Source organism: Lampetra planeri, chromosome 4, assembly GCF_965212315.1.
Source record: "Lampetra planeri chromosome 4, kcLamPlan1.2.h2, whole genome shotgun sequence".
Lineage (NCBI taxonomy): Eukaryota > Metazoa > Chordata > Hyperoartia > Petromyzontiformes > Petromyzontidae > Lampetra > Lampetra planeri.
The window spans coordinates 19,990,846-20,062,934 of record NC_136110.1 but is presented as its reverse complement, the minus strand read 5'-3'; the positions used below and the strand labels follow the sequence as shown (position 1 = coordinate 20,062,934).

At 48.2% G+C, this 72,089-nt stretch overlaps 2 protein-coding genes across 2 annotated transcripts in view; one reads left to right on the top strand and one right to left on the bottom strand.

Annotated features, from left to right (window-relative positions):
- The window catches only part of LOC144717788 (chymotrypsin-like elastase family member 2A), a 5,313-nt gene extending 3,162 nt beyond the window's left edge, over positions 1–2,151 (top strand). The window contains exons 7-8 of the mRNA XM_078593440.1: positions 586–738; positions 1,485–2,151. Of these exons, the coding sequence (XP_078449566.1) occupies positions 586–738; positions 1,485–1,589 (258 nt within the window). The 3' untranslated portion in view covers positions 1,590–2,151. The remainder of the gene's footprint in view (positions 1–585; positions 739–1,484) is intronic.
- Positions 2,152–49,750: 47,599 nt separating this feature from the next.
- LOC144717787 (chymotrypsin-like elastase family member 2A) lies at positions 49,751–58,117 on the bottom strand. Its single transcript, XM_078593438.1, has 8 exons — positions 58,010–58,117; positions 57,032–57,126; positions 56,472–56,569; positions 56,025–56,153; positions 54,903–55,039; positions 52,002–52,144; positions 51,198–51,350; positions 49,751–50,647 (listed from the first exon to the last, which is right to left on the bottom strand). Exons 1-8 carry the CDS (start codon positions 58,047–58,049, stop codon positions 50,543–50,545), a joined length of 900 nt encoding a protein of 299 aa, XP_078449564.1. The 5' UTR covers positions 58,050–58,117; the 3' UTR covers positions 49,751–50,542.
- Positions 58,118–72,089: the final 13,972 nt, after the last annotated feature.

Below are 72,089 nucleotides of genomic sequence, written 5' to 3'. Positions count from 1 at the left end.
CTCCACACATTCGTCAATAACTCTACTTATATATCTCATTATTGACAATTTAGTTGCAGTTTTTTTTGTATAACTAACAGTAAATTCAGATTTTACGGGTTTATTCACGTACATTAAGAGAGTTTCTCAAAATAAAATCCAGATATTTAGACGATGACATGAATAAAAGATGGTAGATAAACGAATACTGTAGCCAACATGGCGTTAGTTGACTGTAGCTCGTCACGTTGGCCCTCCCAGATCGTGCCACGTGTATGGAAAAACCAAAGGCAGCATAGTAGAGTTGGGGACAGAAGGAATCAGGCCTTGGCATTCTGCGATACCTCTCTGTTACTTAGCACCATGGCTCTGAAGCACACTTGACGAGTGTTGGCTCACACAGACACCTGTTACTACAGGAACTCAAAACTTTCGGACAGGAGCTCGATGCCCACACTCTTACAAAGCCTAACGCATGCTAGCAAAGACACACAAGTTTGGAGAGGCATGGTGGCATTTGCTATCACAGCCACCCACTCCCATAATCCAATTCTTCTTGATCCAATGTTAATGTGAGGCATTGCTGTACTCTGCTATGCACCACAGGGTGATGGAGGTGGCCCACTGAACTGCCAGCGGTCGGACAATGCCTGGGTGGTGCAGGGAATCACCAGCTACGTCTCATCTCTGGGCTGCAACACGATTCGCAAGCCCACCGTGTTCACCCGTGTGTCAGCCTACAACACCTGGATCAGCAACGTGAGTGTTTAGGCTGCCACTGTCCAAGTTATTAACATCATAAGGCTGTCACTTTTAACATGTAATACTGTTGAAATATCATTGCTATTAACAATATGCAGTAGAGTTCCAATTATTTTGCGGTGATGTGGAGAGTACATACTGCTAATGTATAAACAATTAGAACATTTTAGGGGACATGCATATGTGATCAACAACTGCATCCACGTGGAGCAAATCTGCTATGTGGGTCTTTTTAAAAATATTATTCAATAGCTGAGACTTATTAGACAAGTCTATAAATGCAACATACCTTACAACTCAAAAGATTGTGTCATCACAGAGAGCAGATAATCGAAGTTCTACTCTAAATATTAGGGTCAAAAACAATGGCCAAAATAATGTAACTGTCAATGCAATAATTGCTATAACTTTTGTAAATGTCAATATAATTGTCAATGCTGTCAATATCAATGTTACCAAGACAGGCATTGAAAGTGGGCTCCAGTTGTTTGCAATCAAAAGGAAAATTGTACACCAGAAGTTGGTGCAAGATCATCGTAAAACTTGGGGATCTAGGTGTTAACTGCAATAGGAGAAGCGATGGCAAGGTGTGATGATGACAACTTTATCTTGATCGATCACAATGCACAGGTGGGATTGGCATGAGGAATCAGGCTGGTATTGGCCAGGTATGATTGTTATCATATTTGTTTATCTGTAGGTACTGACGTTTAAACACCACACATTCTCTGTTTCTCCCGCAGGTCATGAGCGTGTACCGTGAAGCTCCAAAGCTCGCCAATGGAGAGCAGCGTGTCAACAGCGGAGCCAATGCCACAATTGCTGCATTCAGTCAACCACAGGAGTAAAGCTATATGCTCTTTACATCAATGCTACCACTAACCCTAGAATTACAGTTTCTTGCTACGGGTATTTAGTTTTAATATGGGACTGGTCATGTGAGGATAGGATGGGTGGTTCAATGCAGTGAGTTTGTGTGGTCACATTGCTATACATGTCATCATCTATGATAGTAAATGCTGCTCATGTGACCACTGTCAAGAAGACTGACTCCATTTTGCATGATTATCGGATGTTAAGTAGTTATCTTTATATTTGGTGACAAAATAAAGTGGCAATAAAACCAGCATGCATACTGGATCATAAAGTGCCATTTATATCACTTGAGAAGTTATTGATTAAATCTGAAATATTAGGATGAGGCCGAGGTAGCATGAGTAAAATTTCTTCCATTGTCATAGTTTAGTAGGGAATGGAACATCATGTGTTATTGTGGGACGACAGCTGATTCAATTTTGGCTTGGTGTAAATGCAAATTGGAGTACAAATAAAATATCTGGTTTGTTGAATTGACTGGTGGAAGTTATACCACATTAACCATACACGTAAATAAAGGATTCTCAGATTATTCTTTTGGCGTTCATCTGCATTGCTATGATACGTAAGGATGTCACTAAAATACAGAATCACACTTGAGTAATCTAGAAATAATACGCTTTTTCACGTGTGTGCCTGTCTTTAATGCATCGGGATGACATCACGCGAGTTTTGGATGAGGTGAAGGGGTTGATGGCATCAGAGATGCAGGGGTGTTGAGAGGCATATTAATGACACACCAGTATGGGGTGATGTTGTAAGGAGGAAGGGTGATGATGTCACGAGATGTCGAGGGACCAAATGGAGATCATGACATCACGAGACCTTGGGTTGGTTAGATTTTGTAGAGGGATCATAACGTCATGTGATACTAGTGAAGTTTAGGATAAGTGTAATAACTCGGCCAATTTGAACTGTAGAGGTTTCTTAGTTATTATTTAGGGCGCTTCACGCAGGTAACTTGGACAGGGATAACGCACAGATCACTTGGGCCAGGGATAAAGCACAGCTAACTTGGACCAGGGATGGCACGCAAGTCGCGATGACGTGAAGACAGCGACGACGCAAAGATAGCGACGCGAAGACAGCAATGGCGTGAAGACAGCAACAGCGTGAAGACAGCAATGGCGTGAAGGCAGTCGACCCACTCCCACGGCAGCCACGAACCTTGCGTCTCGACTCCTTTTATTCCCGGCATGGCGCTCACTCCGCCCCCGGCCACGACCCCTTTCTCGAACCCTCTAGCCCATTCCCAAACTTCCCAGATGGTTCCCCTTCCGTGATTACCCCTCGTGACCACAGGGCCACATACAGTTCCTGAAACCGCACTGTCTCTACCCCCACACTGTCTCTACCTCACCCCACCCCCCCCTTTTTGAAACAAATCAGCCATCTCGGCTCATAATGACAGTGTACCGCGTGAGGGCCAAAGAACCGCATCGGTAATAAAAACTTTTATCCGACCTCTGACGAACGTTAAGGCAGACGAACTGCATAAATAAACAACCCGACAACCGACGAACAGCGCAGCCGAACTGCATAAAATAACATGACACCCAACGCTTTTTAGGGCAGAAAAACCCCGCATGTAAAAAAAAACAACCCGCCATGACCATGGGAGATCCGCTTAGCGGAATCGTAAACACTTTGACTGGGTCCTTGACGCCAGTCCATCGCTTTGGGCGTATTTCTGTGCCTCTCCAGGCAATGGGGGCTTGCACAAAAGTCTTAAAGAGGTAGGCTCATCCCTAGACTCTTCTGAGGAATTTGACTGGGCTCCAGCTAGCGGTTCATCACACGTGGCGGCTTCCCTGGGCTTCAGGGACTTGGAAACTGTGGTCGGAACAACGCATTTTCCTGAGGCACAATGTCCTTGGCCGATTTCCCCGGCTCGTTGAACACACCAGACATTGGCCGCACAGGGCTTGGAGGTGAGCTGTCAACAGATGACTGAACATATGGTTTCAGGCGCGACGGGTGAACGACCCAATGGCGTCATCCCGCCTGAATTCTCACACACTGAAGCCTCCTGACTTCCTCCACCTCGACGGGACCTTGCCATGGCTGATGTAACTTGGGGGGCGTACCCAGCAGCACCTGAGGGCAGTATAACCAGGCCCTGTCCCCGATTGCCCACGGAAGCACGTGCTCACGCCATTAAAAGCTTGCATCTTGGCAGTGTTTTCTCTGGCCACTTCGCAAGCTTCAGAGACACGACGCAGAATGACCTGTAGGGGAACGGGCATGGCTGCTCTCTACCTAATCCGGCCCGATACCCAATTGTGCATCAATGGGAGGTTCATTATCCCACCTGTACATGATAAAACACGAGGAGAATCCCGTAGAAGCATGTGAGTCCATCCTGTATGGGGCCAAGACTCCTGAAACGTGTGTAGTAGGTTCAAAGAGACTTGGACGACGTAGTCGGAAGCACATTTATTTCTTAAACGTTACATTCTATGCAGGCCAAGGTATACAACACTCGAAGGGGTATCGGCCCCTTCACCTGCCTAACAGGGAGATCCCACGATCTCCATCCTGGCTAGCCTACTCCCAGGTCCTCCACTACAGAGCTAGGGGAGGCTAGCTGATCCAGCTCTGGCAAAGCTGGGATCACGGCACCCTGAGTCCCCAGACCGGCTCGTACAAGAGCATCAGCTCTGGGCTCTCGGGGCCACGCCACTGGCTTGCCCTGGTCGGTCCTTAGAAGGACAGCGATCCAGGGGAGTCCCAGGGCCTATTTAGCTGGTCTTCCTTCTTCACTGGTTTAAGCTAAACACTCAACCCCGAGCCCACCGGCTCACCCCCTTATATAGCAACTCCCCCCTCGAGGGGTGGGGCCGTGGGGGATCACAGCGCCGTTTCAGCCCCCCAGGCTAAACGATGCGGACATGGATGTAAGCATCCTTCCGCGTGCGGGCATAACCACCCCTGGTGTGTTTGTTCGCCCTCCCGTAACACCTCTACATCACCCCCCCCCCCCCCCCCCGTACACCCCGCAGCCGTCCCGGCTACAACAAAATTCACAATAAAGATGCATCCCCCCTAAACCCGTGTGTGCCTCGCGTAAACAACAAGAACAACAACAGTAACAACAACACTACCGAGAGAGAAAAAAATAACCCGACATACCGCCCCCAATAAATACCCCATCCCGTAAGAAACCAACATATATACAATTTCAAGGACCCCCCACCCCGCGACCCCAGCAAGGGCTGCACGAGCGGCCGACCTCACATAAGTCTGCGCGTTTTGGCGCGCGTTCTTGCAGCGGGACCGTCACAAGGGTCAGCCCCGGCCGGCCCAGCGGTGGGTGTCAATAGTTCGGGTGCGAGAGTGTCTGGCTTCGCTGACGAGTGACCCCTGACCCGCCCGGGAGGGGTTGGCGGTCGCGAGCACGTCAATCCTGGTGCACCTGGAGGTTGAACAGTCGGTGGCAAGTCAGGCGAATGCAGCGAAGTCGGACTCCGGGAGTCGGTGGACCCCTCACATGTTTGGCCATGTGTATGTGTGGTAGGAACATGGGGCGCAACGAACGGTTTCAACCGCGAGGGGTGCACGAACCACTGACGCTTCTCCCACCGGATACGTACACATTGTGGCCGCAAGACCTGCACCACTTCCACGGGCCCCCGCCACGGCCGCAATAGTTTAGACAAGGTCGCCAGCGGAACTTGGGGACAGTGCAACCACGCCTTGTCACCCGGTTTCCACTGGAGTACATGTACCCAGCCCAGCTTGAGCCTTTCATTCGCCCTCTGGCGGAGGTCTGAATTTTGGATGGCCGCCTCCCGTGCCTCTGTAAATTTAGAGATGTTGAATTTGACATGGTCGGCCAATTTGGATTTCGCATGCGGCGCGGAGATCCGCAGCTGAGTCGTGATAGGCGGGTTAGCCTCGCGACCGTACATTAGGAAGAAAGGCGAAAATCTGGTCGCTGCATGAGGAGCCATTCTGTAGGCTGCCAAAACCCGCGGAATATGAAGGTCCCTGTCGGTCTGGGATTCAGACACCTGTTGAGACAGCATGGATGTGATAGTCCGATGCAGACGCTCCACCATCCCATCAGTTTGCGGATGATATGGGGAGGTACGGATTTTTTTTGTACCCAGGAGCTCGCACACCTCGTGGAGAAGTTTACCCGATAAATTTTTCCCTTGGTCGGTCAGCAGCCGCTCCGGAGTACCTTTGTCGAGGACATAGCCCTGGACAAAGGCCTCCGCGATGGCTGCTGCCAACTGGTTGGCGAGGGGCCAGGCCATAGGCCATCGCGTAAAATATTCCACCCCGGTCAATAGGTATTTATTTTCCCTAGGTGTAGCGGGAATGGGCCCAAAATATCAAGCGCGACGAGTTCGTTAACCCGGGAAACCTTGATAGACTGCAATGGTGGGTTGGACCCCCTTGCTGGTGGCTTCTGTTGCGCGCACTGAGTACAAGACCCTACAAGATCATCCATGTCCCTTGCCATGCCCGGCCAAGAAAAATCCAGCTGGAGCATGGCAAGGGTTTTGTGAGTCCCCAGGTGCAGGAGTCGCTCGTGAGCAGCCCACACCACTCTACCCCTCAGTGTGGAAGGCACCACCAGCCGGTGGCGGCGGGATCTCCCGTCCCAATACATCAAGAGACCCTGGAACAACCCCCACGAGTCGACATTTTCCACCCCCCGACCAGATCCCCCGATGCGATGGCGCAACGCGAGGAGGGAGGTGTCCTCCATTTGGAGGCGCCCCCACTCCACAACAGACAATCCCAGCAAAGAATCCCTCTCTTCTTGCTCAATAGGACCCTCAATTGAAGGCGCATTAGCTGCGGCCGCAAGGACCGAATCAGAGATTATATTTGGAGGTCTGCAATGCCCCAAACCCAGGAGGCAAGCACACTCGGAGGTGGGCGGCAAACGCGACAGAGCGTCTGCGTTCGTGTGGCAAACGCTCTTACGATATGTAGTCTCGAAATCGAAATCTTGGAGAATCTCCAATCTTGGAGAATCTCAGGACAATTGTCCCGATGGCTGTTGAACCCGCAAGGCGTACTGCAGCGCCGCATGATCTGTGCAGACGGCGAAATGGCGACCGTACAGATATGGGCGATATTGCTGAATGAAGTAAACAATTGCCAATAGTTCCCGACGGGTAACACGGTACCTCTGTTCCGCCGGAGACAAAACCCGACTGCCGTATGCTACCACATGCTCTACGCCCCCAACAACCTGGGAAAGCACGCCCCCAATGCCCGTGTTGCTTGCGTCCGTATCGAGCAAGAAGGGTTTCGAAAAGTCGGGATAACTTAATGGCGGAGTCCCAACTAGGGCGTCCCGAAGGGAGCGAAAAGCAGCCTCCTCCTCCAGTCCCCAGTGAAACTTGACCCCCATTGATGTCAAGGCATGTAAGGGTTTAGCAATCGTCGTGAAATCGGCGACAAACCGTCGGTAATAAGATGCAAAACCAATGAAACTCCGGACCTCCCCCACCGCGGTGGGAGTCGGCTAGGAGCTGACACATTGCGTTTTGGCGGGATCTGTGGCAATACCTGATCGTCCGACAATGTGGCCCAAATACCGCACCGATTCGCGGAGCAAATGACATTTCTGCGGCTTGAATTTCAAATTAGCAGCCCGCATTTTGAGGAAAACAGCCCGCAAACTCTGGAGGTGTTCGTCGAATGTTTTACTAAAGACGATGATATCGTCCTAGTAAATCAAACAAAAATCTCATTGCAACCCAGCCAGGACCAATTCCATTAATCGCTGGAAAGTTGCCGGCACTGAGTGGAGCCCCATCGGCAAGCGGTTAAATTTGAATAGGCCGTGCGGCATACGGAAAGCTGTTTTAGGTTTAGATTCATCATCCAGAGGGAGCTGCCAGAACCCTGACAGTAAATCCAATGTGGAGAAGAACCGCGCCCCGCCAGGGCGTCAAGCGATTAATCCATCCGAGGTAGCGGATATGCGTCGGCTACGGAAATCTTATTTAGCCGACGAAAATCAACACAAAACCGCAAGGAGCCGTCGTGTTTTTTAACTAACACGATGGGTGCACCCCAAGGGCTGGTAGAAGGGGATATAATATCCGCAGCTAGCATGTCATCTACGGACGATTTGACATGATCCTTTTCAGCGGGACTCAACCGAAAAGGATTTTGGCGGATTGGCACGCTGTCACCCGTGTCAATATGGTGTCGCAGCAGTTTAGTACAGCCAATATCAAATTTGTGTCGACTAAAGACGTCAAAAAATTGCGCAGAAGGGTTCATAGCTTATCACGCTGTGAGTCGGACAGGTCCGATGATCCCGCACAAAGCGCATCCAGCCACCCCTCATCATGGTCCGAATTCGGTTTCGACGGAGGAGCGGTGCTCATATGTCCAACGACCGGTTCCTCACAGGGTACTGGCGTTGCGTGTGCAAGCACGGTCCCTTGAGGAACCACAGCTGTTCGGAACCCAACATTGAGGACCGCGATGAAGGGGTCCCGGTCCCCTTTCACAATGGTCTGGGCCGCTATAAAATCAGGTCCGTTGACCCCGGCCCTAGACGGTCCCAACAGAACACCCCGATCCCCAATCCCCTTAGCGAATGGTCGACGCAGCCTAAGAGGCACGAGCATCTGAGCACCCGGCGGTACGCGTACCGTCCTCGTAACAAGAGCTTGTACCGTCGCAAATGCCATACGGACAGTAGCGGGGGAGGACAATAACATCATACGTCGGCCCGACGGGAGTTCGATGCAACCTTGGTCGATCAAGATTCGAATCGGCATTTTGGCCAAGAAGTCCGTCCCCAACAGGCACGGAACTGCCAAGGAGGAGGAGACCAATACCGGCCCGGATAATTTGATGTCCCCAATACAAATTTGCGTGCGGATCTGTCCGATAATGCCCAGCGAGCCACCGTTGGCAGCATAGCACGGAACATCAACAGGAAGCAAAGGACGGCTTTGAACAGGGAGAATGTTAGGAATTAAATCGGACACAATAGTCGCCGATGCTCCCGTATCAACTAAGACCCGCACCTCAACCCCATCAATATGCCCCACAACGACCGACGACCCCGCCGACGCGGCAACAACGCGGTGGGCCAACTCAGACCACTGGCCCGGTTAGAGAGCCCTTCCCATCGCGGCACATTTCGACGCAACGACAGCCGATTTCTGAACCCCGTCCGTTGCAGTGCATGAGCGTGTCACAGGTGTGTGCGTAGGCCAAACATGTGGGGTGCCACGACTTGCCGGAGTTCGCTGCAGAGCCTTGGGTAGAGGCGTGTCGTCTGGCCAAGGCATCGCACCGCGCTGTCGAGGAGCCCAGCATCTCGAAGCCACATGGCCCCGGAGGCCACAGTTGTAGCACCGTGTGAGCACCCCAGTCGGCTTGGGTTGATCCTGGTGGCTTGGCCCATCCCGAGCTGGCCGGCCCCCGGATCTCCACTCCGTTGGGCGACCCACAGCGCAGACCTCTTCCGATGGGAGGGTGGCTGCAGCCTAGGTATGCCTGGCTGCCGCCTTGCAACGTTGGGACAGCAAGTTTGCGTGGATGTGCTGTGCGGCCCACAGGGAACACATCTCCTTGTCGTCTTGCGCCAAGACCATGATGTCCAGATCGTCCGCCAACAGCAATATCTTCTCAGCCACCATAGCGTCCACCCGTTCCTCGTCCATTCGCGGGAAAGCCGTCTTCGCCAGGGCCAGGAGAGCCGTGCGGTATGCCAGGGACAATTCCTTGGCGCCCCGCTGACGATCATAAAACAGTTGTCTGCAGTCAGAAGGTGGTCCGTAGACTGCAGACGGGAGTCGAAGTGCCACCTGCAGCGTGGCGCACGCTGATCTCAGCGCCGTAGTGAGGGTGGCGAGGGCGTCACTGTCCAACGTCGCCGGCAGTGCACGTAGCGCCTCGTCGTCCGTCCATCGCGACATTTGTTGGTGGGCGAGGAAACGTCTTTGGAAGGCTCCCCAGTAGCCGTCTTCTGCCACAAACTCTTTGAGGACCGGCAATCGCTGCTGGAACGAGGCCTCCGCAGCCGTAGATCGCCAACCGTCGTTCCCGCCAATCTGTACAGTATCAGCGGGAACGGCGGGCGCCATCAGCGGTCGCACTGCTGGTGACGCGCTGGCCGCTGATTGGCGTTCACCGTCGCTGGCCGCTGTTGATGACGTGGCCGCTTCTGGTCGGCGACTGTCGGTCACATGATGTAGCCCGGCCCCGCCCTCAGCACCCACTGTACTGATGGCGGCAAATCCAACCTCCAGGCCCGTTGAAATGGCGGGAACTGGCGTTGCGTGTCTTCCAACGTCGCCCCGTGCTGCTCCTCCAACCCCAAGGTGAGTGATTTCCTCAAACGTGGCGGCTGCCGAGTAGAGTAGCTTCTCCTGGCGGGAATTAGCCACCCGCAGTCCGTCAGCCGACGGTTCCCACCCGTCCGGCCGCTGCGGTGTCGGTGGACTTGGCCCCGGTTGCTCGGATTCGCCTTCAGCAATTTCAGGCTCCGAGTCGGCCGAGGTGTCCTCCTCCCCAGGTTCCTTGGTACGAGCCGTCCGTCTTGTATCCATCTTTAGAAGACCACTTCTGACTCCAGTTGTAGTAGGTTCAAAGAGACTTGGACGACGTAGTCGGAGGCACACTTATTTATTAAACATTCCACTCTATACAGGCCAAGTTATACAACACTCAAAGGGGTATCGGCCCCTTCACCCACCTAATAGGGAGATCCCACGATCTCTATCCCGCCTAGCCTACTCCCAGGTCCTCCACTACAGAGCTAAGGGAGGCTAGCTGATCCAGCTCTGGCCAAGCTGGGATCACGGCACCCTGAGTCCCCAGACCGGCTCTTACAAGAGCATCGGCTCTGGGCTCTCGGGGCCACGCCACTGGCTTGCCCTGGTCGGTCCTTAGAAGGACAGCGATCCAGGGGAGTCCCAGGGCCTATCTAGCCGGTCTTCCTTCTTCACTGGTTTAAGCTAAACACTCAACCCCGAGCCCACCGGCTCACCACCATATATAGCAACTCCCCCCTCGAGGGGTGGGGCTGTGGGGGATCACAACGCCGTTTCAGCCCCCCAGGCTAACGATGCGGACGTGGATGTAAGCATCCTTCCGCGTGCGGGCATAACCACCCCTGGTGTAAATTTCGATTTAAAGCTTTCAAGACTGCAGGGATGTCTGAAATCCTGCGGCCTTTCACTGGAAAAACCACCTCTGCCGTACAAAACTCTACTGACCTGCTATCGACAATCAAGGGGATTCCCCTGTCCCCAGACGACCTGCTTGTCAGTTTTGATGTGGTTTCCTTATTCACCAAAGTTCCTGTACCTGACACCATCGCAATCATTGAAGACTTGGTTCATCAAGGAATGAATACTGGGGTACCCCCCCTGGTGAGACACTGCTTAACCAATACATACTTCACCTGGAATGGAACTTTCTACAAACAAACTAAGGGCACCCCAATTGGCTCCCCCCTATCTCCAGTTGTAGCCAACGTTTTCATGGATAAATTTGAGACTGATGCCATCCAGACTGCCACTCTACGCCCGACCTCATGGAAGAGGTACGTAGATTACACTTTTGTCATCTGGCCACATGGCCGGCCTGCTCTAGACCAATTCCTCGACCACATCAATCCCATACACCCAGCCATCAGATTCACCATGGAAGTCGGAAAAGATGGCAAGCTACCCTTTTTGGATGTCCTAATTAAAAGGAGAGCTGATGGTTCAATGAGCCACTCTGTCTACAGAAAAGCCACCCATACGGATGCTTACCTATAACCGGATTCCCACCACCATCCATCCCAGATGAATTTCCTCATCAAGACTCTATAGCATAGAGCCCAATGCATCTCCGACCAGGAACACATTGCCAGTGAACTCAAACACGTACGCCAAGCTCTTAAGGCTAATGGTTACTCCGACTACACAATCCGCAAAGCGATCACTCCAACCATCAAGAAGGATCCTGTTGAGGAGCCTTTCAATACCATCACCTTACCCTACATTGCTGGGGTCACAAAAAATATCTCCAAAATCCTGATAAAACACAAGATCCAGGTCCGATTCAACACAGTACATAAAATCCGTGATCTGGTCCCGTCTGTAAAAGATGTGGTTCCAGACATACAGTACCCTGGCGTCTACAAACTAATTTGACTCTGTGGTAGCAGTTACATTGGAGAAACCAAACGACATGTCTCGCACCGCATCCGTGAACATAAAGCAGACTTGAAACACGGTAGGACAAACACCTCAGCCGTGGCAGATCACTGTTACAATTCGGTGGGCTCACATGATATTGACTTCTCCAAGACAGAGGTTCTCTGCAAGCCATCTGGCTACCATGAGAGATTCGTTCATGAGGCGATCCACATATACAAACACAGAGACAATTTCAACCGAGAAGATGGATTCTGGCTCAGCAATCATTGGAAGGACGTAATAAACCATTTCGGATCTTAACTGATTGTGTTCACGTTTACGGTGACTTTCAGACCACGTTCCACTCACTGACATTGACTATATATCTTGTATTCTCCGCAGGGAATGGATTCTTTGCTTCGCTGCAAGTCTCCTATCACTAATCTCCCATTGACATATATCGTTGCTTCCTCTTAGTATCTTCCACGCGACGGTCAATGGTACAGTGTATAGCGGATTGTATAATAATAAATAGTATAAAATGTTAATTTTTAATACAATTGTAGGGGTTATTACGGAAGAAACGGCGGACGAGAAACACAGGGGTGTCTGCACTCACACACACGGGTGGTCACACCGACGTCCGCATCCGTTATCCCCCACGACCCCGCCCCTCTGAGGGGATCTCTATAAAAGGCGGGGAGCCAGAGAGCTCGAGGCCAGTTCGACACGAAGCTGACCAGTGAAGATCGAAGACTCGGAGATTAGGCCCTGGGACTCCCCTGTCTCGCTGCCCTTGTCAGGGCCGAGCTGGGTAAGCCAGCGGCGCGGCCCAAGAGCTCCCGGACCTCTGCCCTTGTCAGGGCAAGGCCGGCTTAGCTGGTGCCGAGATCTGTGCTTACCAGGGCCATATCAGTCAGCCTCCCGTAGCCCATTAGAGGAGGACTGGGGAACAGGACAGAGGGCTTAGTACTAGGGTGGGTTCCCCATAGCACGGGTGAAGGGGCCGTTACCCCTTCAACTATTGTGCCTGTCACTGAGTTAATAAAGAGAGTGTGCCTCAACTCCGACCTCGTCTCCTCGAACTTACTACACAATGTACAAAGTAATATATGGTATCGTAATTGTATAGTGAATATACAGCAGTGTAATATACATTAGGGTGAGTAGCATAATACATAGTGTAATATTACAATGTATAAGATATAGGGTGGTGTATATTAATGCAGTATATAATTTAATGTTGGGTTTGTCTATGGCAGTATATAGTACGGTGTAGACTCGTGTGATGTAAGAGAACAAAGTTTAGCTGGAAGCATATTATATTTTTTGCGACATAGAATTGTAATGTATTACTTAATGTTAGTAGCTGAGCTTATTGGAGAGTATATTTAGTATACTGATGATACTATGTAGTTTATACTTTATACTTCATATAAACTACATAGTAGAAAGCTTTAAATAAAAAAATATGTAGTTTATACTAATTGGACATTGAACTCACTCATTATATGTGTAGTGGATTCAACGGAGTCGCAGACGTACTTCTTGGAGGCAACACATATTTATTAACACCAACACATAGCACAAAGGAGTTATTGCCCCTTCACCAGATAACCTAGGCTAACTACGCTTGTTACTGGGAGTAGCTACAACGGACAGGACCCTAGCTGGAGTCCTCGTCCACGTGTTGATGACTTCTTCTTGGACGTAGAATGTAGATCGTGGATCTTCAGATGACGGCAGCAACGCTGAACCCCGGTCCCTGTGCTGACCCCGGTTTATATGCTGCTGGGTCGTTGCTGGCCCCGCCCTTGGCCACGACCACCTTCAAGAAACCTCATGCTGTTTCTCGACCCTTCCCGTAGGATCTACCTTGACATGTGACCACCCTCAAGCCCCCTACCTGGGGCCCTTGTGTAGATCTTACTGGTCACGTGCCTTCCAGTGTCATCCTGAGTGCCATGGCTGACACTCCCACACTCCATCTTGTAGGAGTCAGCACTACACGCCACGCGTGGTGCTACTGCACTGTCCCAGTGATCACCGAGCCCATCCCTAGGGCTGGTACGACACCCACCAACTGTCTCGCTGGCTTGAGACCTTACAGGAGTTCTCCTTCGACGTCATTTACCATAAGGGCTCTCGGCACAGCAATGCGAACGCACTCTCTAGATTGTCACACAGTTCCCCGTGCGCATGTTCGTCGGGCACCAATCAGTGCACACGGGTCCCTCCACCTTCTCGACCTGTCATGTCCGTGGTGGCTTAGCCCGTGGTGCATGCCAGTCCGGGGCTGGCTGATGGCGTCTTCAATCTTCCACGCTGTGTATGGGTGTGCGAGCAACTGCTGGACGACTCCTTGGTTTCCTTGCGGCGTCGTGCTGATCACTTGCTTGACTCCTCTGCGGCGGACGACGCAGGACGACTGGTGTTGCAGGACGGCCTTTTGATGTGGAGGGAGGATCTGGTTGGCCGATGGTGTGTGGTGGTTCCCGTTGCGCTCCGGCACGAATTGGTTCGAGTGTTGCATGCCAAGAATTTGTTGCACCTGGGCGTGCAGAAAACCTTGCTCACGCTGCAAAGGGATTACTTTTGGCCTAGTGTAATAAAAGACTTGACCACGATCTCTGGCTCAGTGTCCTTTATTCGGTCCGTACTGCGTTCCCACACGGCTGTCTCTCTTATTCTCTCTGTGCTGGTTCCGATGTCACTCCAGTCCACATCAGCAGCCCCGCTGCTGTTCTTGTCGCTCTTGCAGCCCCACAGCAGCTCAGCTGCTGTACTCTCACACAGCTCCCTTGGCTGTTCCTGCTGCAGCTCTGACAGCCTCGTGCTGTCTCGCCTTCTCGTCGCTCCTGCGACTCTTGGCAGCCACCCCGCTGCTCCTCACACACAGCCTTACTGCCTATCTCTATCTGCAGCTTTACACCTCCCAGTAGCTCCCTACTGTTCCCAGGGTTGGCTCCCGCTTCTGACGGTGCCCCCTCGGCTCGTACGCCCGCGTGGCCCCACACCTTTCCATTCACACCCCGACTGCCTTCTCCTTCCGGTTTACCCGCTTAAGGACCCCCTACCTTTCACCCACGTCACCTGGCTCCGCCTCCTCGTGACGTCACATCCGGAAGGTCGCTTTCGCCCGCATTACACTAGCATGACGGCCGAGATCTCTAACGTTATCTGCGGCTGCCCTGACTGTGCTCGACGGAAACCACCGTGGCAAAAATATATTCTGCCCTTAAGATCTATTTCTGTTACACGAATTAACGAGTTGGTGGCTCTTGACATTCTGGGGCATTCCAACCCACCCACCGGGGCAATAAATTATTTTTGGTGGGAGTCGAATACTTTTCCCGATGGCCAATGGCGTGGCCGTTGCCAGATCAATAGGCGTCCTCTATTACCGACGCGGTTTTGAATGGTTACGTTATGGACAAGGGTGCCCCGGAACAATTGCTCACGGATCAAGGTCGTGATTTTTCGTTCAAACTACTGCGCGATGTTTGTGACGCATTGGGCACTAAAAAGATCAGGACTTCGCCCTACCATCCACAGACAGATGGGATGGTCGAGCTACTAAATCGTACCTTTGACGCCATGCTCTGCCACACTGTCAGTGAAAACAGGCCGATTCGGATTTGCATATGCCCGGCGTGCTCTCCACCTACCGGATGGCCCCACACGCTTCTACCAGATACTTGCCTTTTTTTCTTATGTATGGGCGGGAGAACGTGCCACCCATTGGGGCACAATTGGGGACGGCCGTAAAAGGGCCCAAACATGTTCGCGACTCCATACGCCGCATTACTGAGGCGTGGGAGGCAGCGCGAATTAGCACGGCCAAGACTCTAGCTCGGAACGAGCGTTGTGTGCGACGGTCTGTGGGTGATCGGGCCTGGCTTCATTGCCCTCAGGAGCCTGTGAGCACCTCTCCAAAATTGCACAGGTCGTGGCAGGGGCCTGTGGAGTTGGTGTATATTCGGCATCCTCAGTGTGTGCGCATCCGGGCGTCGTTGGTTCGTCCACACGTCCCGGTTGAAACTATTATTTTCTCCCCGTGTCGGTTCGTCATCTCCAACGATTGGCATGCCGGCGTCTGATGTGTCCGATGCGTCAACCCAGTTGCCGGTTGATCTCCTGAAGGACTTTGCTTTGCCGACCACAGCCGCCCAGGGCCTGAGGACTTCTGCTGCTGATGACTCCGCTCGAGCCGGCCCTACGTCGGCCGCATCCGCCGCTGCACCGGCGGCACTTCCACCTCCCGCTGCGTCAGGGCCTGCGAGGCCGCACATTGATGTTGGGGACGGTCCGGCGTTGCGGATCCATTCCAAGTCCGGCCGGTTTCGTTAATTCCTCTTATTCACGCTCGTTCTTGTGTTGCGTTCGTCGCGTTAAATTTTATTCATTCTGTTAATTGTTGTTTTTATGCTCGTCAGAATCTTCGGTATTGCTCTCCCATTATCTGGTTTTACCTTCTTCCTAGCCAGGTCGGCTAGTTTTTTTCTCCCGGGGAGGGGGGGCGATGTAATGAGAAAGCACACCGGCATACGGAGGGCCGCATAGGCATTGCCGCATCGGTCATAGCCAATCAGGGCCCCGGGTTCGATCTGGGCCAAAGTTCATGGGCAGAGCTCAGGGGTACGGGAACCATCGAGAAGGTTTTGAAGGGGGGATATAAGGAGAGACAGGAGGAGGACTCGGGGTTCGGTGTGGAAGCCTTGGTCCAGACTGCATCTCCGCCATCTCGTCAGCCACCGACCACGTGGCAGCCGTGGGCGAAGCTCTCCAGATTCCCGGCATGCCGTCGACCAGTGGTGCACGGGGAAGTGAGAGCGAGGGAAGCCGCGCGGGAACGGAGGAGCAGAGAGCGTGTGCATGCGGCAAGAGAGAGAGAGAGGGTGACCATCTAAAGAGAGAGCGGAGCCGAGCAGTCATAACTAATAAAGGACGCAAGTATCAACGTGTCGTGGAAGTCGTTTATTACACCTTTATATAAATGAGTATCACACTTTGAGGGATGCTAGCCCCTGTAATAGTAATGGTGAATTTCAACCACTGGCTTAGAGCCAACATTGAACATGATTACGACTGTCCCGTGCTTGGTTGAACACAGTCACTTTGACACAACCGTCATTATTTAAGTTTTAAGTTAAGCAGTTTAAAAGCAATGTATATTTATCAGAGCACGTGTGTTTACATGTTCACCACACGTACGTGTAGTTGATGCAGACTTGATTCCTTGCAAAAGGTTTCTGTTTGGTGATTGAACATCTTAACACAACTTTTATTTCCAGAAATGGTAAAACCGATTCTTATTTTTTCATTTAGCGCTAACAATGTGAAATTAAGTTGTCAAATAAGGTTCAGACGCTTCATTTGAACACGCGTGTAATCCCTGAAAATAATAATCACAAACTAATTTCATAAGTAGGCTTTCACGAGGAACATGATTAATAATTCGTTTATTGTGGGTTAGATCATCGTCTAGATACGTACATGTTTAAGTATGATCCTCCATCACCCGACAGAGCCAGTTAAAAGTACGTTGCCACGTGGTGCAAATATGTTAATGGATTTAGTGTTTCATAAAAACGGAATTTTGAAAAGCAAGCAAAGCAAAGGTAAAAAAAATACAATACGTTTCGCTGGAGATGACAGCATCAACAAGTGCTAACAAAAGCAAACTTTCAGAGCTTTTGTAGTGGGCATTTCCTTTCCACTGTCCTGGCCCGCTCTATCCACCTAATGACTCTCCCATCACACTCTTGGCCTCATCCCATAGTTGTCTCTATAATGGGCTAAGCTTTCCTGGGCCGATAAATGCCTTCCCCCTGTCCCCAGTTTGTTCCCTAATTCCCACCCTTCCATCGCCTACTCTTGCATTGGTCGCTACACGGCCCTATCGCTTTTCCAGGGACTGGAAACAACTGGACCATGATGCTTTCCATCAGAAGATCCGGTCATCATCAGCGTGTCTAAGTCCTGCTTCGATGGTCGATTCCTTTGCAGCTCAATTAGAAGTTGACATTAATGCTGTTCTTGATGAACTCGTGCCCATCCTAATAAGCACAAAAAGAACAGGGAAAGCACGCAATAATTGGCTGCCACCGGAGATGGCTGGAGCGTCTTTGGAAGATAGCTAGTTTCGAGACTGTCCTACTTGCTTACAGAGCCACCTGTAGATCTTCCAACTGCCTCATTATTGAGTCTCGCAGATCGTTCTATGCTCTGCATGTTAATGAGTCGGCTCATAACTCCCATGCGAGGTGGTGCTATGTGAAGGATCTGCTGCACTCCAAACAGTCAACCCGGTCTTTGAAAAGTACTTGCGACGTTCTTTGCCAATAAAATAGTGACGAACAAAATGACAGTTTCTAACTTGAAGGCAATTCATTCTCCCAGTCTGCCATCTGAGTTTGTTCAACCTGGAACCATTGCAACACTCAAAACCCTGGCACCAATGTCGGTGGCAGAGGTGTCAATGTTCATCGCACGGTTGCCAAATAAGACGTAGCCGGTCGATTACATCCACACGTCGATTCACAAATTATGCTCAGACGTGCTTGTGCCATTGATTATCCACCTGGCAAATCTTTCCTTCAGCGAGGGCTGTTTCACAGACCGGTTCAAAATGGCGGAGGTAACACCGCTCCTGAAAAAAGTTGGCTTGAGCCATAGATACCCCAGAAACGATCGCCCGATTTCAAACCTGAGCAAGATTTAAAAGGACATAGATCACCTTTGTCTGAAGCGGTTACTTCCCCAAATCGCTGTGACAAACAAAGTCAACCCGTTTCAGTTGAGGCACCGGAAGTCCCACAGCACTGAGACGGCTCAATTAAAGATCGCTGATGACCTCTACAGGATCATGTGTGACCGGTGCACCACAGTGTTGGCTGACCTCGATGTCTGAGCCATCTTCGAAACCATAGAGCAGCTACGATCAAGTTTTGTTGTATTGATTTCGGCATTATAGTGGATTCATTCATTCCCATATTGTCGATCACAGTTCGTCAAGCAGGGTGACAAACAGTCATCACCTTTGCCGTACCTAGTTGACATACCACAGGGGTCCATCTTCGGGCCCTTCCTATTTTCAACATATGTCTTTCCGATCGCAGATGTCATATTATCGCATCTTATCAAGTTCCATAAATATGCTGATGCTACATAATTGTGCACCACAGTGAAGTCAAAGTTAGACATGAAGAGCCTCGGTAACCTCGAAGATTGCACGTGAGTGGTGCATGTGGTTTTCACGAAACCAGTTGCTGCTTAATCCAGGAAAATCGGAGGTTCTGCTGATTGGCACTCAGGCTCAGGCGAAAACGTTTGTGGGAGGATCGTGGCAGTCGCAGATGCCATTATTGAGTTTTCTATTTATCTAAAGAGGCTCGGTACCATACTCAATCAGAATATGTCGTTTGACCACAAGGTGCAAAATATAGTCAGGTCCTGCAATTTTCATATGAGGACTCACCGACACATTAGACTATTGAGTCATAACATAGACAATATCGTGGTGTGTAGCACAGTATCGACAAGGCTCGATTATTGCAACTCACTACTCTACAAGATGTCTGGCAAAAAATTACTAAGCTGCAGAGTGTACAACATGTTTTGGCACGTGTCGTGATGGGTACTGCAAGATCCGACCATGTATGTCCAGTGTTCACTGAGTTGCAGTGGCTTCCGGTTGCCCAACGAATGCATTATAACGTCGCACTCATTCCACACAAAGTGCTTTCCATAAATTAACCACAATGCCTTGCTGATGTCAAGGAGCATAAACCAGCACGCAAACTTCAGTCATCCTCGCAGAGGCTTTTGGCTAACCATCAAACAAAGACGGTCACTGTATTGCGTGCTTTCAGATGCCCATCTGCAAACATTTGGAATGCTCATTTTTCGATATTTGGAAATCACTGGAGCTAGGTACTTTTAAGTCTAGTTTGAACACTCATATCTTTAGAACTGCGTTGTGTGTTTAGTTTGTTGTGCTTCTCCCACACCCCCAATTAGCACGGTCTTCTACGTACTGTGCTAAAGAAGTTCAACATACATACATCTCTGTGGCTCATTTCCTGCCCTCCCATGGCCATTCTGAAAAACTCTGTCGCGACCAATGGTAAAACCTTCCTTTTACATGACTATCGGCTCTTCTATTCCCACTGTCCCTCCTGTAAGGTACTCAAACAGCCACTGCTGTGGCCACACCCTTCGACCACATTGCAATATCGCTCCCTTACTGGCAGACTAATGCCCAATTGTCACAGGGATAGCTGCCACTGGGGATCCCCGTGGCTGGACGATCAAAGGGTACCACGAAATGTGTTGCATGGGAGGTATACATATTAAGTAATGCTGATTGTTGGAAATTACACAGTCCTATGATGGAGACCCACAGTATGATCACTGTTGACTGTATGCAAAGTTATGTTCAGAAACATATTAAATATTAATTTTGACTGGAGAAATCTGATGAGCTATGAAGCTCGTTTTGATATACATCAGTGAGTGAAATCAACAATACAAACAACTATATGAGAGCAAGATAGAAGGTTGAAAAAGTTACTCATAAATATAAATAAATTAACACAGATACATACATTACATTCCTGCAGGTTTCCCAAGACCAAATGCAAGCTTGGGCAAGGCAGAAAAACAACAACGGTCCCAGACCATACCAAGACAATTAAGTCCTTCGATTACCCCATGAATATAAAAGGTTGCGTCAACTTCTGACAGGCAGTTGAATTCGTGATTTTATTGGGAGTCGAGGACTTGATTCGGCAAACTTCCACTCATAAAACTGGAGGGAGAATTGACAAAACGTGGACACTGTGGGCTCTAATACAGGTTTTTTGGGATAGATCGCGTAAGTATATAAATGTGTCGTTAAACTCGCCACCACCCGACAGCCAGTTAGTAAGGATTGTCCTGTAAACAGAACATGGCAATTCATCACTAGTACAGCACACCGGTGTGTTGGAGAGCCAAGCTACAGCATTAACAATCTGACTATGACGTTTCGCCAGTAATTACAACTAGCTTCATCAGGCGACATCCAGAATTGTTAAGTCCACCTTTTTACACGCTTTTATTTAACTCACTCTGTCTGTTGTTGTTGTCGTTGTATCCTCAAATCTTCTAACTCAATTTTAACCCACTTCCCAATGTGGTATCGACTGCAAACTTGGCATACGTATGTCATACTGATATTATATCATAAAATATATTTTTTAAAACATTATTTTTTATATGTTATGTTTCGGCTTGGGTGTAATTATCCACGGTCAACTAACGTTGGCTGTAATTGCCCACGGTCCCTTGCATTATGGCAAGCTTCGGGTCCACTTCCTGGAGTCGTGGAGTTCTTCCATTACTAAAGTACATTCATGTTTACGATGTGACGATCGATCTACTGCTGGATAAAATAAAATTTGGTTTTTAACTTTTTAGTACATTTAATAAAAGCGTGTTTAAATTTTTTTAAAATATATATTATTAACGACACATTTACGCGATCTAACCCAAAAACCTGTATTATGGATGCTTTTGGTGGCGAAAGCCTACGTGTTAAACTGACTGTGGGCTCTATCGCCGTCTCCTGGCCAGTCCGGGTATGGCACATTGGAAGGAAGTTTCGCAACATTTGTGTGGGCCACCAATAGGCCTCGGCAAGGTAAGGTAATTTACCCTTTTTACCGGGTAAAAGGGTAAAGGTAAAGGGTAAAGGTGTCGACATGCCAAGGGGTAAGGTAAAGGGGGTAAGGTAAAGGGTAGGGTAAAGGTAGCTCGAAAGAATTACGGGTAAGGTAAAGATAGCGCAAAGTATTACCCGGTAAATACGGTACCTTGTTTTCCGCTAAAAGCTCCGTGGCGCAGTCCGTGGCCTCCATTTAATAAGTAATATTAGAAAAAACTTTATTAAAAACCGCTTTTATTAAATGTACTAGTTATGGCAGAACTCCACGACTCCAGGAAGTGGCCCCGAGGCTTGCCATAACGTAAGGGACCGTGGTGATTTACAGCCAACGTTAGTTGAGCGAGGACAATTAGACCCAAGCCGAAACATAACATATACAAAAGAATGTTAAAATAAATATATATAATGATATACAGTAATATAGTATTGTCATCAGTATGACATAAGTATACCAAGTTTGCAGTCGATACCACATTAGGAAGTGGTTTAACATTGAGCTACAAGATTTGAGGATACAACAACAATAACGACAACAGAGTGAGTTAAACGAAAGCGTGTAAAATTGGAATCATCGAGAGTATTCTATGTGAATAAAGCGCTCTACCTAGCATTTACCGTTATAAACCTTTTCCATGTGTAGTACCCCAGTAATTACCCTGTAATCGGGTAATTTGTATGGGGTAAAGGAAAAAAGTAGGGTAAAGGTAGGCACGTTGCTTTTTTACCTTTTACCGTTTACCTTACCTGCTAACGGGTAACAGGTAGGGTAGAGTGATTGTATTGTGGTAAGGTAAAAGGTAGGGTAAAGGTAGGCTCGTTGTTTTTACCTTTTAACTTTTACCTTACCTTGCCGAGGCCTAGCCACCAATCTATCTATATAAAAGTAAAAAAATGTGTGTGGGTTTGTGGCAGGGTTTGTGTGTTGGTTTGTGTGTGGTCGCGTGCTTAGCTCTCCAACCGTAAAGTCTTGTAGGTACCCCCCCCCCACCCCAATGCGTGCAGTTACTGCTATAGAGTCCCTACATTCATATTATATAACGCTTCAATATGAATTATTGTATTGCGGGCGGGGGAAGTGGTCCAGCCTACAGCCTGCCAGGGAGCCACCTCGGCCGGTTTCACAATCTAGGCGAGGCCACGGGTTCTGCACGGGACTAGGCCTCACCACGGTAAGGTTAAGTACAATTGTAATGCTTCTTTCGCTAAACTCACGGACATAGACAAATTATGTTAAAACAATTGGTTTAGAAATATAATAATCATTTTGTTTGTGTGCAGATAACTTTTTTGTTGTTGCTTTTTTCGCGAACCTCACGTAGATAGAAACCTATTATTTAATTAATCACCTTGTAAATAATAAATTACTTTTTTTTGCGTGCAGACAAATATTATTTCATTTTCTTGCTTCTTTTGCTCAATGCACGTACATAAAATAAACTTTTTGCATAACCTTGGAAATATTCTAGATCTGAAGTTTTCGTGACTGCAGGGATCCATACTCTTTGGTTCTTTCGGTAAAGTCACATTGGTATAAAATAAAATAAATTAAATCACGACGTTTCGATCGCAACACAAGCGACCGTCATCAGGTGGAACAGATACAGCGGGATAACTGCTGACATAGGAGAAAGAGCTGCTGCAACAAGAGTTTATATCGGATTTTGGTGGGCTCAACCCAATGAAAAGTGGGAGGAGATAAAAAAGGAATTTGTATGTAAATGTGAGAGATTAGCATGTGAATGTGAGAAGGTCCCCAGCCACCAGAGGTGGTGGGAATCCTGTGCCTAGGCTGCCTCACCCAAGGGTAAGTGTGCGGAGCTAGAGAAGGAATTTGTATGTAAATGTGAGAGATTAGCATGTCAATGTGAGAAGGTCCCCAGCCACCGGGGGTGGTGGGAATCCTGTGCCTTGGCTGCCACACATATATTTAGCTTATTGATGTACTCAGAGAGTCGGAAATAACAGATGAAAGTATCGTTTGTCAATTAATCGATTTCCAACGAATCGCAATGAATCGACTGATCAACGTTGACTCGAATGCCGGATCGAATTTAGTTGAATCGATGCAATTTACCTCGATTCACGATCCACGATACCACATGTGGGCAAAGATGATACCCATTCAACCAAACACACGACTACTTTCTTCCATGTTATGGGGTACATGTCTGATGGGTGAGTTCGTCGGGTGTCCAATTTCATCGTAGTACAGGGCCGCCTGAATGGGCCGCCGAATTGCCAAGCAAGCAGTGGCTGCTGCAAGCACAGGTCTTTTTGTGGGGCGGTGAGGGTGCCGAGCAACAGGCACAAACATGTTGAGGCTCAGATCCTTGGACAGGAGCCATGCTATGAATGAGAAGAGGACAAGCACTGTTGATTTAATCGTTTTATTGACCCAGACGATTGGATAAGTTGAATCCTGAGAGTGATTCACACCCTCTGTAAGCTCGGAGTGGCCCGACTGGATCACATGGTGCTTGGGTCGTACAGAATTTGTCGAAAAAAAGAGCGGCGTTTACATTCAAATGAGCAAGAAAGAATGAGACAGAGACACACGTCCTTTTTAATTTTCTTAAGATGTGCGTGATTTGAGAGTTTGTTACATGTCATGAAATTCGTGAAGGGGTGGTTACATAATCGCTATTCAACAGCACGTATCGAGGTTTAAAAATCTAATTTAATTTATCTTGCCATTATGGACTTACAACGAAGGTCCACACATTTAAGGTAAATATGTTGAAAATATTAAAAGTGGAAGTAAACGTTGTGGCGACAGTTCCTCCCTACTCAAATACCCACACTGGTTTTCCCCTTAAGTTAACATCGGTTTATCAGATTCGGAGCAACTGGAAAAAAACCCCGTCACGACTTCATCGGGTAACACAGACCGAGTGAAGTAAATTGCAACCGCGCGCAACAAATAGCATAAGGGTAAGAAGTATATAAATAAAAGTCACTGCCACGGATGTTGCGCTGCAGATTCCAAAGAACTAGAAATCGACTCTCTCCAGCGCACTCGGCCGTAACCCCGTGACCTCGTGCCATATCGGTATTGGGTTTCCCCGAGCGGAGCGGCGCACAAAAAAGCCACGCATCTTTCCACCTCTTTATTCCCGACACGGCACGAGTCTGACAGAAGTTGTCTTACCTTTATGCGCCAATTCCCAACCGATGTACTGCACTCGGGTGTGGAAATAGTTAAAGCATTTTAAGTGTACTTTGATGGGTGCATGTATAGGAATGTATTTGCCTAGGACTAGAAATGTGCTATTATATTCAAAAGCAGAAAAATATGGCACGGTTTCATGATAAAAAAAATCCAACTAGATATATTCATTGTGCGTAGTGTATTGTCACCAAAGTGGAATTGAATTAAAGTGAAACCAGGACGGTAAAATGTTGTATTTTGGAATTTTGTTTATTTTAATATTGTGGAATAAATTTGGACAAATAAAGGAATTATAAAGGATGTCCACACAACTCTCTCATTGACATGATAATGTACCCCCCCCTCTCTCTGCCCCACCCCCCTCTCTCTATTTAAGGCCTCGACACAGAGGCGTTGTTTCTCTGTGTGCCCATGTGTGTGTCTCTCTCTGTGTCTGTGTTGTCTCTGCTTGTGTGTCTGTCTATGTGTCTCCGTGTCTGTGTTTTGTCTCTCTCAAATTTAACAATCTTTGGAAGAACGTAATCAACCAGGTAGGGTGTTGACTGTTGTGTTAGCCGACTCTCTGTGTTGTATTGCATTACATTTCTAAGTTTTCTATGTTTGTTTTCTCATTCATTCTTACCTGATGACGATTGCTTGTGTTGCAATCAAAACGTCGTATTCTATTATTTAATTGCTTTTCGTTCATCGTGACTTTACTGAAAGAACCAAAGAGTGAAGGAATTATAATCAAGACAGTCATTAAATTGTGCGTTTTCTGTCGTACGGCATTTTAAAAGTTCATGTCAAAACAGTTACAGATTTGAATTATTCGCAAATCGAGGTCCTCATAATGTAACGGAATTATCTCTCTTTATATGTAGGGCTCCTCGGGGCATACGCCAGCAGCGAACAGTGATCATTATTGATGAGTAACATCGAGGATGACATCAGTCTACAGTTGTCTTGCCTGTTGGGATGGCCACGTTTGCTTCATTCTTTGAGTTGGTGGACTGTATCAGGCCCGGACTGGCCATGGGACTGGCCATAGGGCAGTCTGGGCAAATGCCCGGTCGGTGGACCGGTTAAGTTCTGAGGGCCGATCGGCTGATCTGTGGCGATATTCTAAATGTAATCAGAGTAACAAAAATATATTTTTTATAAAAAATATGTTTACTACCTCGCCATAGACGTCATTGCTGAAGTCCCATATTCGGTAGCCACAAAGCTTCTTATGGTCTCATTGTTGTTTTTGGACCAGCCCAAATAGGTCAATGAGATCGCATGGCAAAATCACGCGAATGGGTCACATCGCAATTATAGCTTCTCCATAGCTCGGATTTGGGCCGGTGTGTTTACAAATGCCTGGGCCGATTTTTAGTCCCATTCCATTACTGGTCTGGATACAGCTGAGAGCTTTTGTACATGCGATGCGAAACACCTCTTTCTGTTGTCAAATCTATTGGATTCCAGCCTACATTAACTTATTCTGTTGTGATAGGTTTTCTTGTAAATTTGAAATGAGCATGGGCCGCCCACTCATTGGCACTTGACATACAATATTTTAGGTTTATTTAAATATATATTAAACATAATACAACAAATTATGTTGTAAATTAAGATTTTTTATATATATAAGGTTGTAAAATCAAAAGGAAAGGAATGAACACATTCGCTAAATAATGCACAATGATAATTACGTGCAAAATAAAGATGTTGGCACCTGGATTAACAGAAGATTAACCCGTTCAAGGTAGTACAACATCCTTCGGGTTCTTAATGCACGAGACTCATTTACAGAGACAAACTAATGCAGCTTTAATATTCTCGGGGTTCACTATCAATGCCTGATTCTCACAGAGGCAGCCTCAGGAGAGGGAGAACCTTGGGAAACGGCTGTTAAAACGCGGCATAAGCTGCAATCTTGTTGCCTCTTAGCATTTCACCCACCCGAGGGCATCGCAGACAAACGAATATGTCAAAACAACCACATGGTTGTGATTTAAAAGCAAACAAATGTTTTAATACATGTTTTTTGTTTGGCTAAAATGGCGTGAGCACATTGCTAATGTGTGCCGTACACGCAGATGTTTATTGCTTCAGTACACTGGTATTCTGAAGTGTAATGCACAACATTTGACAATTATATTAGACGTTTTCGTTGGTAATCACATCCAGCATCACTGGGCGATTTCCGGAGTTGATCTCCTGCAGGAGATGATGATTGTCAGATTGAAATCTTAGTTTCCAGCCTCCTTTAATGTTTCTGTGGTGTTGCGCTTTCTCGCCATTTTCAGATTTGAAATGTTGAGGTTTGTTTGGGGATGTTGCCCTGTAAGGAGTTGGCAACGTTGAGGGGTAGAGTGACAACTGTGAGGGCATGGTTCACTGCCTTGGTTCTTGAGCTGTAAAAAGCAAGGCTTCCAACTTCTGCGCATTCCTGACACTTTGGTTCCCAAACTAATTTGAATACATTCATATTACAAACATACAGACGCATACCTGGAATATAAAAATACTATCTGATCGAGACAAAGCAACCACATTATCCTTTTCTTTGTCGAATACGTGGTGTCAAACTTTATATGCGCATTAAAGCTAAATCCATTTAATAATGTTGATACGTTGATTCCTGAGAGTGTGATTCACACGGTCTGTAAGCAGAGTTGCATGGCTGGATCACACGGGCCTTGGGTGTAACAGAATTTGTCAATAGAGCGGTATTTGCATTCAAAGGTGCAGGAAATGAAATGACTGCGCAAATAACGAAGGAAGAATTAGACAGAGGCAAATGTCCTTTTCATTTGCTTAAGATGTGCGTGAGTTTGTCCAATGTCATGACATTCGCAAGAGAGCATTTAATTCATTTATTCATCACACATAGTCGACGAAGGACCATAGCGCCAAACGCGTGACCTCTTGGGACAGCATTTGCATAAACTGCTATTGCTGCTATACACCAGTGTCTTGAATGATGTGTTTGATCCACGTATCACAGGGGCGACCACGAAGGTGGCGCCATGTGTTTGAGGGTCGCAGCCCACTTCGAACGTGGACCACCAACTGAAGCGCGCAATTTGCTGGAGTCTGCACATCAAGACGGACGACGTGTCCAAAAAGTGACGTCCGTTTCCCTCCAACTAAGCTCTCAAACGATAGGAGACCAGTCGCAGATGCAACGCGCATCTACCGTCGCATACGGAAGGACTGTAGCCGATCCAAATCATCTTGCACCTGCTGAAAGAAAATATTATTTACACTATATTTAAGATCGTGACAATAAAATGGTCACCTTTAAAGCTACGTACAATTGTTGTTACATTATGCCCTTTCAATAAAAACAAGATGAATAGAGATTTAACAAAAAATGTAAAATTTTCACTGGCAATTATGGACTTCCTTTGAATATTAATTTATTGAAAATATTCTCAACTCTTCTCTATGATTTGCCAAAGTGTAAGTGACTGTTACGGCTACATCTGCTCCCTCCTTCAACTAACATCTATCGGTTTACCATATTCAGACGGCGAAGACAACTCGTTGGCTACCACGGTAACTACATTTCAAGTGCTAGTCTTTTAAATGAAAGCACATTGCATACGGAACACAGTTCCTGACAGCAGGGCAGCGAGTGTGTTCAATAGCATTTGATACGCCATGTAGACTCATTCAAATTAAATCGGCAAACGCAAATACACACCAGAACATACCAGTGTTTCACATAAATGCTTCCTGCATGCAAACTATCCTTGGAAATTAAAAATATTCGTCCAGCGCTAGCGCTAGCAATGTGTGTTAAGTTAAAACGTTAAAGCTGCGTTGTGTCATCCGTGTGCACGAGCCTTGAGTATTGGCAATACACAATGCATGAATTCAAAAACTCCACAGAAAACCATTGTTGACCAAACTAGCTGTGGGACCACCCACGGAACCCACTCTGCGCAGGTACCTTCATAACGAGCGCTGTACACACATAGAGCATTTCAGAACACTTCATTGTTTTAAAAACGTTCACTCCTTCAATGTGGCTCTCAGCTGTATGAATAATTTACTATGCTGCTCGTAGGCGCGGGAAGTTTGGGCATCCCTGTGCTACGTTCCTAAGAGGTGGAGCTACTGTCGCGGCCCATGAGAGCCACTCCTCGTCCCCCTTCTAAGTTCCTCCCGTCCCCCGGTTGTTGGAGGGGGAGGCGACTCCAGGAAAGGCTCCGTCCCCGTAGGGCGAGGCAAGGCTGAGAGGGTGACGGGAGGCAGAGGATCCCCGACGAGCACGAGGGAGATGCGTGACCGCACGGTCGCCTCAAGTGCAAAGTTAAGATTGTGGAAACATGAGCCAGGCAGACCTCCATTCACCCCCAGCGTGTGCTGCTGGTTACCTTGGGGCAACACGGTGCGCCCCAGGAGCACAACGCTGAGCTGCAGAAGGGCAAGAAAGACGTGCAAACGAGCTGCGGCCTGACGCCATGTGGTAGCCCGACTTCGCCTGAAGAAAAACGCGTACAGCGTGCCACTTTCTGCAGTGCTGGAGGGAAGACGATCTGGGCTGCAGAGTCTGATGAGCCCGTAGCAGCCAATAAGTGGTGGATGGGAGTGTAGAGATGATAGTCATACACAGGAGTAATAAAGGCGATGTTTCAGACTGTACGAGTAAATCTCTTAGGTGGTTCTTTGAAAAGTGTCGAAGAATTTGCGTCACCCATTTCACGTATGGAATTTGTATTTTAAGTACATTATGCTCGTCTTTCAATCTATTAATGGCTGTCCCCCACCTTATATCACCTATCTCGTTTCCTTCTGTTCCTTCTCGTCATCAAACATATCTGTTTCTCTGTCCCTCCCTGTACACAATCTCGTTTTCGGTTCTCCCTGCACCTTTCCACTGGAATAAACTTACACTGTACATGAACCTCCCGTTCAAATCTTAAAGCTCACATTTTCTCCATTGTACATTATCTTCCCTTGCCCCTCCACATGAGCAAAGGTGCTCTATAAATATAAAAGGAATGTTTTGTTACAGCCAGGATTAATGGGTGCCAGTGGGAACATCTCCCAAATTGCTGCAACCATGGAAGGGGCCGGTTGATGTGGTTCGAGTCGTGCGGCCACAGTGTGTCCAGATTCGGTTTCTTAACTCAGCTCACCTGGTATCATAAATAAAATACATCTCACTGTCCCCAGGTGATCTGCTCACTAGTTTCGATGTAGTTTCTCTGTTCACCAAAGTTCCTGTGCCCGATACCAGTACCAGCCCTGATGAGATACTGCCTCACCAATACATACTTCACTTGGAATGGAACATTCTACAAACTGAAGGCACCCAATGGGTTCTCCCTTATCTCCAGTTGTGGCCAACATTTTCATGGACAAATATGAGACGGATGCCATTCAGGTATCTACTCTACGCCTGTCCTTGTGGAAGAGGTACATGGATGACACAATTGTCATCTGGCCACATTGTCGACCGGCTCTGGAACAATTCCTCAACCACATCAATTCCATACACCCAGCAATCAAATTCACCATGGAGGTAGAAGAGGATGGCATGCTACCCTTCTTGAATGTCCTAATTAAAAAGAGACCAGACGGCTGAATGAGCCATACTGACGCCTACCTAAAACCTGATTCCCACCACCATCCATCCCAGAAGAATTCCCTCATCAAAACGCTACACCATAGAGCTCAATGTATCTCCGACCATGAACACCTGACCAGTGAACTTAAACACATACACCAGGCTCTGAAGGCGAATGGATATTCTGACTACACAATCCGCAAAGCCATCACCCCAACCGTGAGAAAGGAGCCATCTGAAAATCCAATTAAAACCATCACCTTACCTTACATAGCAGGGATAACCAAACATATTTCCAAAATCTTGAACAAACACAAGATCCAGGTCCGATTTAACACAGCGCATAAAATTGGTGACCTGATCTCATCTGTGAAGGACAAGATTCCTGACATACAATATCCCGGCGTCTAAAAACTAAGTTGTATCTGCGGCAGCAGTTACATTGGGGAAACCAAACGACATGTCTCAGACCGTGTTCGAGAACATAAGGCAGATCTGAAACACGGCAGGACCAATACTTCTGGAGGGGCTGATCATCAATTTAATGTGGCTTGCTCACATGAAATCGATTTCTTTAAGACGATGGTACTTTGAAAGCCGACTGACTATCAACAAAGATTTGTTCACAAAGCCATCCATATATACAGACACTATTTAAACCGAGACGACGGTTTTAAATTCAGCAATCATTGGAAAGATGTCATGAACCACTTTGGGTCATGACTTGATTTGTGTTTTCTTGTCCACCTCCACCGTCAGCAGTGTTGGTGTGTGGAACAAGGTACAATGCTTTGATTGATGGAGACCTACAGCTGGTTATTGTGCACAACTTGTGTCTATTGTGAAAACCAAACGTTGAGGACCTGTGAATCGAAGGTTCTTGAAGAGCTGCAGGGTATGGTTGGTGTCTTTAATGTAGGTCGGTAATGTTTGTACAAATGTAGTAGAGTTAACTACTCGATGTTCACAAACTGGGAGAGCAAATCGATAACAAGGTTTTCCCGCTATGGGAACCTCATTTGCCAGTAAAAATATGATAATTGTTTTTTTACCCTTCTATCTGGCAACAAAACTGACACCAATTATCATATTTTTACTGGCAAATGAGGTTCCCATAGTGTTGATGCTTGCCCCGAGTTCTCATACTCTGATGGTGCATTGTCTTTGAGTTGTGCGCCTTTTGGCGTCATATGGTCCAACCCATGTGAGACTAGGCTCTAAGGAAAGCTGTCTCGGGTGTGGACCAATCAACATCAAGGACAGTGCACATTATCAGAGTTATGTTCTTTTGTTTGTATTCTGACTGCAGGTATTGCGGTCTATGCAAACATGACTCCTTGTAAAAAGATGTCAGTTTTGTTGCCAGATAGAAGGATAAAAAAACCAATTATCAAGGTTTTCCCGCTCAAACTAACGGTCAGGGTCTCACAAGCTGTGAGAGCTGACCGTAAACAAGGTTTTCCCGCGCGACCAAACGGTCAGGGTCAGATAGGATGAATTGGGATCGAAAAGCAGATTGGGAACGACCAATCACAGGGTTCCACAAGGTGGCCGGGGATTGGACAACCCGGCCACGAACAAGTATAAAGCCAGAGCGCTCAGAGCTCTCGGGGAGTTCGACTACACGAAGACCCAAGACGGCGGAAGAAGCCTAGGACCCTGGACCAAGCCCTCCAGCCCTTATAAGTGCTAGGGTTCAGAGTAACCAGTGGTCGGGGAGACATCTCCCTAGGTCCAGTCAGAGGACGTTGAAAGAGCGGGATATTAAGTAGCCTGCAGGGTGCGGAGGCTTGTACGTTCTGAGTGTAACGGGTGAGGGGACCGTATACCCCTCAGTGCATAGGGACTGTGTTCATAAGACAAATAAAAGTGTGTGCTACAAAAGACGTTGAAGAGTCCGTCTGTACAACACTACATTTGGTATCAGAAGATGGAAACAAGACGAACGAACCGCACGCGAAGTCCCGAAGATGCAAGCTCCGACTCACCCGTGGGTGCTGAGGGCGGCGCTGAAGACGCTGGCGTGTCTCCAGCCGTCCCACCACCAGCAGTGCAGCCGACTGCCGCGAACGATGTCACCCAGGCTGCTCACGCCCGTCTCGCCCAGCTGCTGCACGCTGCAGCAGCCATCCTGGAGCAACTTACCCTGGGGGCTGCGGGCGGAGAGGAACGGCCGACAGCAAACGTCTCCGCCATCGCAAACCCGGAAGAGGTCGTCTTTCCCGCCGATGGGTCACGTGGAGGCGGAAGCCAAGTGCATGCTGGGACCTCCGGGGGCCAATCACGACACACCGCGTCATCAGAGAGCGACGCTGCCTCTGCAGGACCCTCCAGCAACACCGCGTCATCACGGCTGCGACGCCGTACAGTATATGTTGTCGATCAAGCAATCGCTGCGTTTAGAACCGAGTCCGACCTTGACGAAGACGACGACACAGCTGCTCTACAGCAACGACTGCCTGTCTTTCGCGAATTCTCGTCAACAGGGGGCGACTGGGCGGCATTTCAGCGTCGCTTCCTCAGCCACCAGGAGATGGTGGGCTGGTCGGATGCACAAGCACTTCGTGCTCTGCCAGCCACCTTGGACGACGACTCTCTCGCTGCACTCATCTCCATTCCCAAGCGACAAAGGGCGACTCTACAAGCAGCACTTCGGTGGCTGTCTGATGTCTACGGACCTCCTTCCGCCACACGCCACCAGTTCTACGAGAGACGGTGCAAGCCAAGGGAGTCGCCATTGGCGTTCCGCACCGCGCTACTCGCCATGGCAAGAGCGGCTTACCCCCGCATGGACGATGAGGCTATCGACGCACTCGTCCTACAGAAGCTGTTGGAGATGGCGAGGGGACTGCGCCTTATCATCCAGGCTGTGGATGATGAAGATATGTGCTCACTGCGAGCTGCCCGGAGCATTCATGCTCACTTGATGCTCGACCAGGACGAGACCATCACTGCATCAGCTACGACAGTGGGGCCTGCCAGCAGGGACAACGCTCGCTCTCCAGATCGAGCCTTCTCGACGTTCAGCACGACGCTCCAGCGATCACCGGATTGCATCGGACGCCGCGACGTCCGGGAGCGGGGACGGTCCTTCCCCCGCGGCGACGTGACGTGCTTCAACTGTGGCCGCCGAGGCCACGTTTCTTCCGACTGCCGTGCACCTCGCCGCCGCTTCTCCGGATCCCGAGACCGGGACTACAGAGCTTCCAGAGCGGCGCAGCATAACCAGGCGAGTTGCGCCACCCCTCACGCTCGGTCCTCATACACACCACAACACACCATTGACTTCGCTCGAAATACGGCGTATGACGCGCGGCGTTCGGGCGACTTTTCACGACCACTACGACCCGGAAAGTGGTCAGAGCTGGCCCATAGAGTGGTTGCAGCGACGGCGGGTTCCTCGGTGGTTGTTGGTTCGATCGAGGGGGTAGAAGTGCGCGTGCTTGTCGATACCGGTGCATCGGCCACTATCATCTCCGAGTTAATTTACAACATACTGCCCGTGCGATGTCGTTCATTGGAAAAGGTTTCCGTTCCGTTTTTTGCCGCAAATGGAAGTTCGCTAGGGATTCTCGGGCAAATTCGGGCGCAAATTGCCATTGGTGATATTAAATTGGCCGGCCCTGTTTTTGTATCTTCTTCCCTTGCGGTGCCGTGCCTTCTGGGAACCGATTTTCTTGCCAAAATGCCCCTTAAAATCCTTATCGATCAGGGATGTATTGAACTTCCGTCGGGCCGGCGGATGGCATTTTTACCCGCAACCACGCATTCACGGACGGAAAATGCCTCCGTACAGGCTTTTGTGGCTTGCGTCGTACGCATTCCGCCAGGGGCACAAATGCTCGTACCCTTGCAGTTATAGAAACCGCTCGCTCCCACCGCCTCGGTAAATGGCATTTTATTGGGACCCTCCAACACAGCAGTTAAGAGCCTATCGTTGGTGGCCGCACAGACTCTTGTAGCGGGCGACAGGGAGCCATTTATGCAAGTTTTGAATGTCGGTTTGTCCGACACCGTCATTCCACAGGGGACAGTGCTCGCTCAAGCGACAGTGGCGCCCCTGGGGACCGGGGTTGTTGGACATGTAGCGAACAGTCAGCAACCTCGCCCTCATAACGTAGACGAGGGATGGATTGACGCTCTTTGCGCGGATGCCGGCGATTTATCCGTGTCACAGCAGAGTAAATTGCGAGCTCTTTTGCGGGAATTCTCGGATGTGTTCAGCAAATCACAATTTGATATTGGCTGCACCAAGCTGCTGCGTCACCACATTGACACTGGTGACGCTGCCCCTATCCGCCAAAACCCGTTTCGGCTCAGCCCTGCGGAGAAACAGCATGTTAAATGGGCAGTTGACGACATGCTGGCGGCTGATATCATTTCTCCTTCCAACAGCCCCTGGAGTGCTCCGATAGTGCTGGTCAAAAAGCACGATGGCAGTCTTCGATTCTGTGTAGATTTTCGGCGCCTTAATAAAATATCCGTGGCTGACGCATATCCTCTTCCACGTATGGATGAGTCATTGGATGCTCTGGCAGGGGCGCGTTATTTTTCCACTTTAGACCTTCTGTCAGGGTTTTGGCAACTCCCCCTCGACGAAGCGTCAAAGCCAAAGACTGCTTTTCGGACACCACAGGGCCTTTTCGAGTTTAATAGATTGCCCATGGGGCTCCACTCGGCTCCAGCGACGTTTCAGAGGCTCATAGAGCTGGTCCTCGCTGGGCTCCAGTGGGACTCATGCCTTATCTATCTTGATGACGTTATCGTCTTTGGCCGCACGTTCAACGAACACATTGAACGGTTGCGCGCTGTTTTCGAAAAGATGCGAGCAGCGGACCTCAAATTCAAACCGCAGAAGTGCCACCTTCTGCGTGAGTCTGTGCGCTATCTAGGCCACATAGTCAGCCGCTCGGGTATTTCCACAGACCCTGAAAAGACTAAATGTGTCAGCCAATGGCCTACCCCCACCTCTGCTGGGGATGTTTGCAGTTTTATCGGGTTCGCGTCGTACTACCGACGCTTTGTGGCTGGTTTCGCTACAATCGCCAAGCCACTACACGCTCTTACAGCGACAGGGCTGAAATTTCATTGGGGAGACGTAGAACAGGCCGCATTTGACTCCTTACGGAACGCTTTTGTAGCAGCACCGCCCCTGGCTTACCCCGATTTCGCAAAGCCATTTATTCTGGACACCGATGCCAGTAACACCGGGATCGGCGGGGTGCTGTCCCAAATCGTTGATGGCGTTGAGAGGGTGGTTGCCTATGGAAGCAGGGTGTTGTCCCCTGCAGAGCAACGTTATTGCGTAACCCGACGCGAGCTGCTGGCCATTGTTTACTTTATACAACAATACAGGCCATACCTGTACGGTCAACGGTTTACCGTGCGCTCCGATCACTCTGCGTTACAATACGCTTTGCGCATTGACCAACCGTCTGGCCAGCTCTCCCGATGGCTTGAAGTCCTCCAGGACTACAATTTTATGGTGATTTACCGTAAGGGTACACAGCACAGTAATGCGGACGCGCTATCTCGCCTCCCGTCAGAACAATGCGCCTGTTTCACGGGTTCTGGCCGGTGCAAACCGCAAATAGTACGCCCGGTTGCACCTCCTGAAACGGTTTTTGCTGCCCTTCCTTCCGATCCTGCGCCGGGTGCGGACCACGAAAATCCGCCAGCAAGTGACGACTTGCTGGGGATAACGTTGGATGAATGGGGTCGGCACCAAATGAACGATGCGTCATTGTTGCCTCTGCGTCGTCGCGCATGTGATTCGTCCTCACGTTCAAGTAAATCGAACTCTTTTGCCATGCGCCGCGGTCTGCTCATGCATTGGGATGCTGATTCTTGCCAGTACAAAATTGTAGTGCCATCGGCTTTGCGGTGTTCGGCTGTGTGTGCGGCACACGAGCGATTGTCGCACCTGGGTGTGCATAAAACCATTGGGTTGCTAAGATTACAATTTTACTGGCCGGGCATGCTTCGCGACGTAACTGATATTTTAACGGGCTGCACCCAATGTGTGCAACGTAAACCTCCAGTGAAGCCGGCATGCCCACCGCTGCAGCCCATCACGGTATCCCGTGTGAACGAGCTGGTTGCTCTCGACATTTTGGGGCCTTTCCCTACAACGCCTCGTGGTAACAAGTACCTTCTGGTTGGGGTGGAGTATTTTACACGGTGGCCTATGGCCTCGGCCCTCCCCAACCAGTCGGCAGCAGTCGTGGTGGACCCCTTTGTTCAAGGCTATGTGCTGGACAAGGGCGCTCCAGAACGGTTGCTGACCGATCAGGGAAGAAATTTTTCAAGTACCCTGCTGAGTGAGGTATGCCGCCTGTTGGGCACTAAGAAGGTGCGCACTTCGCCCTATCACCCCCAAACAGATGGCATGGTGGAGCGGTTGCATAGAACCCTCACCTCTATGCTATGCCATCAGGTTGACGAATCCCACGTAGACTGGGACCTGCAGATCCCAGGGGTCCTCGCTGCTTACCGCATGGCGCCACATGCAGCGACAGGGTTCTCCCCATTTTTCCTAATGTATGGCAGGGAGGCCATTCCCCCCCGCTGATGTGTGGCTTGGGATAGAGCAGCTTCCACAGTCATCGAAGCTCACTGACCATTTGCGGTTCAACCTACAAAAGCTGTCTGAGGCTCGTGATGCGGCGATCGAAAATTCCGCCTCCCGCCAGCCGGCTAATTCAAGGTTGCAAGCCCCTCGCACGTCCGTGCATCAGTGGGCTCCAGGTGATATGGCGTGGCTTCATTGCCCCCAGGTGCAGGTGTCCACATCGGCTAAACTCCTTAAACCATGGCGGGGTCCGGTTGAGGTGGTCGAGATAATGCGCCCACAATGTGTTAAAATCCGTTGGGGACGACGTCGCTGGTTCGTGCACCCCTCTCGTCTGAAGCCATTTGTTGCTCCGCGCGGCTCTGCGTCACACTCAAAACACGAGGGCCGAGCGTGTGATATGCCCGACGAGCAGGATGTCGCCCCGTTAGTACCTAACCCACAGCGCAGACGTGTCATTCCTCCCGCAGATGATGCGGGACTGAGGGAGCCGGGCGAGCCACGAGTCTCTGCAAAAAGGCCTCTGGGCCCACCCAACATGTTTGCCAGGATGCCCGACCCACCCAACATGTTTGCCAGGATGCCTGACCCGTCTACACCAAGAGTCTCTGCAAAGAGACCTTCTGACCCACCCAACATGTTTGCCAGGATGCCTGACCCGCCCAACATGTTTGCCAGGCTGCCCGACCCGTCTGCTCCGAGGGTCTCCGCAGAGAGGCCTCCTGCCCCTGCTGACATTTTTGCCAGGATGCCTGGTCAGCCTGCAGCCCGGAAAAGGGCACCCATCCCCTACGACGGGCCCGCTAAATACACACGGGCTAGATCGCGTCGGTTTTCTTGATTGCCCATTTTTCTTTTTGCGGCAGCTGAATGCTGCATGCGTTGTGCGTCGCGAATGTCGTTATTTGTGATTGGTTCTGACCATGTACATATGTTGCGTTGTTGATGGGGGGGGGTATTTATAGTGGGTGTTCCTGTTCTTGTTGGGTGTTCCTGTTCTTGTTGGTTGTGGCACACACACTTTGATTCATTGATGGGGATTTTCTGCTTGTAACAGCCGGGACGGCTGAGGCTTCCGAAGGGGAGGGTGATGTAGTAGAGTTAACTACTCGATGTTCACAAACTGGGAGAGCAAATCGTTAACAAGGTTTTCCCGCTCAAACTAACGGTCAGGGTCTCACAAGCTGTGAGAGCTGACCGTAAACAAGGTTTTCCCGCGCGACCAAATGGTCATGGTCAGATAGGGTGAATTGGGATCGAAAAGCAGATTGGGAACGACCAATCACAGGGTTCCACAAGGTGGCCGGGGATTGGACAACCCGGCCACGAACAAGTATAAAGCCAGAGCGCTCAGAGCTCTCGGGGAGTTCGACTACACGAAGACCCAAGACGGCGGAAGAAGCCTAGGACCCTGGACCAAGCCCTCCAGCCCTTATAAGGGCTAGGGTTCAGAGTAACCAGTGGTCGGGGAGACATCTCCCTAGGTCCAGTCAGAGGACGTTGAAAGAGCAGGATATTAAGTAGCCTGCAGGGTGCGGAGGCTTGTACGTTCTGAGTGTAACGGGTGAGGGGACCGTATACCCCTCAGTGCATAGGGACTGTGTTCATAAGACGAATAAAAGTGTGTGCTACAAAAGACGTTGAAGAGTCCGTATGTACAACACTACACAAACAACAATTATGATGTCCAAATCCTGTAGCTCGACGTTGGCTCAGTGGGACAACTACCGGGTGATATTATCAGCAGAAACTCATTGCGAATGCTAATGACTGAGTTGTGTTCATCCTGCCATATTGAACGTGGTATTGCACTTCGTGTAGTGACGTTCCGAATAACAGTACTCGACCACATCCCCCCATACCGATATTTTATTTGCAGTAATATATGCATAGCTAGTGACTGGTGAGTTCAGTGAGTGGTGAGAATGAGAGTCAGTGGCGTCCATCAAGCGGTGTTAAGTGACTGGTTTAGTGTGTCGGATGAGTTTCTGGGGAGTGGTTTCTGAAAAGGTTCACCTGAATAGCGATTGTCAGGTGTGCCGTGCGTCTTTAGCAGTATGGTGAATGTGAGTATTGGGGGAGCCCAAGATGATTGGTGAGTAAAGAATCGTGAGTGGTGACATTGTGTTAGGTGTCTGGTAAATGTGCACTAACATCCTGTGGTATATATGCCTTTTCTCAATTTTTTTTTATTAAGAGTGATGTTGCCTATTTTTTTTATGCCTGGATTTTAAAAAATGCACTAACGGAGGCCTGTGAACTCCTGCCTCGAGACAACAAAGGCCAAAGGAGCACCCACCGCTGCCTCGTCCCCACGCAATAAAGACATCTGGAGATTAATTTTTCACAAGCTTTGGCTTGGCAAAGTTGTAAAGTTGAGTTGACCACCACCTCATCGGAATATTTTCAAACAACATGGTATTAAACATTAATTTGATATAATGTATTGTTACGTGATGATGCAGCTCAGGAGGTATTGAATACGACAAGTTGCATATTTTATTAACACACCTATATATATATGTACCATGAGATCTGGGTTAGGCATATAAACTTGATAACAAATTATGGAAGTTTTGTTTTGAAGTATTGAACCAAAGGATCAAAAGAAATACAAAACGAATGATGTCAATTCTCCACGACCAAAATAATACGTATTCCAGGGGTATAATGAGAGCATGCCCAACCGCCTTTGTCTTCCCAGTGGCTGTCATTACATGCAGCAGCAGGACTTCATTTTTAAGGATGGGCCGACCTAAAGAGTGGGGAAGGCCGTTTCACAATAAACAAGGCTACAGACACACCACACTTAGGGGCAACTAAGAATATCTGCATCCACAAGCCTTGAGAGGACCTCCGGAGGAAGGGGGGAAGTATAGCCGAGGTGACAATCACTGGTTCAGGATATCCGGGCAGCCAGATAAAAAGGTCCATTAAAAACCCCACCACATGGGCCTTGATGTGGCTTTGTAAATGAATTAAATAAACTCGAACAGACACAAGACACACACCCGGAGGACAAAGGGTTCACGACCTCAAATGACCATTTGCGCTTTTGTGAGAGCAAAAAAATCAAAAGATCAGCAACTGACCAATGACGACCGCGGAGCTGAAAATAAATTCAAAAGGCCAACAGCTGGAAGCAAACGTCGGGAAAGTACCGGATATAAAGAGGAAGCCAAACCACACAAAATAGTCTTTCAACGGTAAACTCCGAGGGGCAGACTTAACCAGCCAAGTGTCAAGTGTCTTGCTCCAGGGTATGGTCTTCGAAATCAACCATAAGTGCCGAGTATTGCAGAGGCAAAGGACTCTGTTGCTAATTATTGAGTTTTGCGCTGAGATACTCTGAGTATCGCTGAAAGTTTTATTCTACGTTTTTCGTCATGTTTTCAGTCACTTGCAGAGTCAAGGACTGCGAGAAGTTGTACTGTACTAAGCTATAAGAGTTGTTAGAAGCTAAGAGGTGTGTGTGACTCGCGCCTACTGTGCCTCGGTTCTTCCTGGCCGTGATCGTCCTCTTGGGCACAGTGGGAGTGGTCAACAATAATTAACAAAATAAAAAAAACGATAGTTCTCCAGCGTGATTTTCTTGCTCTCCACGCTTGGACACAAGGAATTCAGGAGGAGACTCCGTTCACACATGGTGGGTTTGTTGAACCAGCCTCTCCAGCACACGAGTATGTCGGACCATCTTCGACACGCCGAACCGATTCTCAAATCCACAACAACATGCGAATCTGTACATTTTAACTCAGAAGCTGCCAAGCGGCCATTTTGAGCCCTCCGCTTTACCACTTAATACTACTGTATAATTAAACGATACGTACATAAAGCAACTGATCACAAAATACATATTTTTGTTTCATCACCAGTATTCCAGTCATCCATTGATTGTTATAACAGACAACTTCCCTGTGCACTCAAACACGCTACAAAAAAAGTATGATACATGCCTCACACGAGTAACGTCCTCCCATTAACTTTCCCACGCAAACCCCGCCCGTTTACACAATATTCAAAATAAATTAATATCATACTTGAAACGACCAAATGTGCTGTTAACTTCACGCCCCGCGCATCACTGATCAAATCCCTGCGTATATGGGATTAATAACAGATTTTGAATTATTGGTACTTACTCTCTGGTTCTTTCGGTAAAGCCACTTAGGTAGAAAAAATAATACCTACCTGACTTTACCGAAAGAACCAAAGAGTGTGGATTCCTGCAGTCACGAAAGCTTCAAATAAATATTATTGGTACTTACACCAAAATTTACCTTTTTAAACTCTCACAAACAATTTTAATCTCTAAAACCTTCATTGTAAAGGTTTCTGGGTAGTACGCACATTAGTACTGATTATTACTTTATCCTCATCAATGAATTTAGATTCGAGTGTTAATTTTACGGTTACAAGTTGTATTAATTCTAGATTTGAAGCTTTCGTGACTGCAAGGAATCATATTCTTAGGTTTTTTCGGTAAAGTCACATAGGTAAAACATCAAAATTAATGTTTTATTTTATTTTCATTAATTTTGATGTTTTACCTATGTGACTTTACCGAAAAAACCTAAGAATATGAATACAAGTTGTATGTTTATGGAGCTCCCTCATTCAGCGTCTCACCTGCGCCACACCGAGCCGTTTCTAAAATCAGTGACGTAACATCCCGACTCGATCACACCGAATCGATCAAACCAAATTGAATCGATCAGTGATCGTGTTCATGTGAAGTCTCTCCATTACACTGGTCATCACCTCAGCACTTTGTCAAAAATATGTTCTAAATAAAGTGAAGAGGTTCTTATAATACTGAAGCGCGAAAATATGCACCATTTAACAAGTACATAACCACACAGGTTACATGTGCGAATGCATTTTCATATAATACTGTGATCAGCTCAGAGTTGTGAGAAGCTAAGACGTGTGCGAAGACATTTTCATGAAATTCTGTAATCAGCTAAGACGTGTGAGAAGTTAAGTGGAGATTGGAGCAGGGGCGTTTTCTTCATTAGGGCGATTGGGCGACGCACCACCAATGTCATTCAACCACAGTCACGCTAGCCGTCACTGTGCCTCTGGATATAGTCCAATAAGCGTCATGTCACGTTCTGTGGAGTACCGCCTCTTTTTGGGCGATTTCACTCCGGCTGAGAATCGCCCCGAGTGGCCCCATAGACTTACATTCAAAGATGTTTTTTTTCGAACGGGGGGCGCTGCAATGCATTCTCTATGGCTTCCGGGAGGGCTCGCACTAACGTGCTTACGTCATCATACGTAAGCACGTTTCATCCAACAATATAAATAGTCGCCACCTAGTGGAATCTTTAATAAAAGAAACTTGAGTGGATTGTATTAATAGTGAGTATAGAATCAAACAAGATGTATTGTAAGAGTCACTTTATTTTTTATTAATATTAAAGAAGTGAAGTTGCCTTTACATGCTTAAGCTGTTAATTTATCCATTGCATGGGTGAACCTTATCCTTATCAATCATCCAGACATTTGCCCCCCCTGAGAGATTTTGCAGGAGCCGCCACTGGATTGGAGTTATACACTAATATCGAGAATGCATGAAATGTCCAAGCTATCGAATGGAAAAGTTATGTTATCCAAGTGACTGACATCGGTACGAATAACGTTGTTTAACAGTGTTTGTTTCGTATCGGGTTGCCATTCCAAGGTCGCGTGGTAAGTATTTACCGATTTGAAGCTTTCGTGACTGCAAGGATTCATATTCTTAGGTTTTTTCGGTAAAGTCACGTAGGTAAAACATTAAAATAATAAAAGTAAAACAAAATAAAAATAAAAATCACGACGTTTCGGAGGCAACACAAGCTTCCGTCTTCAGGTGGAACCGTCACAGCCACGACAGCTGTATCAAGTAAATGAGAGATTGCAAGAGCTACCACTCCGTATATATAATGGTTGGAGAGGGGGGAAGGGCCAAGTACGGCACACTTTTTTTATTAATATGGTAAGGTGAGGCTTAAGAGGCTGAGCCTTTGTTATGGAGAGGTACGGTTTGTGACTAAGCCTGGCCTACATAACAATAGTGTGAAAAAAGAAACAACTAAACATGGTAAAACAAGCCTGGCTTTCTATCAATAACCTGTAATAGTTGTCTGTCAAATAAGATGGTCCGAATAAGTGTAGTTAAATATTTTTTGCATGGTTAATCACATCTTTCCAATGATTACTCAGTTTGTAACCATCATCACGGTTGAAATTATGTCTGTGTTTGTATATTTATATGGCTTCGTGTACAAACCTTTGATGGTAGCCAGGAGGTTTGCAGAGAACCTTGGTCTCGGAAAAGACAATTTCATGACAGCCCACCGAGTTGTAGCAATGATCGGCAACGGCCGAAGAATCAGTTCTGCCGTGTTTCAGATCTGACTTGTGCTCGCGGACACGATCAGAAACATGACGTTTCGTTTCTCCAATGTAGCAATCACCACAACTGCAACTCAATTTGTAGACTCCAGGATACTGTAAGTCAGGAACGACATCCTTCACAGATGGAATCAGATCACGGATTTTATGCACTGTACTGAATCGGACTGGAATCTTATGTTTGTTTAGAATTTTGGAGATCTTTTTGGTCACTCTTGCATCTCTTGCCAGTTCTCCTGGCATCTTCCGACGTCGCCTAATTCTTCTGTCCATATCGATCCCCCAGGCTGAGCATCTTGTTTTGGCGTTTTCTACAGCAACTTGGCTCAAATCATCACGAAGCTTGACAAATTCATGCTCTAAAGATTCAAGATCAGTTGCTGCTTCATTGAAATTCATAGTAGGATCCTGTAAGCGCTTCTGAACACAGAATTACATTCCAGAAATGTAATAAAACTATGAAGTTAAAATTTAATACGCATGCCTGTAACTGCTCTGCATCACTTCTGGTTTCAGGCGTCATAGTTACATCCTCCAATAATTTGTCTAGCAGCCCTACTAGTTCATCCAGTCCTTCATAGATAGCTTTAACAGCTTCTGATCGTGCACTCCAGCGTGTTTCAGACTCCCGCTTTACTGTTGTAGTAGGTTCAAGGAGGCTTGGACGACGTAGTCGGAGGCACACTTATTTATTGAACTTCAGTTGTATATACAGGCCGAGATATACAACTCTCGAAGGGGTATCGGCCCCTTCACCCGCCTAACAGGGAGATCCCACAATCTCTGTCCCGGCTAGCCTACTCCCAGGTCCTCCACTACAGGGCTAGGGGAGGCTAGCTGACCCAGCTCTGGTCAAGCTGGGATTACGGCACCCTGAGTCCCCAGACCGGCTCTTATAAGAACATCGGCTCTGGGCTCTCGGGGCCACGCCACTGGCTTGCCCTGGTCGGTCCTTAGAAGGACAGCGATCCAGTGGAGTCCCAGGGCCTATCTAGCCGGTCTTCTTTCTTCGCTGGTTTAAGCTAAACACTCAACCCCGAGCCCACCGGCTCTCCGCCTTATATAGCAACTCCCCCACCGAGGGGTGGGGCCGTGGGGAATCCCAGCGCCGTTTTAGCCCCCCAGGCTAAACGGTGCGGACGTGGATGTAAGCATCCTTCCGCGTGCGGGCATAACCACCCCCAGTGTGTTTGTTCGCCCTCCCGTAACACCTCTACACTGTGATGGGCACAGCTTTTTTTTAACTCTTCCCAACAAATGGTTGAACGAGAGAAAAACAAATATATACTTTCAACTGTTCCAAAAAATGTGACGACAAGTGGATCCTGTTTAGCTGAGTGTACTCCTGCTAAGTTTAAGCTGTGGTTGTCACAATTGACAAACCATGCTCTGTGATTTTTGTCACATATTCGTTGTTGAAGGCCAGATATATGCCCAGTCATCACAGCAGCATTATCATAACATTGTGCCCGACAGTCGGCTAGAGGTATGTTGTCAGATTTCAGTCTCGACGATGACTCTTTCCAGGCTTGCTGCATCTTTTGCATATATCTCGACATAACCTAAAAATGATTCTTTGATAATTACTTTTTTAGTTTGAAAATCCACATCCACAAATCTTATGACCTGAGAAAGCTGTTCCCGATGTCCTAGATCAGGAGTTGAGTCAAGTAAGATACCGTAGTACTTGTTTTTTCTGATATCACTCAACAATTGGTTCCTTACAGTCGACGCAAGTATGTGGATAAATTCATTCTGGATTTCCGGTGACAAATAAGAAACTGATCCCGGATTTTCTCCTGCGTGCTGTACGTGTTTTGCTAACAATTGGTCATATTGAGCAACGAATTTGATCAGCGCGAGAAAGTGTCCAACATTTTTATCCTCATCCGCATTCAAATATTCCTCATGGCCACGTAGTGCCAAATTTTGTGAAACCAGAAACTTAATACAGGTGAGTATTCTTTGCAATATATCTCGCCAACGTTGTTTTTCCAAATGAATCTGAGCTTGAACCACTGCGTCAATTCCAGTACCATCAATTATCCTTCGTTCGGCTTCCTTCCATGTAGTAAAAGCTGTGCGTGCGGTGGCTAGGATTGTTTTCATGAGAATTTCGTTTTTCTGGCTTTCTCCACTTGTTGAAACTGTTTGTTAACTCAAACGAAGCTCGTGAGTTTGAACTCGATGATGTAAATAATAGACAACAGAAACATTAAGCAGCTTTATTGATTGGTGAATATAATAGCCACGAACGATTCACTTCCTCTCCGTTTGCTAGTCGGCGTTTTAACCATGCTGATGTAATTGAACGTTCTCTGGATACTGATGATAGATTGTCTCTGTGCTGAAAAGGCAAGGATCCGAGAGTAATCATTTCATTGCGAAGAGGCTGTGATATTTTCGATAGCTTTGTCGTTTTATCAAATTCTAAGTTGCCAACATCGTGAAACCTGAGTACAGCAGGAACAGCATTATAATGAGTATTTTCAGCTTCTCTATCAGAAGATTATTCTATATCATCTTCCCCGTTACTGTCAACAAGTTCATCATCATGTTGAACCTATTCAACGAGGACGCCCTGGTCTTCAGTGTTTTCGGAGTCTTCCTTAGCATAGACAGTAACATCTGTCTGAACCATGTTTTTCTCCGAGTCCTCAATGTCTTCAACCTTCTCGTTTACATGCTCTGAAATAGGTGGTTGATAGCCGCCATCTTCTGATTCTGTAGAGTTGGAGTTTGCAGCTTCAGCTTCTTTCTTCTTGGCTTTCTTTAAAAGCTAGCCAGTAATGTACTTGACTTTTTTGATGCCATTTAAGCTTCTTCTTTTCTTTTACGACATTGAGCTCCACTTCGTTTTCTTCCTGACATGGCTGACAAAAATTATAAATATATTATTATATCACTGAAGTGAAAAAATATGTGTAGGCCTAGACAATAACATAGTGGCACTGGCATAGTGCTACTACACTAAATAATTATTATAATAATTAGGCTATACATGCAGATTAAAAGTACATGAAATATACACTTAAAGGCAGATTATGCTGCAGATATTTAAAAATATCAATTTAATACATTTTATTCTATATTAAAAATATATATTAACTTATTTATAAAAAAATATCATAAAACATACCTCTTGTTGTTCAAGTAACCAAAATAGGTCGCCGCTTTGGACGCCACCGCCTATAAGCTTATACTGTCGGTCGTACGCGGCCATGTAACGGCATAGACTTACCCGCCGAGGTTGACACTCGTCCGGTGGCTTGTAGTCGTGGCACGGTGGTCTAGCTAACACAGTAACACTCTCACTTAGTGTCCGCCAGCGAGCATGGCTCGGCTGTTGGGTCAGTTCAAATATAAGGTACGAGCGACGTACACGTATAAGTGAGCCTTGTAGTAAATGCTGCTAAATGAAGGTCACGCTATGTTGACGTGCGTGGGCTGCTCCGGCTGCTGCAGCCGTTTGGAGCGTGGTGTCACTAATAAGAACTAAAAATAGGCCGTCATAGTTTCCGCCGCCAAAAAACAGGCCAGTGACTAAGGCTGAAAGACTGCGCCTGTCTGTTGTTTGGGACGTTCTTTCATGTTCTTAATAGGCGCGCGTACCAACATGTAATTACACGACATGTAGGCTGTGTGTGGCGGGATATATAAACTTTTAGGTTGAGGTGTAGATTTGTGCAGTAGTTTCAGGCTGCCGCGCCCACCGCAATAAGTTATAATGTAACGTTGTAAGCCTCATTTTGGCGCCCCTTTACCTTGGCGCCCGGGGCCATATGTATCCCCCTGCCCCCCCCCCTAGCTACGCCTCTATCTGGGGAGGTCTGGACCACGTACCTAAAGCAGCCATTGCAGCTGCCTGAGTCACAGTCCGAAACCTCGCCCATTTACCCTCGACATCTGCTGGAGTGGGGGACGATGCCAACCCCAGCCACAAGCGATGATGAAATTCTCCCTTGCAACTTTCATCAGCTAGCTGAGACCAGGCCACCTTAGGTTTGAATGGGGTCCTGGGTGTACACCCACCACCAGAGTGGAAGAATGGCAGGCACATCTTACAGATGACTAGTCGATGGTCAGAGGGTAGATCAGCTCCATGGTAGGTCCTGGTTTCAAGGACATGGGCTCGCATCTGCTGGTCCGTCACTATGTAGTCTAGCAGATGTTCTTGCTTGGACCCGGCATGCATCCATGATGTTGTGTGGATGCGCCGATGCCGGAACAGCGTGTTGGTAATTACAAGTGCATGGGCTGCACAAAAATCTAGAAGCCTCCTATCGTTGTTATTGAGCTGATCTGGCCCATGTCTTCCAATCACTCCAAACCAGGTGCCAGCATCATGACCAACTCGGGCATTGAAGTCACCCAACAAGATGACTCTATCCCGAGGGGCTACTTTAGCCAACACCTGTGACAGGAGGTCATCGAAGGCATCTGACTCATCGGCCTTGCCTGCATCATTCCACGGATGTTCGTCTTTGGTGGGGGCATAAGTAACAACGACCACCACTCCTCGCCTCTGGTTGATGGGAAGGCGAGCCCAAAGTAGCCTGGGGCTTACAGCTTCCCACACCTCACCGCCACGCTCCCACGCTCCCTTCATTCTTTTGTTCAGAAGAAGAACCACATCCTGTTGTTGGGCAGTCTCCTGCCCCGAGAAGAGGACTGTCCACCCCTCATAGTGGCAGGAGCCAGAACCGGTCCACTGGCCCTCCTGAATGCCACAGAGATCCAGACGATACTGATCCAGCTGCTGACAGAGAAGTGGGAGCCTCTCCTCCGCAGTGAGCGTTTGAACATTCCACGTGGCCATCCATAGTGGCTTTTGTTGTTTCTGGAGGTGCCCCAAGGGTAAAGATTAAAGCTCCTGGCTCCGCCAAATGGAGTTTGGCCAGGAGACGTCATTGATGCCTGTCCCCCCAGGGCCTCCGGCACAAGCTTGTTAATTACATTTGTAGGTCGTAGTTTAGTGGTAATTAATTGAAGGTGGAGGGGTTACCAGCACCTCGCACCCATCCAGAGCTCCCATTTAGCCGCTGTGGTGGTCACAGACGCTATGAGGGGAAAGGCCAATTGGAATTGGCCCTCCCCCCCACAGCGCTGTCCACGACAGCATTGCCTGTCCAGCACCACGAGGAAGTAGGGGGTTGTTTTACCAGACAATATACAACAACAGCCGCCATTCGCCACTAAGTGGCAGTGACGTCACCACGACGCTTGTGCCAGGCCATGTGCACCTTGAGGCCACGTGAAGTGTCGAACGCCCGCTGGCAGGAGGTCACGGGGCAGACCCAGGTGCCACGGGTCAACTGACTGAGATGACCGAGATGACTGGCTGATGCACCACCTGTGGCCCCAACTGTGCCAACTTGCTGTGCTTTAGCCACCCGGCGCTCTGCTGGTTGTTGTGAGCGTCGCTCCTCCGCCCTCCATTGTTGTTGGAGGGCGACTGCCTCCAACTGCCCAGTAGCGTCCTTCACGAGCCTTCTCCACAGAGGCCAATCTTGACACCGCTGGTACCAGTCATTGGCAAGTCCACTCAGCTCCACGGCCTCCTGTACCACATCACTCCATCTCTTCTCTCGCCCGTGCCACGCCCACCTAGCCCCCTCGATTCGGCCGAACAAAAGCTGTTTAGGCATGCGGTGGCTGGGCATACGGGCTACATGACCCAGCCAACGCAGCCTTGCCTGTCGGAAGAGCTCACCGATGGGACTTTGCCCAGATCTTTCAAGGATTTGTGAGCTCCTCACACAATCCAGCCTGGTTAAACCCAGGATGGATCGTCGGCAGGCCAGCCTAAATGTTTCTAACCGGCGAAAATGCTCCATTAGGGGGGTCCACGTTTCGCTAGCGTAGAGAAGGGAGGGAATTACTGTGGCCGAGAAGACCTCAAGCTTCGTGCAGAGCGACAGACCAGGTAGCTTCCACATAGCGTTATGCAACCGATGAAAAGATATTGCCGCTCGACTGATTCGGAGTGAGACCTCAGCTGTTAAACTGGAGCCGGTCACAAGCACACTGCCCAGGTATGGGAAACTCTCCACTCTCTCCACAACTGCCCCATCACTGATTGGGAGTTGTGTGGGTGGAGTGTCCCATGGTACAAAATACCCAGGCAGGTGCTTAGTTTTGGTGTGGCTGATTGTAAAGCCCCACCTCTTAGTGGCACGCTCCAGTCTCAGCAGCAGCGTATCCAACTCCTCTTCTTAATGAGCAGCTATTACCAAATCATCGGCGTGCATAACGTGGTTGACCAATAGGGAGCCATCCCTTGATCGCACCCGGGCATCGATCAGCCTCCCATTATATCTCTACCAAATGGAAATTCCCTCGGTACATACATATACACATACACACACACATTGATAATACACATTATACACGTACATTTTCAAGTAACATGTTACGCACATTTTTCATCAAACATTATTCATCACGTTAACCTTACACTCAGTTAACATCAATTAACATTAATTGCACACACATTTCATTATTTTAGCCTTATTTGCATAATTTCATATTTTATATATTTTTCTTTTCATTATGTACCTTTTTCACCAAACAATATATACAACAGTCCACTAGTCATTTCATTCAATAATATTTTTTGACGTTTTTATTTTGCACCAATCCAAACTATACACCATGAGATTAGAAATATATTGAGCTCATTGAAGTATGACGAATTAAAAAAACACATCAAAGACATTCATCATTTAAAAGACATTCTCTTGACAATGCTGTATGACTCTCAATCAACTCTCTTCCCACAATACACCATGATATGATCCTGACTCAATCGATATTGTAAGAAATTGCACATACTACCTGACCTTGACCAATATATTGAAACTTAAATGACATTCATTTCAAGTGATTCAATACACTGGATATGTAGGGACTGTACATGTGAAGCAAACAAGCCATTTAAAGGTGGTCCAATGATTCGGTGAGCTTGCAGCTCCAACTGTTGCTTGGGAATACATCATTGGCTTGTTCAAATTTAGCATTTATAATCAGTCGAATAGTATTGTATATGCAATATTTTTTTGACAGTGTCAAAACAAAAATAGAAAAAGTAACTTGATATGGAAAGTACAGTGTTATGGTGGAACTTCAATTTAAAAGATGTATATTCAGTACTGGATGTAAATATACATGTTGGTATTGCCAAAACATTTCAAAATAACTAACTGTTCAACATCTGATCTAAATGCCAAATTGTGTTACAATTAACACTGGTAACATATCTAGCATGGCCAAACAAACTCAGTTAATCGAACCACCCATTCTATGCTCACATGCTCGGTCTCACACTAAAACAGGGAATACCAGTAACAAGAAAATGTAATTCTAGGGTTAGTGGTAGCATTGATGTAAAGAGCGTGAAGCTTCAAGCCTGTGGCTTCTTGAATGCGGCAATTGTGGCATTGACTCCACTGTTGACGCTCTGCTCTCCCTCCGCGAGTTTCGGGGCTTCACGGTACACGCTCATGACCTGCGGGAGAAACGGAAAATGGGTGGTGTATGAAAGTCAGGACCTACAGATAGCGAACATGATAGCAATCATACCATGGACGAAACTAGCCAAACTGATTACTCATGCCACCTTTGCTTTATGATTGATTAAAAGGTCATCACAATGTGCCATCGCTTCTATCTGCACTCAACACTTGACTCATCTTGTGGTTTTAATGTTTCCATTTAGATTTTGACCACTGGATTCCACTGTCAATGCTTGTCTTGGTAACATGTCCATTTCAATCCTCCACATATGCCCCATCCGTATAACGTTTCCCTGATTAATTAAAAGGTTGTAGGTGACACTTACATTGATATTTACAATATCAACATTGACAATAAAATTAATTTATTAAGAGCAATAACAATAACGACATTGACAGTGACGTGGTATTAACAATGATTTTGACTACCATTTGCATGATAATGACAATGACATCGCTACATTAGTAGCATCAATATTGACGTTCACAGCAAGATCATGGAAATAACATTGACAATTTGACATTGACATCATCGGCACTCACAGCGCTGATCCAGCTCGTGTAGGCTGACACACGGGTGAACACAGTGGGCTTGCGGATCGTGTTGCAGCCCAGAGATGATATGTAGCTGGTGATTCCCTGCACCACCCAGGCATTGTCCCACCGCTGGCAGTTCAGTGGGCCACCTCCATCACCCTGTGATGCATACAAGAGGATAGACAAGCATCTACGTTCACTGGGTAAAGCAGCAACTGGATATGGTGGCGGGTGCTGGCAAGGTTCAGTACAGAAGATTGGAGTTCTTGTATCGGTGTCTGGATGATCAAACTTTGCAAGTGTGCTTTCGGACCGTGTTGCTAAATAACGGAGTTATATCGCACAACCCCGAAGCCTGATCCCTCCCATTGCCCAAAACGCCTTTCTGTGTCTTGCCCCATACGACTCTGGCAGCTAGACACACGTGGCAGGGTCTGGCTACCAAATATGACAAGTCAACATTTATATTGTGTTAATATAGTCATGCATTAACTTAGTCTGTGGGGATGTTAGTAAATTCTTAGTGTCCGTGGATTTAATTTAGTAATTCTTTTATTCGAGGCGATTAAAACAGTCACACTATTTCTCGACTCGAGTTTCTAATTATTGGGGTGAATGTGCGCCCCTTTCGCTCCCCCAACATTAACAGGTGAGCCAGTCAGTAATGTCAGTGGTCAAAGTCATCACCATGCTTGGTGATTGTTGTCCACTCACTGTTGACTAAATTAAGATTTAAAGGAAACATTTGGCTGACAACTATTTTCGTTAAGGAATTGATGAGGGTTGGCTCGCGTTGAACTCCGGACGCACATAGCACGCAGAGCGGGTGCTGCCCCCTGCACAGATGACGCTGCTCCTCAGGCTGCTCCCCCACCAGCTGGGCTGGCTGCACGTCGCGTAGTCCACCACGGGCAGGCTGGCCTGCTGCAGCGCGCTGGGGAAGGGGCCGCTGGCTGCTCACGCGCACAGACAAGGTGGAGACGGAGAGCATTGGTGAAAACATCGGAGTTAGGTGGCGTTATCAGGCGCTCCCCAAGCGAACCGTCGCTGTCTTTATGCTCAGAAGGGAAAGGCTACATAGTGTAATGCGGGCGAAAGCGACCTTCCGGATGTGACGTCACGAGGAGGCGGAGCCAGGTGACGTGGGTGAAAGGTAGGGGGTCCTTAAGAGGGTAAACCGGAAGGAGAAGTCAGTCGGGGTGTGAATGGAAAGGTGTGGGGCCGCGAACCGCTCTCCGAGATGGTCTGCTTATGTGGCAAGAAAGGTTCCAGGAAAGCTGGCGTGTGGTGGTACCAACGTCCTTGCGATTTGAGTTGATTAGAACTCTCCATTGTGACACACTATTGCATTTAGGGGTGCAGAAGACCTTGTTGACGTTACAACGTCATTATTTTTGGCACGGCATGGCGACAGATGTCGTAGGGCACGTGCGCGCGTGCCCTGAATGCGCCCGGCGTAAGCCGCCTAAACATCCTTACGTGCCGCCTCTCCAGTCGATTCAGGTGTCTCGAGTCAATGAATTGGTGGCACTGGACATATTGGGACCCTTCCCACCATCGGCGAGGGGAAATAAATATTTGCTGGTAGGGGTTGAGTATCTCTCCCGTTGGCCGATGGCCTGGCCGTTGCCCGATCAGTCGGCCGCGGCCATCACCGACGCCTTTTTGTTTGGGTACATTATGGACAAGGGGGCGCCGGAGAGACTCCTCACGGACCAGGGCCGAAATTTATCTTCTAAATTATTGGCTGAAGTGTGCGCAGGCCTTGGGACTAAGAAGATACGGACATCTCCATACCATCCGCAGACGGATGGTATGGTTGAGCGGCTGAACAGGACATTGTCTGCCATGCTTTGCCATACTGTGAGTGAACAGCAATCGGATTGGGATCTGCACATCCCCGGAGTGCTTTCGGCGTACAGGATGACGCCCCATGCGGCTACAGGGTATTCGCCGTTTTACCTTATGTATGGTCGGGAAAACGTGCCTCCGGTGGATGTGCAATTGGGTACTGGGGTGAAGGGACCTCGTAAACCACTCCCTGAATACATTCAGGACACGGTTCGCCGGGTTACGGAGGCGCGGGAAAACGCCCGCGTGGCTACGGCCAAAGCCCAGGCCCGGAACGAGCGGTATGCTCGGCGGTCTGAGGGGGAGTGCCCCTGGAAGGTGGGAGACCTGGCCTGGCTCCATTGCCCGCAGGTGCGGCCGGGGACCTCTCCTAAATTGCACAAACCTTGGCATGGTCCTGTGCGCCTCATTGAGGTTCCCAATCCACAGTCGGCGCGCGTTCAGTTTGGTTCTCGCCGTTGGTTTGTTCATACGTCGCGGTTGAAACCATATGTTGCTCCCCTACGTGATGCGTCATCTCCCAATGTTGCCTTGCCGGGGTCTGTTGCTGCTGACTCTGACTCTTCCCCGCCTGCGTCCATTGATCTGGCTAGAGCGCCTGTCGTACCTGTTCCAGACAGGCCGACCGTGACACCGCGGGGGAGGAGTGGGCCTGTTCGGAGGGCGCCTGCCAGGGCTGCGGTACCTTCAAGCCCGGCGACCCTTCCGACCCCGCTGCAGGCGCATTCGCGGAATACGACCAAGACTGATTCGTCAGGGACACGAGATGTCGGTGGACTTCCAATCGCAGCAGGGGAATTACCCCCTGTCATTTCTCGTGTTCCATCGCGTCCCCGTTCTACAAGTGGGCCGCCGACCGTCCGGGACGGGCCGGCGACCCGCACTCGTTCCAAATCGCTTACGTTTCGTTGATTGTATGTTGTTATTGTTCTTGTTCTTGCCGTCGTATTTATCGCATGCTTTCGTACGTTCGTCGATGTTACTTGTGTGTTGTTCTTGTTGTTATATTGCATGCTTAGTGTCCTTTAAGGGGGAAGGTCGGTTCACCGCATTACGCTTTGGTGTTGTTCAGCCGAGGTCGGCTGGGTTTTTTCTATGGGGGAGGGTGGTGTAATGCGGGCGAAAGCGACCTTCCGGATGTGACGTCACGAGGAGGCGGAGCCAGGTGACGTGGGTGAAAGGTAGGGGGTCCTTAAGCGGGTAAACCGGAAGGAGAAGTCAGTCGGGGTGTGAATGGAAAGGTGTGGGGCCACGCGGGCGTACGAGCCGAGGGGGCACCGTCAGAAGCGGGAGCCAACCCTGGGAACAGTAGGGAGCTACTGGGAGGTGTAAAGCTGCAGATAGAGATAGGCAGTAAGGCTGTGTGTGAGGGGCAGCGGGGGTGGCAGCCAAGAGTCGCAGGAGCGACGAGAAGGCGAGACAGCACGAGGCTGTCAGAGCTGCAGCAGGAACAGCCAAGGGAGCTGTGTGAGAGTACAGCAGCGGAGCTGCTGTGGGGCTGCCAGAGCGACAAGAACAGCAGCGGGGCTGCTGATGTGGACTGGAGTGACATCGGAACCAGCACAGAGAGAATAAGAGAGACAGCCGCGTGGGAACGCAGTACGGACCGAATAAAGGACACTGAGCCAGAGATCGTGGTCAAGTCTTTTATTACAATAGCAACACCGCCACCCTATTGGGAGGCTATTTCCCACTCTTGACTATGCAGAGTTGTGTTCCTTTTTTCAACCCCAAAAATATTAAGGGCTGAGTCAACCCTAGAATGTGTCTTTTGACAGTTTCTCAGCCATCTTCATCTCGTTAATCTGCAGGGGAAATTGTCACTTTGGGCTGAATGGACACTGAGTGAACGGTACTCACTGTCGAGGGATCCCCAGCCCGTGGCGTAGCACGGGTAGTTGTTGGACAGTATCTGGTTGGCGCTGGGCAGGCAGGCGAGGCGCACCTTGCTGGAGAGAGCCACGGGCGACGCAATCTTGAACATGGCGATGTCGTACCTGTGGTGGATTGAGACAGGGGCAGCCGTGATGCAACGCTCAACACCGAACATAACACCAAGCAATGGGGGTTCAGCGCTGTGCACAGGAGAACTCCTCAACTTTTGTTTGGGATTATCATCGCAGAAGCGATTATCTGCTATTTTAGCTCCACTTTTTCGTGGGGAATAAATAATGAATAGGAATAATAGGACCATGGATAATAGAAGATTGTGTGATGGCTACATCTCCCACAGATGTGTAAGCTTGTCATGGATATGAGGACATCTCGTGTATATTCCAGTTATTGGATTATTATTGGAAGGATAGTATGAGATGAAGCAATAGCATTGTGTAGATCTGTCTCTTTGTCAAATAAAGCATGGGCTCAAAGCAGTGTACGAGTACAAATAAAGACAACTAATCGCCTTGTCATTATCACTGCCTTCTATCATAAAATTATACAGTAGAAAAATTACCATTCCCTAAAATATATATTATAAAAGCCTAGCATTCCATGTGTCCGTTTGTTTGTCAGTCAACTAAATTATCAGAGCCTTTCAGATGGAGGCTGAATCAAAGATATAGAGAAAGTGACCCCCCCCCAAGATGTGGGAGTAAAAAGTTGATCCAACAAGTTTACAACAATTGTCGACCCCCTCCCCCTCAAATTATTTAAACTCCCCCTCCCCCAAAAAAAAATTACATTTCTTTTGGAGGCATATATGCCTATACACCCTACATTCAATAGTCTAAATTTCATTGAAAGGCAGGAGTGAGAAAAAGGCGGCCATAGGTTGCGAAAATTCTTGTTATATTACAATTGGATTTTTTTTGCACTTCAAGGCAGTGTCAATGAAGAGCTTTGTGAGTAAAAAATATTAAATCTGTCTCTTGTCTGTCTGAATGTATCATATGCACGTCTGTTTAAATGTACGTGTATCTGTCTATTGCAACTCTGAATGTCACGGTGTCACGTAGCCAGCGTAGCCATGTGCGTTCTCACCCATTCGACGGCATGCTGGGATTCCAGTAGCTATGCCAGACGGACAGGCTCAATGGAGGGGTGACCTCCCCGAACTCAGATGTGGACACACTGTGCTTTCCCAGCACCACCCTGTAGCTGTAGCCACTCCTGCACGTTGTGGTGGATGTGGGGGGATAACAGAGCGACGGACGGTCTTAATCACTTACACCTGTAAATATTGCAGTGAGGAATTACTAAACATAAATAGTGCGAGTTACAGCATGGTATTTTCACTTTTACACCTTGTGACCATTACACAATGTGTAAAGGTCATTTATAGAGGCTGCCTCTTTGCTCCAAAGATCCACTGCTCCACCTTTGGTGGTCGCAATGTGGTACAGGAAAATACTGTACAGCAACTGGGCCCCGGTGCAGTTGCACCACCTGCACACACACGATAGCAACGCCACTGGTGCCGTGACTCACGTGAAGCAGCTGGCAGAGGTGAGCACCCATTGACTATCAATGAGGGTTCCTCCGCAGTAGTTGACCCATCTTCCTCCAGAGTACCTTTGCACGAGCGCCTGCAATGCACACACAGCGAAGTGGTGGTTAAACTGTCATTTGTCCAGGACTCAGTCCAATTTTATTGTCAAATAATACAGTTCGAACTTAGATCTTTTGTCAATCCACTGCCTCACAATGCTAGTCACAGCTGGCTGTGAAGGGGTGTAATCCGGTACTGTTTCGGAATTCACTCGCCACTGATGTTAGCAGTCGCAGGGAATGTAACCCAGGTACCCTCGTTCATAGTGCAGTGCGTTAAACACTGCGCTTCCACTTTCCCATTATAGTCAATGATTCAGCGTCATTAAGAAGAATGGGAGATCTGAACATTTCATGGTGCACACATGCAGCCCTTTTGTCAATCTACTGCTGGATGAGGGCCTCTACGTGGCATGCGCAACAATGGATGCTGCTGCACTGAGATCGACTGACAATGAATCGTGCGGCTGTGATGGCTGTTATTCAGCCTCTGCCGTTACCTGCCAAGGCCAGGAGTTGGCGCGAGCCTCGACGCCGTTCACCACGCGGATCTGTGGATACGCTGCGATCCCACAGCTCTGAGCAGATACCTCAGCTGTAAGGGACAATAGCATACACGCACAATACTATACACAATAGCAAACACGCATAATACCATACACAATAGCACTAACGCACATAATAGCAGAAACAATACCACACAAATCTCTCTGATGTGTTTTTGTGTTGAACCTTGTACTGTTCTGCATGATGTCCGAGGTTTCACTCCACGTTACAGGAGCTTCTTTTACATTTATTGTTTTATTTAAAACCCGAAACCGCAACCATGACAGAGGGCATATCACCGTACATGTAGGGTTGGAATATCCAGGAGTTGTTCCCTCTGGGTAATTTTTTTCTCCTCAACCAGGGGTTATTGAGGGTATATCGGCATCCGTTTATAACCCATGTGGTCTAGCCAAAATAATGAGTGACATGTAATAGAGAGAACTTGAAGCCCTGATACGCCCATTCCCCTCCTAGGAACTACTCTCATTCAGAGTATATTCACAATAAGGCGAGGCCTGTTCCTCCACCTCCTCACCATTTTTCTGGATCCCCTTTTCGGATTCATCATGGTAATGCCCTGAGGTGATCCGTGATATATAGGGTTATTGACTAAGGTGCTCCATTGCGGCCAGAGTGTATAATAATCTACTCTAATGTCTCATAGAAGGGGGTTAGTAGTGCTTCCAATTATCTGAGATAGTTTTCCTCAACATTCGTGCCATAGATAATATTTAAGTATTTGGCAATCTAACGGAAGAATTTTACGATATTCGGGTACAGCCAAAAGGCGTTAAGGTATGTCTGGTGCCAGGAGCTGCTTATAGAACTGAGTCCAGTTCCTGAAGAACATGGAACGGTTGCTCCACTAAACCAAATGCGTGCATTGCAATCACTCAGCAGCTCAACGTGTCAGCAAGAGGAGCACTCACCTCCAACCAGCAGAGCAGCGCAGACAAGAAAGGCGAGCATGGTTAACCGATGACTTGGAGCTTCTCGATCACGAGTGAATTATCTCCACTGTCGTGTCTCGCTGTTTGGATCTCTTTGCTTTTAAACAAAATCTGCTGCCCACGTGAGACCTCCAAGGGCGAACACAAAAGGGAAGTCCAACTGGCGGACACATCCGTATGCAAATGTGAACTTGATTCTTTCCAAATAAAGACGTTTCAGCATCTTTATTATCACGTGGGTGATAGCAGGTGGGAAGCGGTGGGCTATTCATGTTTTATTTTTCGAGGGCTTTCAACGCTGTGTATTGGAAACCTTGTAGACATATGCCCAACGTTGTGTCGTTAAGCAAACACATTACATCCTGATTGGTATTTGCCTCAGCTTTTTTTTACAACTGGTTGATACAATTTGTAAAGTCCGTGTTTCTTTGTTGGAATGTAATAGTGGTAGATTTACAGGGATACCGTCCCCCACCATAAGTATGGGGAATCGTCACCACTGGCTTCTGGCCACCAGCGAAGTGAACACTGCCCAATACTGCTTGAACAGGGAGACACTTACCTTTCTTTCAATTTGAAATTTCATTCTATTCACCTTATTTGAAGGACATTTTTAGTTCTTATATATATATATATTCCATTAAAACGAATACAAAATGTAGTTGTAATGATAAAGTATTTTCAAAGATAACACAGCATCTGCGCTTATTAGAATAAATATTGTCTTTGGGGTATACATGGACCTTTTTAACCTTTTTGTTTGCCTTTTAAGCTTGACGTTCTAGAGTGTAATGTCTGTGTAGCAGTAGATATTTGAGAATTTTCCACACGTGATGCGATACAAAGTGGCCAGGCATCCATTAGTACAGGGCATTGAGTGTTTTCCAACATGCATATGTGTTGGTTTACTTCTGGTTCTCGGGTTTCCTGCCAACACACAAAGTACTCATTAAAGGATTTGGTGAAACATCCCAATCGAGCGTTTTCCCCTTCTTTGCTGAAAAAAAGTGCTGCTGCGGATGTTGCACTACAGATTCCAAAGAACTTGAAATCAACTGTCTGCACCGCATACAGCCGTGACCCCGTGACCTCATGTGGCATACCGGCATTGGGATTCCCCAAGTGGAGCGGTGCACAAACAAGCCACACGCTCTCCACCGCTTTATTCCCCACACTGCACGAGTCTGCCAGGAGTTTTGTCCTACATTTTTGCAAAAATTCCCAAGCTATATAATGCAGTCCCCAGGTAACGGAAGGGTTAGGTTCCCGAGAATGATCCGTAACCATAATTTTCAGTATGTCAGAAATTGAACAATTTTCCCCCATAATGAAGATAAAATCCCATAGCTGGAAATAGTTGTGCCTCCCCTACCCGATTACTAGATTAGTTTTCTTTCAGTACTGCACTCAGTTGTGTGAAAATAGTTAAAGTATTTTTCATTGTACTGTGATAGGTGCATGTCTATAGTATTTGCATAAGACTAGGAATGTGCTATTATATTCAAAAGTAGAAACATCTGGAACGGTTTCGTGACGAAAAATAAAAATAGATATATTAATTGTGCGTAGTGTATTGTCACGACTGTGGAATTTAATAAAAGTGAATTCAGTTTTTTGTACGGTAAACTGTGTTTTCAATAACAGTAATGTTGCGTACGTGCATTTTGAAAATTGCGGAATAATTTTGCACAAATAAATGAATTATATTCAAGGTAGTCAATATATTGTGCGGTTTTTTTCCAATGGCATTTGAAAAGCTACTGTTAAAAATATTTACATGATTAGAATTATTGTTGCCTTAAGTATTTTCCTAATCGGGTTCCTCATAGTAAAATGTAATTATCCCTCTTCATATGTAGGGCTCCTCGAGGCATATGCCAGCAGCGAAGAGTGATGACTATTGATGCGTCATATCAAGGATGACACCAGTCTACAGTTGTGTTGCCTGTTGCGGTGGCCACGTTTGCTCCACTCTTTGAGTTGGTGGTCCAAGCGACACAATGGTCGCGTTCAGTTATTTTGAGCAGGTGGACTGGGCCGGTGGGTCGATATGTGTGGGCAAATGTGAGCAGAGTAAAACTATACATTTGTTTAAAATTACAATATTTTATTACCTCTAATGTATACGCTTCATTGCGTATTTATGGTCTCAGTTGACATTAAGTCTCATGTTCGGCATCCCCCAAAGACTATATATACTCTTAGTTTTTTCGGTAAAGTCACGTAGGTAAAAAAATGAAATTAAAATTAATAAAAATAAAATAATAAAAATCACGACGTTTCGGAGGCAACACAAGTCTCCGTCATCAGGTGGGACCGTCACAGCCAGATTTGCTGTATCAAGTGAGGCAGGAATTCCTTGATGCAAGTTCTTAAATACAAGTTAAGGGGGAGGAGAGGGGGGGGAGCTTATCAGAATGTGGTAGCCAATGAATGGAACGTATGGGGGGGGGGGTAAAAGAGAGCACGAGGTGTGACTGTACGTGGACCTGTTTGTGCACAAGCACCTGTTGGTGCACATGATAGAAGAGAACGGAAATGCCCATGTTGTTTTTTCCAGTGTTGGCTGACAATCAAATACGAAAAAGGAGAGTACTGTTAAACGCTGGGGATGTTAACACTCGGTAAAGTAAAATAGTGCCTGTCAGATAAGATGGTCCAAAAATGTGTAGTTAAATCTTTTTTGCATGGTTAATAACATCTTTCCAATGATTACTAAGTTTGTACCCATCATCACGGTTGAAATTATGTCTGTGTTTGTGTATCTGAATGGCTTCGTGTACAAACCTTTGATGGTAGCCAGAGGGTTTGCAGAGCAGCTTGGTCTCGGAAAAAAACAATATCATGAGAGCCCACCGCGTTGTAGCAATGATCGGTAATGGCGGAAGACTCAGTTTTGCAGTGTTTCAAATCTGACTTGTGCTCGCGGACACGATCAGAGACATGACGTTTCGTTTCCCCAATGTAACAATCACCACAGCTGCAACTCAGTGTATATACTCCAGGGTATTGCAAGTCAGGGATGACATCCTTTACAGATGCAATTAGATCACGGATTTTATGTAGTACAGTACATAAAATCCCTGATCTAATTCCATCTGTGAAGGATGTAGTACAGTACATAAAATCCGTGATCTAATTCCATCTGTGAAGGATGTCATCCCTGACTTGCAATACCCTGGAGTCTATAAACTTAGTTGCAGCTGTGGTGATTGTTACATTGGGGAAACTAAACGTCATGTCTCTGATCGTGTCCGCGAGCACAAGTCAGATTTGAAACACGGCAAAATTGAGTCTTCCGCCGTTGGTGGGCTCTCATGATATTGTTTTTTCCGAGACCAAGGTGCTCTGCAAACCCTCTGGCTACCATCAAAAGTTTGTACACGAAGCCATTCAGATATACAAACACAGACATAATTTCAACCGTGATGATGGGTACAAACTTAGTAATCATTGGAAAGATGTTATTAACCATGCAAAAAAGATTTAACTACACATTTTTGGACCATCTTATCTGACAGGCACTATTTTACTTTACCGCATGTTAACATCCCCAGCGTTTAACAGTACTCTCCTTTTTCGTATTTGATTGTCAGCCAACACTGGTAAAAACAACATGGGCATTTCCTCTCTTCTATCATGTGCACCAACAGGTACTTGTGCACAAACAGGTCCACGTACAGTTACACCTCGTGCTTTTTTAGCCCCTCCCCCCTTCCAATACGTTATCATGTGCACCAACAGGGGCTTGCGCACAAACACGTCCACGTCTACGTCTACTTACACCTCGTGCTCTCTTTTAGCCCCCCCCCCTCCCAATACGTGACATTCATTGGCTACCACATTCTAATAAGCTCCCCCCCTCTCCTCCCCCTTAACTTGTATTTAAGAACTTGCATCTTGGAATCCCTGCCTCACTTGATACAGCAAATCTGGCTGTGACGGTCCCACCTGATGACGGAGACTTGTGTTGCCTCTGAAACGTCGTGATTTTTAGTATTTAATTTGTATTAATTTTTATTTCATTTTTTTACCTACGTGACTTTACCGAAAAAACGAAGAGTATGAATCCTTGCAGTCACGAAAGCTTCAAATCTAGAACCCCCAAAGACTATTTGCAAACCTAGGTTTTCCATAGCTAGAATTTGGGCCGGTGTGTTTACAATGTATAGACCAATTTTTTCGTCCCATTCCATTACTGGTCTGAAGAAAGCTGATATATTTTGTACATGCGATGATATACACCTCTGTCTGTTGTCAAATCTATAGGATTCCAGTCTATATTAACTAGTCTGTTGTGATAGGTTTTCCTGGCAATTTGAGATCTGAGCATGTATTCCACACTCATTGGCACTGTACATACAATATGTTAAGTTTATTTTAATGTATATTTAACATAATACAAAACATCAGGTTGTAAATCAAGATAATATATAAGCATTTAAAATAAACAGGACAGGAATGCACATATTCGCTAAATAATGTACAAACAATGATGATTACGTGTAAAATAAAGATGTTGTTGGCTCCTGGATGAAAAGAAGAATGCTGTAATGTGATTACCCCGCATAAGGTAGTAAAACATTCTTCGAGTTGTTAATGCACGAAACTCATGAAGAGAGACAAACTAGCTTTAATATTATCGGGGTTCACTAGCAATGCCTGAGTCTCACAAAGGCTGCCTCAGCAGTGGGGGAGCCTTGGGGAACAGCTGTTAAAACGCGGATGAAGCTGCTGTCTTGTTGCCTCCTGTTAGCATTTGAACCTTACGGCGGTACCCCGGGGTACTATGCCGGCTCTCGCATAATGTCGCAAATGGAGTCATTTTTAGTTTGTTGATGTTCGCGATGCGGCAATCGACTCATCTCGACGAGCTGTACACGCTGCAATATTCAAAGTTGAATTTTTCAATAACGATTTTTTTTATACTAATGTTTGGCATTTCGATATCGCAGGGTAGCACTGATTTCGGATTGATTGGCACCCCAGTCGCGGAGTTAAGTACACCCCTGGAAAAAATAGTGTCCCAGAAATTAAATATTTAATTGCCTCGGCCATTTTGTATTATTTGGTTCCCCGGGGTACCGCCATGAAAATAATTTCACCCACCAGAGGGCAGCACAGACAAACGGCTATTAAATTTCGATTTAAAGCTTTCGTGACTGCAGGGATTCATCTTCTTGGTTCTTTCGGTAAAGTCACGTAGAAGGGAAGTAATAAAATAATAAAAATAAAACATTATAAAATATTTCTCACGACGTTTCGGCCACAACGCAAGCAGCCGTCCTCAGGTGAAGAACATGTCTGTCGATAAGACAGAGTCTGAATGACACGTCCTAGGCTTGGAGCGTCTATTTAAGCTGGGAGGGAGGAGGAAGAGCGCCTTGACAAAATAATTTGCATATGAAGAGGAATTTAGCATATTTGTAATAAAAGACTCGGACGCTTCTCTCTGTCCTGTGTCCTTTATTTGGGTTCGATCTCTTTTCCCTCACGGCACTCCCCTATATACTCTCTGCTCTGCAGCCCCAGGCTGCTGTCGCTCACGTTGCCCAACTCCCTCCTAGCAGACCCGCTGCTGTCTCGTCGTGCAGACCCCTGCTGCCCGACTCCTCCCTTGCAGACCCGCTGCTCTCTGCAGCCTCCTCGCTGCTCCTGCTGCCCGGGGGTCGGTCACCGTTGGCCGACGGTGCCGATCCTCGTGGCTCGGGTGTGTGGCGATCTCGCCACTCTCTCCTCACCCTTCGCCCTGTGTGGCCTCCCACTTTCCCAGTCTCCGATCACTCCCCACTGCTTCCGGTTACCCCCCTTATAGACCCTTACCCTCTCACCCACGTGACGTAACTCCTCCCCCCATGACGTCACTTCCGGGAGGTCGTTTACGCCCGCATTACACAACCCTCCCCCGTAGAGAAAATACAGCCGACCTCGGCTGAACACAACTCCAATAAGCAATGCGAGCGAACACGACCGAATACGAAAAAGGACACAGAACACACCATAATATACCGAAAGAACAAGAACACAACACAATAATTAACGAAATGTGAGGGATTTCGAGCGGGTGCGGGTCGCCGGGCCGTCCCGGACGGTCGGTGGCCCTCCCGCCGAGCGGGAACATGGCAGGGTTTTAAGAGCGACAGGCTGAAGTTCGTCTGTCGCTATTGGAGGCCTGGCAACGTCCCGGTCCCCTATTTTCGAAGGCGCAGCATCAGAGGCGTCCCGCAATCATGTCCGCGGCGGGGTTGGAAGGGCTGCGGGCCTCAAAGGTTCCGCAGCCGTGGTAGGCGCACCCCGAGCTGGGTCTTCTTTCCCCTGCCGCGTCACGGCCGGCTCGTCTGTGCTGGCGAATCCTTTCTTGGAGCGGCCGCTGTCGAGGCCTCCTGCTGGGGCGGACCCGGGACGCGGGCCCAGCAGTCCCTGGCATAATGGCCCTTACGCCCGCAGCGGAAACAGTCGATGTTGTTGCGCCTTGCTGCGGGCGCCCCGTCCCGACGCGGCTGTGTCGGCGGCGCAGCCCGCGGCTCTGGCCACGGAGCAGCGGCAGCCGACAGCTCCTGCGGGCTCCTGTCGTCCGGCACATAAACTGCTTTCTTGGGGTCCCAACCCACAGCTCCCCCTTCGACGATGGGCCCACCCGTCCACGCCGTAACTTGCTTCCACCGGCGCAGGTTGAACTGCGCGTCCAAACACTTAGCCGCAGCCCGGGATGTGAGCTTCTCGTGACCGCACACCGGCATGGGAATGCCGAGATCCCGGGACAACTCCAGCATCTTCCCCAGGATGAGAGGTTCCAACAGGTCAGGCTCCATCTCCGGGTATGCGGCCATTGCCAGCTCCAGTACCACGCCCCTATACGCCACAGGAGACTCCTCGGGTGCGCGTTGTCGTTGCACAAACCGGCGATGAGCATCATCCGGCGGCTCGTAAGCGTCTGCCATTTCGTCGAACACACCACGCAATGTTTTCTTCTTTGCGGCTTTTATAGAGCGAAAGAATCTAACGGACTCGTCATCAAGGAGAGTCGGAAGAACTTCTAATGCCTCGGCGTCAGTCCACCTCGCCGAGCGTACCGCTGCCAAAAATCTGCAGGCGAACGCACTCCAATCGCCCCCGATGGAGAATTCCTTGACAGTCGTTAGGTGACGACTGCGACGCCTTGGCGCATTCTCTCCAGCCGCTGACTCCTCCGGTGGCATGTTCAACATGGCGTCGCAGCGTGGTGTCGACAAGATGGCGGCCTTCCGTCGCGGAGGGCCCAAAATGGCGGCTTCCCGCCTTTCGTCGTGCGCCACGCCCAAAATGGCGTCTTCGTGCCGCGTGGCTGATGGCGTCGACATCGAAGACAAACCGGGCTCCTGCGGACCACCAACATCGCCTTCCGACGCCGTCCTCGGCGTGACGAGCTCACACAACTGTGCAAGTACGTTCTTGAGAGTTTCAAGTTGCTCCGCCATCTGACTCCATCTTAAATCCGCGTCCTTTGGTGCAGACTGGTCCGCCGACGCGGCGACATCTTGGACCCCTGGACCCGCACTCGTCCCAGCACGAATCTCCTCCTCTGCCGGAGTCGGGTCCACCGCAGGAGGAAGGTCATCGTCATCGGAAGATGAAGCCGATGCCGGAGACGGAATATTCTTTTTTCTCAGTTGTTTAGCCATACCGTTACACTTTTGACACCAGTGTAATAAAAGACTCGGACGCTTCTCTCTGTCCTGTGTCCTTTATTTGGGTTCGATCTCTTTTCCCTCACGGCACTCCCCTATATACTCTCTGCTCTGCAGCCCCAGGCTGCTGTCGCTCACGTAGCCCAACTCCCTCCTAGCAGACCTGCTGCTGTCTCGTCGTGCAGACCCTTGCTGCCCGACTCCTCCCTTGCAGACCCGCTGCTCTCTGCAGCCTCCTCGCTGCTCCTGCTGCCCGGGGGTCAGTCACCGTTGGCCGACGGTGCCGATCCTCGTGGCTCGGGTGTGTGGCGATCTCGCCACTCTCTCCTCACCCTTCGCCCTGCGTGGCCTCCCACTTTCCCAGTCTCCGATCACTCCCCACTGCTTCCGGTTACCCCCCTTATAGACCCTTACCCTCTCCCCCACGTGACGTAACTCCTCCCCCTATGACGTCACTTCCAGGAGGTCGTTTACGCCCGCATTACATATTTATGGGAAATGCAGGAATGCGACTAGTGCTACTTGTGAAATGCGTAGGAGGTGGGCGGGGCGGGGGGTTTTCAAAGTCATATTATGCCTATGCATTATGCAGGATTAGCAGCATCAAAGGGAGGGGGTAGGGGTAGCCTTAATAAAGGGAAGGAATGTTAATAGTATGTAGCTGCAGTAACTAAACAACCACGTAAAAAGCTAAAGTATAAACTACATAGTATCATCAGTATGCTAAATATACTCTCAATAAGCTGAGCTACTAACCGTAAGTAATACATTACAATTCTAGGTCGCAAAAAATATAATATGCTTCCAGCTAAACTTTTTTACCTTTTTCCTTACATCACACGGGTCTATCCCGTACTATATGCTTCCTTAGACAAACCCAACATTAAATTGTATACTGTATTACTATACACTACCCTATGCCACTCTACGCCCGACCTTATGGAAGAGGTACGTAGATGACACTTTTGTCATCTGGCCACATGGCCGGCCTGCTCTAGACCAATTTCTCGACCACATCAATTCCATACACCCAGCCATCAGATTCACCATGGAAGTCGAAAAAGATGGCAAGCTACCCTTTTTGGATGTCCTAATTAAAAGGAGACCTGATGGTTCAATGAGCCACTCTGTCTACCGGAAATCCACCCATACGGATGCTTACCTAAAACCGGATTCCCACCACCATCCATCCCAGAAGAATTCCCTCATCAAGACTCTATACCATAGAGCCCAATGCATTTCCGACGAGGAACACATTGCCAGTGAACTCAAACACGTACGCCAAGCTCTTAAGGCTAATGGTTACTCCGACTACACAATCCGCAAAGCCATCACTCCAACCATCAATAAGGATCCTGTTGAGGAGCCTCTCAAGACCATCACCTTACCCTACATTGCTGGGGTCACAAAAAAGATCTCCAAAATCCTGATTAAACACAAGATCCAGGTCCGATTCAACACAGTACATAAAATCCGTGATCTGGTCCCGTCTGTAAAAGATGTGGTTCCAGACATACAGTACCCTGGCGTCTACAAACTAAGTTTCCTCTGTGGTAGCAGTTACATTGGAGAAACCAAACGACATGTCTCGGACCGCATCCGTGAACATAAAGCAGACTTGAAACACGGTAGGACAAACACCTCAGCCGTGGCAGATCACTGTTACAATTCAGTAGGTTCACATGATATTGACTTCTCCAAGACAGAGGTTATCTGCAAGCCATCTGGCTACCATGAGAGATTCGTTCATGAGGCGATCCACATATACAAACACAGAGACAAATTCAACCGAGAAGATGGATTCCGGCTTAGCAATCATTGGAAGGACGTAATAAACCATTTCGGATCTTAACTGATTGTGTCCACGTTTACGGTGACTTTCAGACCGCGTTCCACTCACTGACATTGACTATATATCTTGTATTCTCCGCAGGGAATGGATTCTTTGCTCCGCTGCAAGCTTCCTACCACCACTCTCCCATTGACATATTTCGTTGCTTCCTCTAAGTACCTTTCACGCGACGGTCAATGGTATAGTGTATAGCATATTGTATAATAATAAATAGTATTAAAGTGTAATGTTTAATACAATGTATAAGGTAATATATAGTATCGTAATTATATAGTGAATATACAGCAGTGTGGTATACAGTTGGATGGGTAGAATAATACATAGTGTAATATTACACTATGTATTATTCTAAGACATAGGGTAGTGTATAGTAATACAGTATACAATTTAATGTTGGGTTTGTCTATTGCAGCATATAGTACGGGATAGACCCGTGTGATGTAAGGAAAAAGTTAAAAAGTTTAGCTGGAAGCATATTATATTTTTTGCGACCTAGAATTGTAATGTATTACTTACGGTTAGTAGCTCAGCTTATTGAGAGTATATTTAGCATACTGATGATACTATGTAGTTTATACTTTAGCTTTTTACGTGGTTGTTTAGTTACTGCAGCTACATACTATTAACATTCCTTCCCTTTATTAATGCTACCCCTACCCCCTCCCTTTGATGCTGCTAATCCTGCATAATGCATGGGCATAATATGACTTTGAAAACCCCCCGCCCACCTCCTACGCATTTCACAAGTAGCACTAGTCGCATTCCTGCATTTCCCATAAATATGCTAAATTCCTCTTCATATGCAAATGAAGAGTATGAATCCTTGCAGTCACGAAAGCTTCAAATCTAGAACCCCCAAAGACTATTTGCAAACCTAGGTTTTCCATAGCTAGAATTTGGGCCGGTGTGTTTACAATGTATAGACCAATTTTTTCGTCCCATTCCATTACTGGTCTGAAGAAAGCTGATATCTTTTGTACATGCGATGATATACACCTCTGTCTGTTGTCAAATCTATAGGATTCCAGTCTATATTAACTAGTCTGTTGTGATAGGTTTTCCTGGCAATTTGAGATCTGAGCATGTATTCCACACTCATTGGCACTGTACATACAATATGTTAAGTTTATTTTAATGTATATTTAACATAATACAAAACATCAGGTTGTAAATCAAGATAATATATAAGCATTTAAAATAAACAGGACAGGAATGCACATATTCGCTAAATAATGTACAAACAATGATGATTACGTGTAAAATAAAGATGTTGTTGGCTCCTGGATGAAAAGAAGAATGCTGTAATGTGATTACCCCGCATAAGGTAGTAAAACATTCTTCGAGTTGTTAATGCACGAAACTCATGAAGAGAGACAAACTAGCTTTAATATTATCGGGGTTCACTAGCAATGCCTGAGTCTCACAAAGGCTGCCTCAGCAGTGGGGGAGCCTTGGGGAACAGCTGTTAAAACGCGGATGAAGCTGCTGTCTTGTTGCCTCCTGTTAGCATTTGAACCTTACGGCGGTACCCCGGGGTACTATGCCGGCTCTCGCATAATGTCGCAAATGGAGTCATTTTTAGTTTGTTGATGTTCGCGATGCGGCAATCGACTCATCTCGACGAGCTGTACACGCTGCAATATTCAAAGTTGAATTTTTCAATAACGATTTTTTTTATACTAATGTTTGGCATTTCGATATCGCAGGGTAGCACTGATTTCGGATTGATTGGCACCCCAGTCGCGGAGTTAAGTACACCCCTGGAAAAAATAGTGTCCCAGAAATTAAATATTTAATTGCCTCGGCCATTTTGTATTATTTGGTTCCCCGGGGTACCGTCATGAAAATAATTTCACCCACCAGAGGGCAGCACAGACAAACGGCTATTAAATTTCGATTTAAAGCTTTCGTGACTGCAGGGATTCATCTTCTTGGTTCTTTCGGTAAAGTCACGTAGAAGGGAAGTAATAAAATAATAAAAATAAAACATTATAAAATATTTCTCACGACGTTTCGGCCACAACGCAAGCAGCCGTCCTCAGGTGAAGAACATGTCTGTCGATAAGACAGAGTCTGAATGACACGTCCTAGGCTTGGAGCGTCTATTTAAGCTGGGAGGGAGGAGGAAGAGCGCCTTGACAAAATAATTTGCATATGAAGAGGAATTTAGCATATTTGTAATAAAAGACTCGGACGCTTCTCTCTGTCCTGTGTCCTTTATTTGGGTTCGATCTCTTTTCCCTCACGGCACTCCCCTATATACTCTCTGCTCTGCAGCCCCAGGCTGCTGTCGCTCACGTTGCCCAACTCCCTCCTAGCAGACCCGCTGCTGTCTCGTCGTGCAGACCCCTGCTGCCCGACTCCTCCCTTGCAGACCCGCTGCTCTCTGCAGCCTCCTCGCTGCTCCTGCTGCCCGGGGGTCGGTCACCGTTGGCCGACGGTGCCGATCCTCGTGGCTCGGGTGTGTGGCGATCTCGCCACTCTCTCCTCACCCTTCGCCCTGTGTGGCCTCCCACTTTCCCAGTCTCCGATCACTCCCCACTGCTTCCGGTTACCCCCCTTATAGACCCTTACCCTCTCACCCACGTGACGTAACTCCTCCCCCCATGACGTCACTTCCGGGAGGTCGTTTACGCCCGCATTACACAACCCTCCCCCGTAGAGAAAATACAGCCGACCTCGGCTGAACACAACTCCAATAAGCAATGCGAGCGAACACGACCGAATACGAAAAAGGACACAGAACACACCATAATATACCGAAAGAATAAGAACACAACACAATAATTAACGAAATGTGAGGGATTTCGAGCGGGTGCGGGTCGCCGGGCCGTCCCGGACGGTCGGTGGCCCTCCCGCCGAGCGGGAACATGGCAGGGTTTTAAGAGCGACAGGCTGAAGTTCGTCTGTCGCTATTGGAGGCCTGGCAACGTCCCGGTCCCCTATTTTCGAAGGCGCAGCATCAGAGGCGTCCCGCAATCATGTCCGCGGCGGGGTTGGAAGGGCTGCGGGCCTCAAAGGTTCCGCAGCCGTGGTAGGCGCACCCCGAGCTGGGTCTTCTTTCCCCTGCCGCGTCACGGCCGGCTCGTCTGTGCTGGCGAATCCTTTCTTGGAGCGGCCGCTGTCGAGGCCTCCTGCTGGGGCGGACCCGGGACGCGGGCCCAGCAGTCCCTGGCATAATGGCCCTTACGCCCGCAGCGGAAACAGTCGATGTTGTTGCGCCTTGCTGCGGACGCCCCGTCCCGACGCGGCTGTGTCGGCGGCGCAGCCCGCGGCTCTGGCCACGGAGCAGCGGCAGCCGACAGCTCCTGCGGGCTCCTGTCGTCCGGCACATAAACTGCTTTCTTGGGGTCCCAACCCACAGCTCCCCCTTCGACGATGGGCCCACCCGTCCACGCCGTAACTTGCTTCCACCGGCGCAGGTTGAACTGCGCGTCCAAACACTTAGCCGCAGCCCGGGATGTGAGCTTCTCGTGACCGCACACCGGCATGGGAATGCCGAGATCCCGGGACAACTCCAGCATCTTCCCCAGGATGAGAGGTTCCAACAGGTCAGGCTCCATCTCCGGGTATGCGGCCATTGCCAGCTCCAGTACCACGCCCCTATACGCCACAGGAGACTCCTCGGGTGCGCGTTGTCGTTGCACAAACCGGCGATGAGCATCATCCGGCGGCTCGTAAGCGTCTGCCATTTCGTCGAACACACCACGCAATGTTTTCTTCTTCGCGGCTTTTATAGAGCGAAAGAATCTAACGGACTCGTCATCAAGGAGAGTCGGAAGAACTTCTAATGCCTCGGCGTCAGTCCACCTCGCCGAGCGTACCGCTGCCAAAAATCTGCAGGCGAACGCACTCCAATCGCCCCCGATGGAGAATTCCTTGACAGTCGTTAGGTGACGACTGCGACGCCTTGGCGCATTCTCTCCAGCTGCTGACTCCTCCGGTGGCATGTTCAACATGGCGTCGCAGCGTGGTGTCGACAAGATGGCGGCCTTCCGTCGCGGAGGGCCCAAAATGGCGGCTTGCCGCCTTTCGTCGTGCGCCACGCCCAAAATGGCGTCTTCGTGCCGCGTGGCTGATGGCGTCGACATCGAAGACAAACCGGGCTCCTGCGGACCACCAACATCGCCTTCCGACGCCGTCCTCGGCGTGACGAGCTCACACAACTGTGCAAGTACGTTCTTGAGAGTTTCAAGTTGCTCCGCCATCTGACTCCATCTTAAATCCGCGTCCTTTGGTGCAGACTGGTCCGCCGACGCGGCGACATCTTGGAACCCTGGACCCGCACTCGTCCCAGCACGAATCTCCTCCTCTGCCGGAGTCGGGTCCACCGCAGGAGGAAGGTCATCGTCATCGGAAGATGAAGCCGATGCCGGAGACGGAATATTCTTTTTTCTCAGTTGTTTAGCCATACCGTTACACTTTTGACACCAGTGTAATAAAAGACTCGGACGCTTCTCTCTGTCCTGTGTCCTTTATTTGGGTTCGATCTCTTTTCCCTCACGGCACTCCCCTATATACTCTCTGCTCTGCAGCCCCA

Coding starts and splice junctions, on each gene's coding strand:
- LOC144717787 (XM_078593438.1), bottom strand. CDS start 58,049: ATGCTCGCCTTTCTTGTCTGCGCTGCTCTGCTGGTTGGAG. Junction 56,570..57,031: donor CCAACTCCTGGCCTTGGCAG/GTAACGGCAGAG, acceptor TGTGCATTGCAG/GCGCTCGTGCAAAGGTACTC. Junction 51,351..52,001: donor GCACCCGCTCTGCGTGCTAT/GTGCGTCCGGAG, acceptor TATGCATCACAG/GGTGATGGAGGTGGCCCACT.